Source organism: Chionomys nivalis, chromosome 15 (genome assembly GCF_950005125.1).
Source record: "Chionomys nivalis chromosome 15, mChiNiv1.1, whole genome shotgun sequence".
NCBI lineage: Eukaryota > Metazoa > Chordata > Mammalia > Rodentia > Cricetidae > Chionomys > Chionomys nivalis.
In genome coordinates this window covers 62,395,532-62,467,620 of record NC_080100.1, presented here as the reverse complement: position 1 = coordinate 62,467,620, position 72,089 = coordinate 62,395,532, and the positions used below count along the sequence as shown (strand labels likewise).

Genomic DNA, 72,089 nt, shown 5'->3' with positions numbered 1-72,089 from the left:
ATTCTTTGTTTCTGATGGTTGTAATAAGAGCACAATTTGAGTTCAAAGACATCTTGTGAATCTACAAATATGAATATCTAAATACAACTTGCTTGATTATGAGAAATATAAAGCAGACAAAGACAATTTTTACTTATCCAAGTGTCCCAAATGCTGGTTTCAGGCCTATGCTAGCTACAGAATGGTCTTATTTGAAGAATAGAGCTGAGATTAATACATTTTCTGTTTTATGCAATACATCTCACACAGTAGGGCATTAAGAATATTCTCTATATTTCAAAAGATGGGGGAAATATTTTGAAATTTTTCACTATAAAGAAAACAAATATTCAAAGAGACAGACACATTTAACCTGATTTAAGCAGTACACATTATACACACACACACACACACACACATACACAGAAAGTGAAAGACTGCTGGTGTGGGGAGACTCTCATTCAAGTCTTGGGATAACACCCCCCCCCCCCCCCAGTAACTCACGAGAGACCGTCCTTGCTGCAATCACATGAGGTTTATTTGAAAGGACAGGAACCAGTGCTCTGGAGCCGAGACTCATAACCCACGCAGGGGAGGAGTTCAACCCCGAGTAACTGGGAGAAGGGGTTTTTAAGGGAAGAAACCATAACCTAGTAATCCAAAGGGGTAGGTAGATGCCCATCATAGAAAATTCCGAAAATACCAGTGATGATCACAAGGGGGCAACTCCCTGTTTCTCAAGATTATAATCAGCTATTTCCTGAAACAGAGTATTCCAAAAATACCAGTGATAATCACAAGGGGGAAACTCCCTGTTTCTCTAGATTATTCTCAAGATTATAATCTAACTTTATCTTCAGCTAGTTCCTGAAACAGAGTCACTGAACCTAGATTTTTGGCTCTATTTTTCCTGCTAGATGGGCCTGGATTTATCCAGGTCTTTCAAAAGCAAATAAGTAAATTAAAAATCAAACAGTTAAATGCTTCTTTAAACATTAAAAAACAGCCCCCCGATAAGAATTTATTTATTTATTTACTTTTAATTAATTAATTAATTAATTAAAGATTTCTGCCTCCTCCCCGCCACCGTCTCCCATTTCCCTCCCCCTCCCCCAATCAAATCCCTCTCCCTCGTCAGCCCGAAGAGCAATCAGGGTTCCCTGCCCTATGGGAAGTCCAAGGACCCCCCCACCTCCATCCTGGTCTAGTAAGGTGAGCATCCAAACTGCCTAGGCTCCCACAAAGCCAGTACGTGCAGTAGGATCAAAAACCCATTGCCATTGTTCTTGACTTCTCAGCAGTCCTCATTGTCCACTATGTTCGGCGAGTCCGATTTTTTCCCATGCTTTTTCAGACCCAGGCCAGCTGCAAAATAAAATTCCGGTTTATTGTTGGACATTGTTTCACACATACATCAAACAGGCCAAAATAAATAAATAAATAAATAAATAAATAAATAAATAAATAAATAAAATAAACAGCAACTTCATAGACAAAAAAAAGGAAGAAAAAAATGAAACCTTTTATCTTTGACCTTTTTAACCATCTCATACAAACCAACTACTTATAGTACAGCTAGGTACATACACAAAAAAAGTTACTGGAATGCTCGGAATAAGATTGTTTTTTGTTGTCGTTTTTTTTTTTCATCAAAAATGGCTGACCCCTAACAATATGTACAAAAATATAAAATGTAAATAAAAAATACAAACAAATTTTCCTTTTAAAGTATTTTTTTTTTTTTAAAAGAAAGCAGGGCCTTGGAAGTTTTGGTTTTTCCTCCCCTGTTGCAAATTCATGTTGTGGTTTTGGTGGGTTGAAGAGCGCGTGTCATCTGTGGGTGGCACTGCCCGCTCTGGGCGGGCGGGGCCTGCTCCTCTACTCGAAGGTGACCACGTTTAAATTCTGAGACGGGAAGTGGAGGGTGAACAGGTCACAGCGGCCTTAGTTTAGCTTTTCCTTTGCTGTCTAGTCATCCTCGTCAGTCTTCTGCTTCTCGGTGTCAACATCATCATCCTCATCGTCTTCAGCTACCCGCTTGCCCGTAGGAGCCTCAGCTTCCTCATCTTCATCTCCATCCTCTTCCTCACCGTCACCTTCTTCCTCCTCCTCCTCCTCCTCCTCCTCTTCCTCCCCACCTTCTTCCTCTTCTTCATCTACCTCATTGTCGGCCTCCTACTCCCCATTTTCCTCATTAGCATTGCCATTGGCAGGTGCGTCTCTTCCATTCTCAGCCTCCTCCACAACTTCCTTCTCGTCCTTCAAGTCCTTGGTGGTGATCTCGGAGCTGGTGTCCACGGCCGTGTATGACATGGTGGGGCACGCTGGCGATCTGCTGCAGCGAGGGCGAGACGAATCGAGTTCGAGGACTCTGGCGAGAGAGCTGCCGGAGTCTGCTGCTGCGGAGGAGGAGGCAGGCGGGCGGCCAAGGCAGCTGCAGCTAGCGCCTAGCAGCACCGGGAACAATGCAAAGATGGCTTTTCAGAGCAGCCAGTGGGACTTGATAAGAATTCTAATTCATGCTATATTTTATAGCATATTCTCGTTCTGATGTGTATGTTCCTTTTAGTCTAAGTGTTAGTAGAGTCTACTTGCGGTTACTGTTGGAAGCCATTAAGTGTTGACAGTCAGAAACCTAAATGTGACTAGCTAAGTTATTCTCAGTTCTGATCTCAAGTGACCCTCGGTTCAGGACTGCTTTGCCCGAGTTCCCCACCCCATACCCTCCCACAAGAGGGAGGGCACCCGAAGCCTGAATTCACCCCTCCTACCTTTGAACTCTTGAACCTCTGTCCATATGGCTGAGTCACCTTTCAGACTTCTACATGGCAAGGACCGTGCCATAAGGGTATGCATCCCAATGACCAGAGTGAGGTGGAGCTTGGATTTGTAAAATGAAGAGTCAAACTCCCATACTGGAGGCTCCTTGCAGCATGGCTGAGAGGCAGGAGGAGGAGAAGAGTAATGTTGACCGGGTTCTCTTCACATCACCTGCGTTCAGGGCTGTTGTGGTTTCCTTTCCTCTTGATATAGAAAGTCCAACAAGAGCCACTTAATGAAGAAATGGTTTGCTATTATGTAAATATCTGATGTGCAGGATGTCTGATAAGCGGTCCCTGTGAAAGAGTCACTCAACCTGCAAAGGGGCCTCAACCCACGGGTAAAACACCACTGGGCTCCTCCTTCCCTGTCCTTATTTAGGCAGTAAGGCAAAGTGTGGAGGCCCAAAAATGTGAACCTGTTTCCAAGTTGACCAAAGGTCAGAGAGTAGGGACTTCCCTCCTAGTTCCTTCAAGGTTATTGTGCTTCTACCTCAAACAAAGGACCCAGGTAGCTGTAGGTCAGAGAGTTCTGCTCTCTCAAGGTTGTTGTCAGCAGTTGTAGTTAATAACCAGACTTTGTGCTCTAGAAACCTCAAACAAGAGCCTAAGGATCCAACTAAGTTCCAGTTCCCTTTATGGAGATAACTTGGGATTCCACCCAGGGAGTGGTTTGCCTATAGAATGTTTTGGTCTAGAGTGTAAGTGTGACGTGTTTTGTTCTAGCAACAGAATGTTTAATTACAAATGTAGCCCATGACTTTCAATGGGTATATTTCTTTCCTTGAATCATGTTATATATGTTATATATAGTCTTTTGTCTTATTCCCACCTTTTGGAGTCGGGGGTATTTTAAGCAGTTGGAAATTAAACACAGATGAATTTTAAGTACTCACTGGAATTCCCTCCTGATACTATCCTATATATTTCTCCATTTTATTATTTTCATATTCTTTACTATATTTCTAAATTCCCACGCCTCTACTGTGGAGAAAGGTATTTTTGTCAAGGCCGGTCTCCGATAGCTGAGATACTCTACAGTCATCAACCATGCTGAGGGGGGCTTTGGTGATACAATTGTCTTTGAGTCATTTCTGCTCCTTTAAGTAACCTCTTACCTGTACTTCTGTGAGTAACTGCAATAAAACTCTTTGGTTCATGAAGTTGAACTTGGATGGTCTCTTTGAGCCGACCAGGGGTCCCCATCTGGTTGAACAGCTGCTTGTTCTTTCCTCCATGGAAGTACTGTCACACAGCACACACATGATTAGGGAACAGAAGGATGAGGAAAGCTTGGAAGTAGTCAACCCATTTTTATGTTTTATACAGTTCTGGGTCCTAGCCCTAGGAATGGTGTCACCCACAATGCCTCAGTAAAATAAAGATAAACCTCGACAGGTATGCATGGAGGATCTTCTCCCAAGCGATCCTAGTTTGTGTCAAGTTGGCTATTAACATTAAAGATCATAAGCACCTGATGCCTTCATTTTTTTCTTATTGAATTGTATTGGTGAGTTTGTAGCAAAGTATCTAGTTTTTTTAAGCACATCTATTAGATGGATATGGTTTTGTTTCCTTTCTCCAATGTTATACTCTCTTAACTATCATCATGTTTCTGAACTCAAGTCATTTTTTTTTGGATTATATGAACTTGCAAACTCCTCACATATCTTGTGGAGAACATCATGGGCATTGCAATGGGCAAACTTTTCAGTGTAAATATTGACATGGAATCAACATAGGTTAAATGCATTGAAGATAACCTCAGAGGCACCCAAATACATTGATGCTACGTTAAAAAAGAAAGAAGGAAGGAAGGAAGGAAGGAAAGAAAAGAAAGAAAAAAGCTCAGCACTTCCCCTTGGGTAAATTTGAAAAAGAGCAAGTTCAAATTTGATTTCTTTCCTTTCTTCCTGTATTTCCATCTGTCTGCAGTTTTTGGTAACAGGTTTTGTCTGTAGTCTGTCTCTAAATGTGATCTGTCCCTGTCATCTGTGTGCTTCACCAGGGGCTTTGTTCTGTATTTATTGAGAAGCACAGAAAGCTTGGCATAGGGAAAAAATGTGGGATATTTTACAGAAATATTTAACAGAGTTTTACAAAAGATTAAGTTATTGAGTCCACTGACCCAAAAGCTTTGTATTATAAACATACTGTTTTCAACTATGTCCATGTGATATATTCAACATTTATGGTGGATATTTGTTACATACGGTTGCTCTCTATCTGTTGACTGTTTTAAGTAAATGATTACCATAATGGACACATATACACACATACATTGTTTTGAGGCAGAGGCATGCAAGTGTACTTATTTAAAATCAAAGGTATGCATATCTTAGGTTATAAAAAATAATTACATGAAAAATCCAAAGCAGCCAAGGTGGGCTATTACATTGTTCACTTTTGTTTTATTTCATTTTTATTTTAGTTTTTCAAGACAGAGCTTCTCTGTGTAGCCCTGGCTGTCAGGAAACTCACTCTGTAGCCCAGGTTGGCCTCCATCTCAGAGATCTGCCTTGCTCTGGTTCCCCTAGTTCTGGGATTAGAGGAATGTGTCACCATTCTCTTAAAGGAGGGTTAAATAAACAGAATGAGTACACAACAGGATATCAGGCCAAGTCTTAAATGATCTCAAAGTATATTACTAAGTTACTGTGAGGTCCAGCAAAAAATCCACTCTTTTTGAATGTGCAAAATATTTTCATAAGATCATTCTCACTCAAGAAGCAAGGAAGAAAACTGATTTAAAACTTGAAAATAAGGCCAAATGATAAAGAAATTCCTAACATATGTACCCAATTATTATTAATTCTATAGGAAATACATTATTATTTGATTTGTCAGCACAGCTTGGTTTGGTTTGTTATTTGCTGTTTGTTAGGTAAACGGTTGAAATGGTAACTTATAAATGTTTTTCAAGACAGGGTTTCTCTGTGTAGCCCTGGATGTCCTGGAGCTGGCTCTGTAGACCAAGAGTTGCAAATGATTTTTGTCTTGTAAAAAAAGCAAAAACAGAACAAAACAAAACAAAAACAAAAAACCACCCTGTGACTCTAAATATTCGTTCATTTTGACTACACAGTGGTAAGATACAGGACATTAAAGCTTAAACCTATTTTAGTCCTTCAGTGACCAGCTGTGGCTACTCTACCTTTTCCATGAATCAGCTCCTCTGTCTTTCTGGTTTCCCTGTATGATAGCTAAATAGATCTTGAAAACATTCATTCTATATTTGTATGATTGGCATATCTTTAAATTTTGAAAATTGTATTTTGACAATTATGAGAACTTAACCTCATTCTAAGGGGTTACATGAATTGGGTGACTGGTGTTGCTGTTATTCATGACAGAGGAAAAAAGAAGAGAGAATTAAATTATGAGGAATTTTAGGAAATGACAGGCTTTGTTTTGGTATATTCGGTTCTATTGAGGTACAAATACATGATCCACAGATAGAAATCTAAGCTTCAAGTGAAATTATCTGGTGTGAGTGAGAAGAAAACACAGAACACACAACAGACCCGCTTAGGAGTTTATTAGAGGGGGTGTGCACAGGCCGGGGAAGTCAGTGTGCAGAGAGAGAGGAAGATGGTGCGTCCAGCTTTTAAAGCTGCCTAGCACATGCACACAGGGGGTTGATGTGGCTACGTCACACTCAGATGACAGGGCTCATGCATGTGTGCAATGGCTTAGCTGAGTCATACGTGGATAATGAAATCCACACGGCACATGGTTCAATCAGGGCCCTTTAATATCCCCGGGGGCCATTAGGCACTTCTGCCTGAGGGCTTGTCTGCCCATGCATGGCGCCTAGAACCCAGAAGTATCAGCCTTATTGTGGCTAAAATCATTACATTCCACCCTTTTGTTTATTATAAAAATTTGGGGTGTTTGTGGTCTTTAATGGGTGGGAATGAAGCACTGTAAGGTCTCTTGTGACTGCTTCCTGCTAATTTTGTGGGTGTCAGAGAGTTGAGATGCTTGACCACATCCTGGGGTAGCTGATTACTTTTGTGTATTTTCCAGGCTCTGTGGAACTGGCTGGCTGGCAGCTTGGAACTGGCAAGATGCTGGAAAGGCAGAAAATGATGTCTGGAAAATATTTGAGATCTCAGTGATCAAGGGAGGAAAGTACCAAGATGGAAGATCGAGGATTTTTTTGGCCGGGGAGGAGTAGGGGAGGGAATTTCCCAGGGGTTCCTGAGACCAGGAATGATAAGAAGAATTAAATGATACTTAGTCTGGGCAAGTCTGGTCTGTTTAGATAGGTACAATTGGTTCCCTGGATCTTATGAAAAAATGTTTGAAACGAAATAAATTTTAGACATATTAAAAGCTTATGATTACAATGATATAGTGTTGGAATGGAAGATGGTGGGAAGGAGGAAGGAAAAAAAGGGGAAATTATTAGAAAGGGAAATTATTAGACCCCTTAATGTTTTACCTGAAACAAAAATTAAGGCACTTGTTCTCTTTAGCATCATGGTATTACCTCAACATCCAAGAAACACTGCTGCAGTCAGTGATAAACCTGATATATTAAAGTCTGTTTTTTAAGTTTTGGGAGTTTGGGGCTGTGAATGTCCCCAAACTTGTTATTGTTTCTTACCACCTGGACTTTTGACAGTCCTTGTACCTTTGGCTCTATGTTTAATGATGGTCCTTGTAATAACAGCTGAGTGGTTAACTAGAAATTTAAGCATGACATTGGAGATATAGAGAAGCTGGTAATGCAGATGGGAGAAAGAGGAAGAGGGAGAGTATATGGAGTTTTTGGCACAGGAGGGTTGAGTACTTTCAAAAAGTTCAGTGATGAAACTTTTATTTTTCTGGATCTGGAGAAAGAGTGACTGATCTTGGTTCCCCTTGGAACTTAAGGGAGCAGGGTCCTGTTTGAGTTACTGTATAGGAGGGATTATCTTGAGCTGGAAGAGTAAAAGGTTTAACGTGGGACAGTGAATCCAATGAGGAAGTCCCTTGAGCTTGGCAGCCGTGGGAATTACAAGAATTAAAGGGGCCCTGCCATTTAGGGGAAAGGAGTGAGGGGCGTTGGTCTGTAGGAGAGAATAGTACCTGATTCCCTATTTTAATTGGCAGTGAGCATGAATTAACACATGGTTGAGGTAATGAGTAATCAGTAAAATCCTGTAATAAGGATCAAAGATGGGATAACAGTGAAGTAAGCAGGTGATCAGGAAGAGGAGAGGTTTTAGGTGAGAGACTGGGGGTTAAAACCAGCCTCCCACACATGAGTTCAAAGGGCGAGATGGAAAGGGGGCTTTTGGGGAGAGCCCTAAGCCTAAGAAGGGCCAGAGGCAAAAGTTTTACCCAGTCAATGTGAAGCTCTTGTGACATCTTAACAAGAATATTTTTTAAGGAATGGTTAGTTCATTCTACCTTCCCTAAAGACTGAGGGTAGTATGGGATATGAAAATGCCAGGGAATGTTAAGAGCCTTAGACAAAATTTGAGAAATCTGGAAAGTAAACTCTGGGCCATTACCTGACTGAAGAGAGGTTGGGATTCCAAAATGGTGTATGATTTCTTAGAGAACATCGGAAACTATCTGGGCCCTCTTGTTAGTGGTGGAAAATGCTTCAATATACCCAGATATGGTGTTCATCAAAACCAGGGGATATTTAACTCATCTGACTGTGGGCAATTTGAGTAAAATAAAGCTGCCAGCCAGTTCCTGCAGGGTGGGGAAAGGGAAGCCACGATATTTGGTCTTGGGATCTGACTTTTGACAGACTTTTACTAGGGGCAGTGATAACTTTTAAGAACTCTAAGTCCTCAGGGGTGGGTTGGAGGTGAGCCTTGACAAAATGAAACAGAGCTTTGCTATTAGGATGGAAGAGCTGATGTAGGTAGGACAAAATTTGCTGGGTGTCAGGGGGTATCTGTGAGAGTGTGGGCTGTACTGTATGAATCCCCTGAGGTGATAGAGGTAGGTTTGGACTCTGAAATGCTGCTGTTCCAGCTCCTTGGTCAGCCTGGTTATTTCCCTTGGAAATAATGGAACTGTTGGTCTGATAAGACTGGCAGTGAATAGTTCCTATAGCTTTGTGGAGATGGAAGGCTTTTGACAACTCCATAATGTAACCTGAGTTAGTTATGGATCCTTCTTTTGTCAAAAGATGCCCACACTCTTTCCAGATAGCTGTGTGGGACAGGAGAATATGAAAGGCATATTTGGAGTCTGTATAAACATTTAAAGATTGCCACTTTGCCAACTGGAGGGCGCAAGTAAGGACTATTAACTCAGCCTGCTGATTAGTCGTATGGGCAGGGAGTGACTGTTCCTCCACTACCCCAGTATCAGATACTATAGTATGGCCTGCTCTATGGGTCCCTTCACACAAAAAGGAGCTGCCATCTGTGTACCAGGTATAAGTGTCCTGGGGCAATTTGCCCTCCTGTATATGTGAGGGGTGGGGCAGTAGATCCTCTAAGATCTCTATGGAGGAATGAGATGGGGAATAATTAGTAAGGTCTTGTAATTGGATATGATGGGGGAATGGTGTTCAGCAAGAGGGGTTTGGGGTGTTCTAGACTTGGAGGTTCACCTGAGAGGCTGGTAGAGGAAAAGGCATATTGGAGCTGGGAGGTTGGGAGGCTAGAAGGAGGAGGAGTGGAGCTGCTGGTGAGTCTGTGGTAAGGTGAATGGAAGGAGCAAACAAAATGGAAACTCCTACTTTTGCTAAAAAAAAATCTCTTCCCATAAGAGGTACCAGGCAGGTTGGCATGACTAAAAATGAATGAGTGAGATAAAACAGAGTTAAGTAGTGGGATCTGCTGAGGTAGATAAGGCTGTCACCCTACCCAACAATAGGGAAACTAGAAGGAGAGGTAGGCCCTCAGAATTTCCTCAGTGCTGAGTATGTGGCTCTGGTGTCCTGGAGAAAGGAGATGGGCTGTCCTGATACTGTGATGTTTACCTGTGACTCCCTGTTACAGATGACAGTTGTGATCAGGTCGAAAGGAGTTTGGGCAGCCTCACTTGTCCATGGCCAGAGCCAGAAGGTCAAATTGGGAATTTTCTGGGTTTGATGTCTCCTTGACACTATATGAACAAGAACAATTGACTGCCTAATGTCCTTCCCTATGGCATCTTGGACAAGGTCTCATAGAACCAAGACTAGGGCATGCTTGGGCCCAGTGACCACATTTGAATCATGGGCTTGGTGGTTCTTGAGCCCTGGGGGGACAAGGGAGCAAGATGGACTGCACAGATTGGTCTGTTGCCTTGGCCAGCTAGAGGGCCATGGCTAGCATGTGACAGTGATGATTGTGGGCTTTGTCATTTCTTGCATGGTACACCTTAAAAGACAACTCTAAGATTTCTGCCCATGGGGTCAAGGGGCCTTTCTCCAAATGTCCAAGTTTAGCCTTAATGTCAGGGTAGCACTGAGAAAAAAATGAGTCATGAGTAACTGCCTTTGTGGTTTCTGGAACTAAGTTAGTATATTGTAACAGAGATTTAGGAAGGTGTTCCAAATATGAAGAAGGATTTTCCTTTGTATCTTGAATGATCTCTGAGAGCTTATTATAGTTTACTAGCTTGAGGGCAGCTTTATGGAGACCTGTCAGAAGGCAAGTCAAAAACCAGTCGCTAGCTAAAATCCCACCCTATAGTGTTATAGTCCCAGTTATGTTCCTGCTTGAGGACCGCCTCTGGCCTGGAGGGCGTGTTGCATGTGTTTGGTGAATATGGTCTGCATGTGTCTGACCTGCACCCAAACTCTTCAGAAAGTAGGTTGTTAGATAGGATCATATAGATATCATGAAAAGTGAGATTATAAGACTGGGTAATATATTGGACTTGCTTTATGAAAGTGGTAGAATTGAGACCAGGATTTATAGAAACAGGGCAAAGCTGGCAACCAAGGCCAAAGTTGGCCTGAGACAACAAACTGCAAGAGAAAGGCACAGGAGCACTGAGCTATCTCAAGGAACACTGAGTTACCAATGGGGTAACTAAAATTGTCACACTGACTATACCACAAGGAACCACCATCTGAGCTTTGGATTCACTGGCATCTAAAAGATTATTCAACAGAATCTCAGACAGCCCCAACCACATCTATTAGAGGAAAAGATGAATAAAAAAAGGTAATATCACACGCTACAACACAAAGAGCAACATAACACCAGTAAAACCTAAAGACCCTACAAGAACAAGACCTGAACAACCAAATATAGATGAAGCAGAAGAAAATGAACTAAAAAATAACTTCAAGAGAATGTTAGAAACTCTTAAAAATGAGATGAGAAATTCCCTTAAAGAAATTGAGGAAAAGACAACCAAAAAATTGGAAGATATCAGGAAATCACTTAAAGAAAACCAAGAAAAAGGAATCAAATAAATAAAAGAAACTATTTAGGACTTGAAAACTGAAATAGAAATAATAAAGAAAACACAATTCAAAGGAATTATAGAAACAGAAATCATTTGAAAAAGACCAGGAATTACAAATGCAAGCATGAACAGCAGAATGCAAGAGATGGAGGAGAGAATCTCAAGCACTGAAGATACAATAGAGGAAATAGACTCATCAGTTAAAGAAAACATTAAATCTATCAAAAGCATAACCCAAAATATCTGGGAAATATGGGACACCATGAAAAGGCCAATTCTTAGAGTAATAGGTATAGAGGAAGGAGAAGTTCAACTCAAAGACACAGAAATTTATTTAACAAAATCATAGAAGAAAACTTTCCATACCTAAATAAAGACATGTCTATGAAGATACAAAAAGCTTACAGAACACCAAATAGACTGAACCCAAAAAATTCCTATCGCCACATAATAATCAAAGCACTAAACATACAGAGTAAAGAAAGAATATTAAGAGCTGCAAAGGAAAAAGGCCAAGTAACATATAATTGTAGCCCTATCAGAATTACACCTGACTTCTTATTGGAGACGATGAAAGCCAGAAGGTCATGGTCAAGTATTATGCAGACATTAAGAGACCACAGACGCCACCCTAGATTATTGTACTAAGCAAAACTGTTAACCACCATAGGAAAACAGAACAAGATATTCTATGACAAATCTAGATTTCACAAATACCTAGTCACAAACCCAGCCCTCACAAAATACTAGAATGAAAACTCCAACCCAAGGAAGATGGCTACAACAACAAAAACACAGACAATTGATGATTTCATAACAGCAAATTTCAAAGAAGAAAAAATGCACAAATTAACATCAGCAACAATGAAAACTGTATTAACAGGAGATACCAATCACTGGTCATTAATATCCCTTAATGTAAATGGACCCAACTCACCTATAAAAAGGCACAGGCTAACAGTTTGGATAAGAAAACAGAATCCAGGGGCTGGGCGGTGGTGGCGCAAGCCTTTAATCCCAGCACTTGGGAGGCAGAGGCAGGCGGATCTCTGTGAGTTTGAGGCCAGCCTGGTATACAAGAGCTAGTTCCAGGACAGGAACCAAAAAAGCTACGGAGAAACCCTGTATTAAAAAAAAAAAAAAAGAAAACAGAATTCATTCTTCTGTATACATGAAACACATCTCAACCTTAAAGACAGACATCATCTCAGAGTAAAGGGTTGGGAAAAAATATACCAATCAATGGACCTAAGAAACAAGCAGGTGTAGCTATCCTAATATCTAACAAAATAGACTTCAAGCTAAAATCAGTCAAAAGAGACAAAGAAAGTCATTTCATATTAGTCACAGGAAAAATCCATCAAGACAAAATTTCTATACTGAACATCTATGCCCCCAATACAAGGGCACCTTCATATGTGAAAGAAATACTTCTAAAGCTTAAATCATACATTAAACCCCACACACTAATAGTGGGAGACTTCAACACTTCCCTCTCACCACAAACAGACAAAAAATGAACAGAGAAATAAGAGAACTAAAAGATGTTATGATTCAAATGGATTTAACAGACATCTATAGAATTATTCCACCCAAACAGAAAAGAATATACCTTCTTCTCAACACCTCATGGAACCTTCTCAAAAATTGACCACATACTCGGCAACAAAACAAACCTCAACAAATACAAAAAAATTGGAATAACCCAATGTACCAGATCACCATGCTTTAAAACTAGAAGTCAACAGCAATACTAGTTCCAGGAAACCCACAAACACATGGAAATTAAACAATGCTCACCTGTATCATCAATGGGTCAAGGAAGAAATAAAGGGAGAAATTAAAGACTTCCTAAAATTCAATGAAAATGATCACACAACATACCCAAATTTATGGGACACAATAAAAGCAGTGTCAAGAGGAAAATTCATAGCACTAAACACCTACATAAAGAATCTGGAAAAATTCCACACTAGAGAATTAACAGAACATTTGAACTTTAGAACAAAAAGAAGCAAACTCACTTAATAGAACTAGACAGCAGGAAATAATCAAAGTGAGAGCTGAAATCAACAAAATAGAAACAAAGAAAACAATACATAGAATCAATGAGACAAAAAGCTGGTTCTTCGAGAAAATCCACAAAATAGTCAAACCTTTATCCAAACTAACCAAAAGGCAGAGAGAGAATATCGGAATTAACAAAATCAGAAATGAAAAAGGGGACATAACAACAGACATGGAGGAAATATAGAGAATCACCAGGTCATATTTTGAAAATCTGTACTCCACAAAATTGGAAAACTTAAAGGAAAGGGACAACTTTCTGGATAAATATCACTTACCAAAATTAAATCAAGTCCAGATAAGCAAATTGAACAGACCTATAACTGCTGAAGAAATAGAAACAGTCATCAAAAGTCTCCCAACCCAAAAAATCCCCGGACCAGATGGTTTCAGCTCAGAATTCTACAAGATTTTCAAAGAACTAATACCAATACTCCTCAAATTATTCCACACAATAGAAATAGAAGAAACATTGCCAAACTCTTTTTATGAGGCTATAATTACCCTGATACCCAAACCACAGAAAGACATTATTAGGAAAGAGAATTACAGCCAATCTCACTCATGAACATTGATGCAAAAATACCAAATAAAATAATGGCAAATCGAATCCAAGAACACATCAGAACCATCATCCATCATGATCAAGTTGGCTTCATCTCACAGATGCAGGATGGTTCAACATATGAAAATCTGTCAACATAATCCACCATATGAACAAGCTGAAAAATAAAAACCACATGATCATCTCCTTAGATGATGAAAAAACTTTTGACAAATTACAACATCCCTTCATGACAAAGGTCTTGGAGAGAGCAGGTATACAAGGAACATACCTAAACATAGCTAAGGTAATATACAGCAAGCCAACAGCCAACATCAAGCTAAATGCAGAGAAACTCCCAGCAATTCCACTGAAATCCGGAACAAGACAAGGTTGTCCACTCTCTCCAAATCTATTCAATATAGTTTTTGAGGTCCTAGCTAGAGCAATAAGACACCAAAGGGAGATCAAGACGATACAAATTGGAAAAGAAGAAGTCAAACTCTCGCTGTTTGCTGATGATATGATAGTTTACATAAGTGATCCAAAAAATTCTACCAAGGAACTTCTACAACTCATAAACACTTTCAGCAATGTAGCAGGATATATTAACTCAAAAACAATCAGTAGCCCTCCTGTACACAGAAGATAAAAGGGCTGGGGAAGAAATCAGAGAATCAACACCCTTCATAATAGTCACAAATAGCATAAAATATCTCAGAGTAACTCTGACCAAACAAGTGGAAGACTTGTATGATAAAAACTTTAAATCTTTGAAGAAAGAAACTGAAGAATACACAAGAAAGTGGAAAGACCTCCCATGCTCTTGGGTAGGCAGAATTAATACAGTAAAAATGGCAATCTTAACAAAAGCAATCTACAGATTCAATGCAATGCCCATCAAAATCCCAGCAAAATTCTTCAAAGACCCTGAAAGAAAGGTACTCATCTTCATATGGAAAAGCAAAAAACCCCAGGATAGCCAAAACAATCCTGTACAATAAAAGAACTTCTGAAGGTATCACAGTCCCTGACTTCAAACTCTACTACAGAGCTACAGTACTGAAAACAGCCTGGTACTGGCATAAGAACAGATAGGAGGACCAATGGCACTGAATAGAAGACCTGGATATCAATCCGCACATCTTGGAACACCTGATCTTTGACAAGTAAGCAAAAAATATTAAATGAAAAAAAGAAAGCATATTTAACAAGTGGTGCTGGTATAACTAGATATCAACATGTAGAAGAATGATAATAGACCCATATCTATAGCCATGCACAAAACTCAAGTCCAAATAGATCAAAGAACTCAACAAAAAGCCGGTTACACTGAACCTTATAGACAAGAAAGTGGAAAGTACACTTGAACACATTGACACAGGGAGCCACTTTCTAAATATAACCCCAGCAACAGAGACACTAAGAGAAAGAATTAATAAATGGGACCCCCTGAAACTAAAAAGCTTTTGTAAAGCAAAGGACATGGTCAACAAGACAAAACGACAGCCTATAGAATAGGAGAAGATCTTCACTAAGCCCCACATCAGACAGAGGTCTGATTTCCAAAATATACAAAGAACTCAAGAAATTGGATACCAAAAGAACACATAATCCAATAAAAAAATGGAGTATAGACTTAAACAGAGAACTCTCAACAGAGGAAACTAAAATGGCTTAAGAAAATGTTCAACATCCTTAGTCATCAGAGAAATGTAAATCAAAACAACTCTGAGATTCCATCTTACACCTGTAAGAATGGCCAAGATCAAAAACACTGATGACAGCTTATGCTGGTGTGGCTGTGGGGAATAGGGAACATTCCTGCATTGCTGGTGAGAATGCAAGCTGGTACAACACCTTTGGATGTCAGTGTGGCGATTTCTCAGAAAATTAGGAAACAACCTTCCTCAGACCCATCAATACCACTTTTGGGTGTATATCCAAAGGTTGCTCAATTGTGCCAGAGGGACATGTGCTCAACTATGTTCATTTTATAGCAGCTTTGTTTGTCATGGCCAGAACCTGGAAAAAACTAAATGCCCCTCAACTGAAGAATGGATAAGGAAAATGTGGTACATTTACAAAATGGAGTACTGCACAGCAGAAAAAAATGACATCTTGAATTTTGCAGAAAAATGTTTGGAGCTAGAAAACATTCTTTTGAGTGAGGTAACCCAGACACAGAAAGATAATTATCACATGTACTCACTCATAGGTTGTTTTTAAACATAAAACAAAGAAAGCCAGCCTACAAACCACAATCCCAGAGAACTTAAACAACAATGAGAACACTAAAAGAGACTTACATAGATCTAATCTACATGGGAAGTAGAAAGTAGAAAAAGACAAGATCTCCTGAGTAAATTGGAGCATGGGGACCTTGGGGGAGGGTTGAAGGGGGTAGGGGAGAGGCAGGGAGGGGAGCAGAGAATAATGTAGAGCTCAATAAATATAAATAAAAAAGGAAAAAAAGAAAGTGATAAAATTAGATATATAGGACACCAGTTTTTGTTCTATATGGGAGAGTTCTGAGAGAGAGAAAGGTATGTGTACTCCAATCAATCCATCTATGCCAGTCACCTCTCACAATGGAAGAACTGCAGCTGGCTTGGATTGGTCATGGTTCGGTTCCATAGCAGCATGTCAGTGTGTGAGAGGAGGGGTAAAGGTGGGTGCCAGAGCACGACATCTGCCGTGTCCATGCACTGGAGAAGAAGAATGATCCAGCAGGGTTGATGGAGTAATTAGTTGGGGAAGAGAAAGAGAGAGAGAGAGCTGACGAGGGAATGGAGGGAGGTGGTGAGGCAGTGGGAAGTAAAGGAGAGGAAGTGTTTGTTTGTTGCCATTGGGAAGTTGTGGATTCCTTAGTAGGGTCCGGAGCAGTAGCTGAAGGAACAGGGGTAGGAGATGGAGGGGCGGTGGTAGGAGCTAAAGGAACAGGGGTAGCAGTTGAATGGATGGTGATAACTGACCACTTGGGTCGAAAAGATGGGGGTTCATTAGCTGGGTCCAGAGAGGAAGTGGAGGGTTCTTCCAGCTCAGATGGTATAGCCAGGACAGAGGGATTAGTCTTAGAGTTTAAACACTAAAAGGCTTGGATGTAAGGAAACTCCATCTGCCTGTGTGCTGACAGTAGTTAGAGAGCTCCCATAAAATATTGGGATCAAAGGTGCCATTAGGCGGCCACTTTAGATTGTTATCTAAATTGTAAAGAGGCCATTTTTTTGGACAAAGATGGACAAGTATGGGAATCTGTAAGTAGGGCTAAGGCCTGGGGTTTTAGGGCCTCTAAAAGACATCCCAGGGGGGAGGCTGGATTGATGGCCTTGGATGGCTTGTTTTCCAGAACTGAAATGATAAAAACCTGCAAAAATGGTGACACCATAAGGCATATGGGAAGATATCTCCCCTCTATTGGCAGAGCATAAATCGGTGGCAAACACCATAGGGCCTGTATGAAAGCATCCTCTGCCTACAGGTGGGGGCTAAAGCCTGACTGGATCTGATTGGGGCGACTCATAAGCCAGAGAGACCAGAGGCCACTCTGAGCGGCCTTTCATGGTGGGGGAAATAAAAGAAAAGAGAAAGAAAAACCTGAGGGATGCTGGGCCCCCAGTCATGGGACGACCAACCCTGAGTCGTCCAAACATGATTTTAGCTAAGGGGAGCAATCCAGAGATGAATGTCAGTGAAGAGCTCATTTGTAGCTATAAAGACCATGGTTGGGGGTTGTCTCCCCATTCCAGGAACACTAGAAGATTTCTGGGAGCTCAACAGTCAATTCTTTGGGTTTGGAGAAATGGTAAGCTGACCAGAATGGGGGAAACTCATCAACTGAAGCTAGTGGTGTGCATAGAAATCATGCTCAAGTAGATGGAACACATGGTTGTTGTGGAAAAAATACCTGGTTCCAGATCCTGACTCTGGGAGAGGTACTTGGGGTGGGAGACCCTCCTGAGTCTTATGGCACCATTGAAATTACCTGGCATGAGTGAGAAGGAAACATGGAACATGCAACAAACCCACTTAGCAGTTTATTAGATGGTGTGTGCACAGGCCTGGGGAAGTCAGTGTGTAGACAGAGAGAGGAAGATGGGGTGTCCAGCTTTTAAAGGCTGCCTAGCGCATGCACACAGGGGTTGATGTGACTATGTCATGCGCAGATGACGGGTCTCATGTAAGTGTACAAGGGCTTAGCTGAGTCATATGTAGATGTGCAACCATGCATGTGTGCAATGGCTTAGCTGAGTCATATGTGGATGATGTAATCCAAGTGGCACATGGTTCATGCAGGGCCCTTCAACATCCCTGGGGGCCATTAGGCACCTCTGCCTGAGGGTTTGTCTGCCCATGCATGGTGCCTAGAACCTGGAAGTATCAGCCTTATTGCGGCTGAAATAATTACTTCAAGGGTGAACTAACTAAAGGGTTACAAATAAAAAAATCTAAAAAAAAAAATTTGTCATTAGTACATAGGTGATACTTAAAGGAAAAGAGGAAACATTGGGGAACCGACGTGGGAAAATCGACATTCAAGGAAACTAGAAGAAGCTATGAGAAGTGACGAGGAGAGTAGTTTCAAGGAGCCCACCAGGTATGACCCAGGGGGGCAAACTGAAACAGAGCAGTTGAACTTAGCAACTGAAAAGTATGCAGTTCACATACTCAAATAGCTGGGTGTCCCCCCAAACCACCCACAGAGTTCAAACTTGTATGAAAATGCAAAGAGCTTTTCTTCAAGCTCAAGCTTGGACCCTCTGTGTGTCTGTCCAATGCAGCCAAATGATGGGAGAGCACCAAGTCCAGGCAGGGTAGGGATTGTTTTTATCATAGTAGAGGTCAGAGTGAAGGAGTTTTTAGGTTCAGGACTCCTGATTAGCTAATCCCTGATTGTCTAGGGTTTCTTGTTGGAAGGGGATGGGTGTGTGCTGTGCTAAGGGACATCTGGTGATCCTATCTACAACGTTGGAATATTAGGCATTTTCTTTGGAATGCTAGGTATTTTCCCCTTTGATGCTAATTGGTCTGTTCTGGGGTGGTGCCTTCGTGGTCTGTTTGTGGTCTTTCCTGGAACCAGGTTTGCCTTAGGATAAACTGAAATTTAGGCCTACTCTTTGACTGGCTTCTACTGAGCCTGCCATGACAGTAGTATAGCCAAGCTGCACTGGGCCCCACAGCCATAACCTAGCAAACCTTCTAGGAGAAAAGTAAGACTTGATTTGTCATGGGTTGGGAGAAAATAAAAGTGATGGAGATACAGATGGCTGTTTAAGGAAATTTATGTCTAAAACCTACATTTAAAGGGTAGTAATAGGTAGAAATCAGTTAAAGTCCTTTGGTTACACTTTGAATAAAGTTCCGTCCATCATCATGGTATATTATTGTTATGGTTTTGGCCCCTGGTCCCTTTAAGAGACAAGCCACGCCCACTCCCTCCCCATCCGCTGAGGCAGGCTGATCTTCAGCTTCTGGCCTGAGCTCGCTCTCTTTTCCATCCTCCTCTCACTTCTCTGCTTCCTCACTTCTCTGTCTCTTTTTTCCTCCTCTCTCTCTCTCTCTCTCTCTCTCTCTCTCTCTCTCTCTCTCTCTCTCTCTCTCTCTCTCTCTCCCTCCTCCTCCGCCCCCATAACCACCTGAATAAATATTCAACCTCACCCTGCATGTCGTGTCGTGTCTATCTATGTCTCTGTCTTCTGCCCGCCCACCATGTGTCTCCCTGCCTGGACCAGCCACTGCTCAGGGACCGGCAGCCATCTATGCCTGGGACTGGCTGCTCCACATGACCCGCTACCACCATTTGGGACCTACAGCATTTCTGCTGCCTACTGCTGCCAGGGATCTTGCTGCATTTTTTAAAAAATTATAAAAATTATGATCTAGATGAACAGAACTGTGCCCATCAGTTTGATTTCTTATGTTATTTACTATGTTCATCAAGTTTTACATTTTTCTTTCTTTTTCTTCTTTTCCTATCTCAGGGCTTTGTCTTTGTCTTCCAGAGGTTAATGGGAACACAGTGAAGACATTTTGCTCACATCTTTCTTTGAGAGAACCTACTGTGAGGAGCAGAAATGCCTTGTAGCATCCATAGTGTCACAAACACCCTGTGTTCAACCCTGGACTGCAGAGACATATGAGTCATTGGTTAAGGCCTGTTGCAGGAATATTTGTTTGCACTGACACTCCAAGACTGACAATAAAGTTTAACCTTGAATCAGGGGCGGAGTTAGCAACTAGCTGACCATATTTAGCCGTAGAGGTTTTGGAGGACCCAGGATGCATATAGAGAGACATAGGAAATAGTAGGGAGAGGGCTTAAAAACATTTGTGGTCCTTTTGGATTGGGAAAGGAGAAGGGAGGAAGGGACAGAGGGAGGGAGGGAGGGAGAGAGAGAGACACAGAGAGAGAGAGTCATTGGTCACTTCTCTGCCACTTCTCTGATCAATCAGGTTTTTATCCTGATATCTGATTCTCATGTTTTATTTAATAATAGAACAATATAAATAAATGCTTCAGTGGTCATCTGGGATGTCAAACACAATGGGTCCTGTGTATGTCTCCTCCAAGGGGTAACTTTTCTTTGGGGGTACCTTCTGAACTTAGACTTCTTTCTTCTGTTTTAAAACTTCATGATAATCTTTATTCTATAATGATATTAGGTTAACTGTCATTAATTTATAACAATATAGTATTATTAATTGAAGCCAAACAATTAGAATATTTTTAGAATATTAGAATAATACCAAAACATATGCTATAAAACTTTAAAACTTTGCCTATTATATATATTTTTTATTCTTTTCTCATACAGTACCTCCTGACTGAAGTTCCCTTCCCTCCTCCCAGTCCTCCCTTTCCTCACCCATTTCCCTTCAGAAAAGAACAGGCCTTCCAGGGACATCAACCAAACACGGCACAACAAGAAGCAATAATACCAAACACATACCCTCATATCAGGATTGGGCAAGGCAAACCAATAGGAGAAAAGGGGTACCTAGGGCAGACTAAGGAGTCAGAGACAGCCCCCTCTGCTGTAGGAGTCCCAGAAAAGCAGCCAGCTAACAGCCATAACATATGCAGAGATCCTAGCACAGACCCATGCAGGGCCATGACTGCCCCTACGAGCCCTGCTTAGTCAATTCTGTGGGCCATGTCCTCCTGGTGTCCTTTATTCTTCTGGCTCCTACACTTTTTCCCTCCCACTCTCCCACGGGGTTCCATGAGCTCCGAGGGAGGGACCTGGTGGAGACCTCTAATTTGCATTCATTCTCCACCTAATGTTTGGCTGTGGACTGAGACTTTCTATTTTCTTTATTCCCGGTACTCATCAAAGTTCCAGTCCAATATCCCTTCCTGATTTCCTTTTCCACATGTCTCAGCATAGCCTTGTGTCTGGCCCATGTAGCCTTTTCTTTGCTCTATCTTTCCCTCTCAGAGGTAGCTCTTGGCTTCTTTCATAGCCCTTGGGGGCAGAGGCTGAATGTGACATGCATGGCGATAATTTAATCTTTCAGCTCAGGTACCACTTTGCCAGATACCTTTACAGATTCATAGCACCCAGGCCCCAAGTATCTCCATTTCTTCTCTCATTTTGTTTTCATATATTGTTGTTGTATCTTTTAATTCTTAAACTCTTTGTTGTGTGCTATTTTAAAATGAATCACAGACATTCTGAACATTTTTACCTTGAAAAACCTCAGTTTGCATCTCTAAAAAGAACATTTTCATAAGTGGGCAAAAATATTATTAGGATGCTTGACAGAATTAATAATTTCTTTGTATAATTGAATTCCCCATTCATATACAAATTTCTTCAATTATCTCCATAATGCCTTTTACAGCTGCTTTGTCAAAACTCGCATCTAAGCCAGGACAAGGCATTTTATCGAGTTGTAAGAGTCCCTAACTCTTCTAAAATCTAAGTCAATCCCTTTGTCCTATTCTGATTTGACGAGAGGAAAGGACAGCTGTCCTAAAGGACACTTTAAGTTTTTTATTTGACTGATTGTTTCCTCATAATGCCTTAAAACTAGTGTCTCTATGTCTTAGGGTTTCTATTGCTGTGGAGAGACACTAAGACCACAGCAACACTTATAAAGGAAAACATTTCATTGGCTGCAATTCAGAGGTTTAGTCTGTTCTCCTAATAGTGGGAAGCATGGTGGCATGTAGGCAGACATGGTGCTGGAGAAGGAGCTGAGAGTTGCAGATGGCAGGAAGAGACGATAACCCCCTGGCCTGTTTGAGCATCTGAGACTTCAAGCCCTGCCTCCAGTTACACACTTCCTCCAACAAAGCCACACTGACTCCAGCAAGGCAAAACTCCCTAGTAGTGCACTCCCTGTGAGCCTTTTTTCAAATGCCTACGGGCATTTTTTTTCAAACCATCATATTCTATCATTAATTTTAAACTGAAAATCTATACCTGTAAAATAACTAACTTCTCCCATCTGCTGCCTCTATGAGTTACTTCTAGGTAACTCATATAAGCAGAATATTATAAAATGTATTTTTTGTGTACATGGTTTATTTCACACAACACAATATTTTAAGAATCAATCATGTTCTAGACATATTGTATTTCATTTCTTAAAGCCAAATGATATTTGATTATACATATATGCCATAATTTATTTACTTATTTTCTATGAACGGAAGAATCATTCAGTAATTAAGATCAGTCTCATTTCACAAGGTGACTAATCAGAGCCAAAAGCTTTATTGGAGGTTTAAACCAAGATGCAGGACATACTGGAATTATTGCCTTGTGAATAAAGTGGCTGTTTTTTGCTGTAGATTTTTTTTGTTGTGACTGACCACCCTTCTGTTACACATTTGGAAATAATTCTCACAGTTCAGCACTGTTTAGTCATCCACTGAGTACTCTCTTCCCTATACTTTTGGAGTTTACTGAGTGCATTCCCCTAGCTGCACGTGAGAACAGTTTCCATTGTCAGGGTCTTGCTCCTCTCTCCTATGTAAACATAGAGATCTGCCTTCCTGCAATTATCTTTGTTGACAGGCATTTGATCAACATTTAGGGTCCAGGCAAAAGCATTCCATTTAAGACATTCCCAGATATCCAAAGGCATAGAGTTACTACATGCTCAAAGCTGTTAATTCATAGTTGCTCACATAGATAGAAAAAAATAAGCATGCCAGGTTTTACCTCACTTATAGGTAAGAAAAGTGATGACCTAAAACTAACCTTGCATTAAAAGATTCCTGACTCCTCACCTCACCTTCACCCCAGTTTACTTACTCTTAGGAAAAATAATTAACCATTTGCCCACAGCCTGGAGGAAGACAAACCTCCACTGGCACCTCTAATAGACACCCCCCCCTCCCCCCCGCCCCCCCCTCCCCCGTCCTCCCTGGATCTGATCTTAGAGCAAAGATGTAAACTTCAGATCCAAAAGGCCTTTAGAGCTTACAAACATTTGGCAAAAGTGCTAATGGACAAGGATCATAAACTTCCCTTGTCTGTTTACATAGGTTGCCTGGCTACATATGCCTGCAAGGTTTTGTGGGTCTTTATAGCTGGATAAGAACAAAGAGAGTTAACAGAAGTCACAGTGTTCCAGAAATTAGATAGGAAAATGAAAAAAGAAGAAAAAAAATATAGCAGAGGATTGAGACAGAGTTAGAGCTCAGAAATTATAGACAGTTAGGACAGAAGAATTGGAAGAGAAAACTAATAAAGAGACATGGATAGAGAGAACATGTTATGAGCAGACTTCTTAACCCTCAGGCTTTAATTCCTTTGCTTATTGTGGTGTCTTTCCTTTGAACCCTGAGAGGAATCCTTAGAGGCTGGACCTTTAGGGTTCCCAATACGTTTTCATGTGTCCACATTTTGATTAACGTGAATAATACAGTGAATAATGAATGTGGATGTTCAAATTTCTGATTTCAATTCTTTTGGGCATAAGCCTTGAGGCATGTCATAAAGATTTATCTATTTATTAAGAACCACCATGGTTTCCCACAGTAATCTTTTATATTCTCACCTGCAATCCTACGAGAGGGTGCTGGTGCCTATCTAGAGGGATCACTCCATTTGTTCCCTGGAATGGACAAATAACTGAGCACCTGGGAAAAACAGAAGACCACCTATGAGAAAGAGAAGGTAGAGCTTTATCCCTTCAGGTTGGTATGAGTCCAATGCTCAGAGTTCAAACAACTGCCCTTGTGCCTTCCTATTGTTTCTCCTCATAATGTCTTCTGTGACCAAAGAGCCAGCATCTCAGGGAGTAGGGCCTCTTTGGCTTTCCTTGTCTACCTATATCCTTTAACTTCCCTGTGATCTCACATTGATATCAACAGTTGCTATTTTATTTGTTTCATACTGTTATTAATTGACTAATTATACTGTTTTAATTGACATGATTATTTTACAAATGAAAAGGATACAATTTGATGTTTTGTTCATATGTACAGTATTTTGACCAACTCCATCATTCCAAATGCTTATTTCCTTTTGTATCATACTGAAGTCCCCCCGTTTCTATCTACTTCGGTGCAATAATTACCAGAAATCCCTCTTCCCCTGTAATTGTGACTTTGTGCCTATTGACCAGTCTCTGTTTGTTCCACCCAGCAACCTTCAGAATCTCTGGTAGCACTACTGTGTTCTATTCTCTGTCTCTATACAGTAAACTTATTATAGAATTTGCTAGACTTAAATATTTTAACTCTTTGAAGTTTCATTTCATTTTTTAGTGGTATCTCACAGCAGTTTTGAGCAGAAGGAGCTCAACCACTAAGCCATCTTTCTAGCCCTATAATACGTTTTCTTTAAAGTATATTAGTCCCATTTCTTGTCATTGGAACAAAATGCTAGAGCAAAGTGTCTTAGGGAAGTATGGTGGCTTTCAAAGGTGTTACCTTGGAAATGGTGTCTCTTCACAGCATTAGAACAGTGACTAGGACTGGGAGGAATGGTTTATCTTGGCTCATAGTTTGAAGGGACATTCTACCATGCAGGGAAAGTGTGGCAAAGACAGCTGGTGACATTGCATCTGCAGTGAGGATGCAAGGAGGATGAGGAACAATGCTCAACTCCTGGTTTTCTTTCTTGTTCAGTATATGACTTGAATTCAAGGAATGCTGCCATTTACATTTATGGCTGCTGTCTTAGTTTTGCTTTTTATTGCTGTGAAGAGACACTTTGGCCACAGTAACTCTCATAAAGCAAACATTTAATTGAGGGTGGCTTGCTTATAGTTTCAGAGCTTTAGTCCATTATCATCATGAAGGGGAGCATGCAGGCTGATTTGGTGTTGGAGTTGAGAGTCCTACACTTTGCAGGAAACAGCAAGTCAACTGATTTTCACACTGAGGGACGTTTGAGTAAAAGAGACCTCAAAGCTCACCTCCACACTGGCACACTTCCTCCAACAAGGCTCCTAATAGTGCCTCTCCCTTTGGGGGTCATTTTTTTTCAAACCACCACAGTCACTCTTCCCACTTCAGTTAACCCCATCTAAAAACTTTTCCCCAGACATACACAGAGATTTGTTTCCATGGTGACTTTAAATCCCATCAAATTGACAATTAAAATTAAGCGTCACAGTAAGTTAACCATTTCACTTTTAAATATAAATCACTAAGCTTGAACTACTTTGCTGTACTTGAACAATGTATTTCTTGTATTCCTTTTTATAAATATTCTGTCAGATTTCTGTATCTTAGATAGATTGTCTAGCATTGACAGTATCAAAGTGATTTATGCAAATGAGGTTGACTACAAGGCTTCTTAGAAACACTTCGGTAAGGAACTGGCAGAAGTAGATTGGGCAGGAGAAGTTGAACTATGAAATAATTAAGACAGATGCTACAGAGGATTGTATAGTGAACCATAAAGTTGGAGAAGTCACTTGGTTTCTTTATATGAGAAAAAATTGTAGCCTTCCTTCCCTTCATATTAAAAAAATCTTTGGATGCATCTTGCCTGCATAGAAGATGTATGTTCTTTCTTAATGCAGCTACTTTGTAAAAAAGAATTTCCTAGAGGAATTTAACTGTGGGTTTTCAGTAGCCGGGACTCTTGGAACCTGGAGGAATAAGTTTTTTGATTCTGAAAAGGGAAAATAGATGGTACTCCATTGCATTTAGTATAGACTGATGTGGCATTGTTTTTGATTATGTCTTTTTAAAGAAATGGCATATTTATTAAATTGTATTTTAAAGGACTTTCTAATTATCTTTAGTTTTTTTTTTTAATAGCAGAGAAATAAATGTAGTCTTTACCATGCCACTGAATTCATCTACTTTTTTATCTCTCCATTTCTACTGCTTGGAATCCATTCAGGTCTCCTTGAAAGTTTTCTTCGCAGTAAACACCAATCTGTGTTAGGGCAACAGCTTTTTAGGCTTCTGGTATTCTCATTTTTTCTGTGTTGATTTGTGAAGTGTTTTCACTTAATATTGCTTCCAGAACAAATTTCTACAAGCCTTGTGGCTAAAAACAATCTTATTGCTGATGCCAAATTTCTATGGATTAGCTATCTAACTAGGTATATTTGGGTTAAGTAAGTTGCTTGCTTAGGATCTTGCATTTCCTACATAAGCATGTGTAGTGGGAGCAGCAGGCTGCGTTCCTGCGACCCGGCTCCTGGTTGCCTGGCTAGCTTATGCCCCGAAATAATTACATGGAAACTGTATTCTTTTAAACACTGCTTGGTCCATTATATCTAGCCTCTTCTGGCTAACTCTCATATCTTGCTTTAACCCATATCTAATAATCTGTGTAGCACCAGTCTTACCGGGAAAGATTCAGCATGTCTGACCTGGCAGCTTGCTCCATCGCGTCTGCCCTGGAGAGGAGCAGCATGGCGTCTGGCATCCGCCTCACTTCCTCTTCCTCCCAGCATTCTGTTCTGTTTACTCCACCCACCTAAGGGCTGGCCTAGCAAATGGGCCAAGGCAGTTTCTTTATTAACCAATGACCTTCCTCCATCAAGCATGTGCAAAGTTAGACTTATTTCTGGAGGCTTTTGAGGATAAATTTTCTTGTTCTGATTGTTAGTGTGAATCAGTTTTTTGCCTTTGTAGGACTGAGATTTCTCCTCTTTTCTTTTTGAAGGCCATTTTGTGAGTTAGAAAAACAGCTTGGTAGGCAAGTTGTAAGTCTTGTTAGCTTCCCAGAGAAGATGGGAGAAGCAGCAAAAAAAAAAAAAAAAAAAAAAAAAAAAAAAATCCAAACTACGCTGCCTATAAACATCAGGTTTTTGCTAGCCACCTTGACTACAAAATAAAAATTATATAATTACCAACATTGAATTTAAAGCAAGAAATTAGATCAAGAATAAAGAAAAATTTTACGGGAAAAAACCATGTGGATTAAATAATTTTTAGTTGTTGACACAGAAATTTATTCTTCAATTTTATCTATATTGACCAAGGTCAGTTTTCCAACTTTCAGTTGCCGCTGTTTTCCTTGAAGTGATTTCATTTTGGTTATATATATTAGAAGCATCAAGTTTATAATTGGTGTTTGTGTGTGTGTGTGCATGTGCGCATGTGTATGTGTGTGTGCAGATGTGTATGTGAAAGTGTGCCACAGCCATTGGCACCTGTCTAGTGGTCAGAAGACAATTTTGGGGGGTTGGTTCTCTCTCTCATTCCACTATGGGTTTTTAGTGGGGTTGGTTGCAGAGGGTGTAAAGCCAACTGAGGTCATCAGGCTTGCATGGGCAGTACTTTTAACCAATGCACTATCTTACTGGCCTATTTAAACCTCCCTTTTAAAGTACTAATTTTAAATAATAATAGTTCCTTTCTTATTTTACTTCCTAGAATTCTGTGAAATTTATGTGATGCAAGAACAAGCTGTTGTGTGATATTTTGTTTGTGTCCTGACAAATAAAACTTGCCTGGAAATCAGAGGGCAGAGCTGGTCACTAGTTAACTATAGAAGCTGGGCGGGGGGGGGGGGGGGGGGGGTAGCTCACACCTTTGATTCCAGCACTTGGAAGGCAGATAGAGGAAGTGATAAGGCAGGGCAGAGACAGGCTCTCAGCTTTTTGAATTGAGGACAAAGACAGGGAGGAAGCAACTGGTGGCTGCTCTCAGTTCCCTTATCTTCCAAGTTTTACATGGATATCTAACTCCTGGTTTTTATTGATTAAGATTAATTAGATTCATGTTCCATCTTCTAGTATCCAACGTGGCATCATCTTTATCTTCACCATCATTGTCAACAGATTTCCGGAGACAATTGGGGCATTAGTCTTTAAAAAAAGTTTTTTCCACCTTAAAAAACGGGAAACACTATGACAATGAAGGGAGTTAGGTTAAATGATGGGATAATTAACTTAGATGGGACTTACACAATGTCAATTATAAACATTATTGGTATGATTATTCTTGTTTTATCCCTAAAAAGTGGGTTGATATAAGTACTGAGTTTGTACAGGCCTTAGAAAAAGGTAGTAAAGAAATAAAGCCATTTGACTGATAAGTTACAAGACTTAAGAGATATTCAGATAAAGACAGAGGAATTTAAAGGAGAACTAACCTCAGCATTACATTATAAGGTTAGAGAGGAACAGTCCAAGATTCTCAAACAACCGACCTTAATTTATCCAGTCACCAACAGGAACTGCCAAGGGACAGGCATCTCCAAGGCTGTGTAAGAGCTGACTGGGTTCTTGTGGAAATGATAGATGTGAGGAGATTTAAGTGATAGTCTCATATGGTATACATTTACCTTTTGGGAAGCAGATATAAATTTATGGTCAACTAGTAATGGAATTGTCACACAAGACTGGAAAGACTTGGTTACAGCAGTATTGGTGACTAGTAGTCAATTGCAGAGGAGGACCTGGTAGAAAGATGAGGCTAAGACCATTGAACAATGAACTAGGGTTAGACATATGAAAATCTCCCAAGACCAACTTCTTGGGGAAGGTGATTATGCTGATGTACAAAAACAGTCTCTATATGATGATCACTCCTTGGCTCTATGCTGTACAGCAGCTTTGAATGTTTGGGATAGAATTGAAGAAGTTGGGAAGAGAACTGAGTCATTTACTAAAGTTATACAGGGACCAAAAGAATCTCCACTGTTTTCTGTTTTCTTCCCCTCCCTCCCTCCCTCCCTCCCTCCCTCCCTCCCTCCCTCCCTCCCTCCCTCCCTCCCTCCCTCCCTTCCTTCCACAAAGATTGACTTCAGCTGTAAATAGAATAACATCAAATTCAGAAGATAAACTAAAAATAGTTGAATCTTTTGCTTTTGAAAATGTTAATTCACAGTGCAAAATGGTAATTAGGCCTTTAAAGGCAAGAACAGCATCCATAGAGGAAAGGATCTGAGATATAGTCAATATTGAATCTCATAACTATGATGATGCTTGCATAGGAGAAGTGATTTACAGAGGCTTGAAGATAAATAAAAATGCCAGAGTTTTAATTGTGGCAAACAAGGTCACCTAAAAAGGAATTGTAGGCAGGATGTTTGTAGAAACAATGTTTTTGCTAAGAATATCCCAAACAGAAGGCTCCTCCTTTCTGGAGTATGCAGAAGGTGTGGCAATGACAGACAATGGACCAATGAATGCAGATCAAGAGGAACAGACAAGGTAACCTTTGCCATATAGAAACACCTTGGGAGGCCTCTTGTGGAACATTCATCAAATTTGATTCAGTCATTCACTGTTGGGAGGAACTCCTCCCTGGAGTAATTAAAGGATATAATACATATTATAAAAAAAACATACCACTCTGGATGATAGAACAACTTTAGAAGATAAAACAAAAGTTCAGGAGAAACCATAAAGCAAATACTATAAAGATTAGATTTGAACAAGAGAGACTTCTTCATTAGAAGAGGTGATAGTTCTTCAAATAACATGGCCATTCACTCTAAACTAATTTATCAGACCAACAAATGATTTTCATTAGATCAGATATGACTTGCCAAAAAGGGACCTCCCCAAAGTAAGGGTTGTGGCGGGGTTTTGCTTTGTCTTTTCAGGAGAATAGAGGCATCCAGGTAATACGGAAACCACTGAACAAATGAGACATCTAAAGAAAAACGACAAATAATTCAGAGAAAATGTCCAAAGAAAAAGAATAAATTGGCCTATTTGTATATCACATATCCAACAGGATAAAATAAATCTTCCCAAATGTTTATTTTTGCTGTTCTTTATAGACTTATAATGTGAATGGTCTTTTTATAGTCCCAATTCAATTACAAATTAAAGCTGAGGTTGAAGTTGGAGTGTGGCTCTCTCTTTCTCTAAACTCAAGCATGCTTGTTAAAGGAAAATCAAAAATCTGTCTCATGTCAGAAGAGTCACCTGATATGGGACAGAAGAAAAATCAGGACTATTCTATTGCCACTAATCTCATAATACTTTGGTTTTATTTTGAGTCTTTAAAATTTTTCTTGTTCAGATAGTTATGAATATTTGTCATCATTTAGGGTTGTTGGTTACAAGTTGTTATTGGTAGTGGTCAGGAAAAAAGCTGAACAAGGGGGTTAGATTCAGGGATCTTTTTCTGAAAAGAAAAATCGGAGGATATAGAGATGATAGGATAAAAGGGTAGATCATTTTTAGATTTACACTTAAATCTAAAAGGCGAATACTAGTCTTAAATACTTTATATTGGTATGGATTTTTGTATATTGATACAAATTTGAGGTTATTTTTATTAGAACCTACGTTTCTACTCTTGTTTATGGTATTGCATCTATACAACTTATTTAAGAACATAATGTAAATTTCAAGTATTTGAAAGTTATTATTACAACTAGGATAATAAAGAAATGCAGGTTAGTAGTTAGTCACCTATTATAATCAAACTTGTAGTCATATTAGGTATGCTTTCAAGGTCAAGCAGCAATGTATTTTAGGCAGATAGGTGGTCTTCAAACACTCCAGAGAGCCATAGAATATGTCATTTAAGATGTTTTAATAACATAATTTTTTTTAATGACAATGAGTCATGTCTGCTCCTGGCAGTACCAATCTACGTTAGAAAAGAAGATGGGCATCGATGAAACTCCATATGAAGTTTATTTTCTTTTTGACAAAAGTTAGCCACTGGGCAAGAAAGTGCCCTTGCCTTGACTACTGACAGCATGCTGTCCAAATTGGACAAGCAGAATACAAAAGAAAATCACTGCTGAACTTCTTCAAGACAAGGTAGGACAGTCCTTCAGAACATCCTGCTTCACAGAAACCTGTCAGATATCTAGGTCTGCAGGCCGAAGATGAATACCCCAAAGTTGTAGAGGAACCTTGGGTGACTGTCCAGGCAGCTACTTGTTTCTGTCACTTTTCAGATCTTTTGGAAGTTGCTTGATTGTACTTCCTTATTACTCAGTTAACATTATTTCCTTCTCGGATCTCTGATGGAGTTGAAGACTAGATAGTTATAGTTTTCCTTGTTAACAAGTTCAGAAAAGAAACGCACAAAAGAGGTATAAATTTTATAAGGTTGAGAGACATAAAAGGATGGTTTTGGGTTGGTGATACAAGTGAGGATAGAAAGTAAATTAGGTACACTTTGGACTCACCAAGATAGGATAATGGAATGTTTTCTCCGAATTTGTCAAATGGTAATGGACTAGACATTGTTAGTGTAATTATTGCCTGTATATAATTACATATATTGTACTTTATATTTAGTTTTTCTATGTTAGTTAAAACTTTCTTTTTAGTAAAAAGGAGGGAATGTTGTGATATTCTGTTTGTATTCTGACACATAAAACTTGCCTGGAGGTCAGAGGGGCACAAGTCTCTAGTTAACCTTGGAAGCTGAGAGGTGGTGGCTCACGTCTTTAATCCCAGCACTTGAGAGCCGGAGGCAGTGATCTCCGCGAGTTTGAGGCCAGCCTGTTCTACAGAGTGAGTTCTTAGAATCACTTGGAAAAGTTGTAAGGGGGAAACCGGTAAGCAGCTTGGTAGTTTCTGAAATAAGAACGGAGAACAAAGTCTTCAGGTTTACGTTTTAACTTTCTGAGGTGCACGGGCCACCCAAAATTGCTGATCATTTCGCCGACCTGGATTCTCAAGGACTGCTGCCTGTTTTAGAGCTGGCTCTTGTGCTGTCCCTCGAGGGTGTTCGACTCTAGCACCCAGTGTCACGCGTGGGGCCTGGCCTTGACCGCTGGAACCCAGCGTGGCGACTGACGTGAGCAAGGGGCTCCCAACAGCATCCGGCCAACCCAAGGGGCCAGAGAGGCAGCGGGCCGAAAGGGGTACTTGATTGACACTTGAGATGACCAATGAAAACAGAGGACAGAGAGGCTTCCGCCCTAATGGGCCGACTATTGGCAATTTCCAGCCAATCGCGGCCAGAGGCTTCTGTTTGGTGGGTGGTCCGCGCGGCCGTGGAGGTTGGCGGCTGTTGAGCGGGTCTTCTGGAAAAGGCCCTGGGCGGAACATCTCGGTCGGAAGAGAAAATGAGTTTAGCTCTGAGGTCGGTACCGAGGAGGCCGTGTCTGCACTCCGCGGAGGGCCACGGGGCGTGGAAGGGAGGCCGGGCCGAGCGGCACCGGAGCGCCGAGCACCCCGCGGTCCCCGCCTCCCGGCCGCCGCCGCCCTGTCAGGGGGCCCTTTGCACCGCCGCGCCGGGAGCTAAGTCTCGCGAGGTTTCCGTCCTTCGTGAGCGGGGCCCGGACCTGGCCTTCCTGGGGCAGTCGAGGCCCGGCCGGGTTCCTCCCGGTCCGAGCGCTGCGCTCGCCCACCCGGGTGGGTCTGGTGTCCTCGCTCCCTCCGGTCACGTCCGGACACCACCTTCCCCATTGGTTCCTCACCCTGTCCATCTACACTCGCAGGCTGGGCGCTGCGGCGCAGGGCGACGCTGGTGGCCCGGGCGGGGTGTGGCGGGTATCCAGGGCCGCCACCTCCATCCCTGCGGCCCCTTAGCTGTTAGCCGCTCGCACGTACACTCTGCTGGGTTTCAGGCTATAAAGCTTCCCTCTTTTAAAAACGTGCGGATACACGTGTAGTGCCCTCATTTAAACATTTGGCCTGCTTTTGCATTGGCAGCCTTTAAGGCAGACGCTTTCGGCTCTAAATACCCTTTTTAGATTATCTTCTGCAGACTTTTTAAATGAAGACGTTTAACCTATCGTTTTATCTGTTAAGTGAGAGTTACAACTGTTTTAAACATCACATAGACCAAGGCAAGAACATTAGCTGCTGTTCGTATGCCCGTCTAGTATTTGTATGTTTATGTGCTTTTATATTTTGGCTGGTTAATTAATATCAGTGGAATAAAAACACAAAGCACTGTTAGAAACGTATAATCTAAAAGCATTGTGAACTTACAGTGCTAAAGTGCCTTACCTGTTAAGCTTTATGGTTGTAGTAATTGTGAGAATTGAATTAGAAGCTGTCCAAGGTAAACCAAATACAGCACAGCTGTCATTTATGAAGTATACTTTCCTATGGACTGTTCTGTTTTCATGGTCTTGGTAGGTGACATGAATAATAACGATAGTGCTTTGGATGCTGGTTTATAAAAGTACATGTAGACTCCAGGACGCTGATTTAGGGACAATTTCTTTATTCTCCAGACTACTCTATTTTATTGAAATTTAGAAAACCATTCTTTGTCCTAAGTGAGGTGAATTGAAGTGGACTTAAACACGTTTTTCTGTGTCATAGAAGTGATCTTGTAGTAGATAAAACAAAGAGGAAAAAGCGAAGAGAGCTCTCTGAAGAACAGAAGCAAGAAATTAAAGATGCCTTTGAGCTCTTTGATACCGACAAAGACCACGCGATAGATTATCACGAATTAAAGGTAACAGTGTACTTCATAACACATGTCTTTTGTTTAAACGAATCTCTTTGTTGGCTGTTGCTTTAAAGTTTATTTTAAAAGCTTGTTTTAGAGCTGTGAGGCTGTTTTCAGCACCCACCTACAGGTGCTGCACTAAAACTGAATAAGAACCCTAATGTGGCTTTTAGAAGCTTGTTTTTAAGTGTGAAGGGACATCCTGGTGGAAGGGATGGCTTTTCATTCACCCAGGTGCGGTGTGGGAAAGGAAGGAACAGTTCTTAGCATACTCTTCCCGTTTTTGGTTTCCTTTGGAGGACGATAGCGCTCAGATTTTTGGAAAACCATGTATGTGTCCTATGCAGGCATGTACACCACATTATGTTGTGTGTGGAGGGCAGAGCTGTGCTTTGTGTGTCTTTCATCATTGTTCATCTTCTTGCCTGGAGACAGGGAACCTCACTGAACTGGAAGCTCATCACTTCGTCTACGTTGGCTAGAGTGAACTCTGGGGACCGGACCTGTATCCACACCTCAGTGTACTTGCAGCCCTGCCTGTCCTTTATGTGGGTGGTGGGGATTCCATCTCTGCCTCTCATGGCTGTAGGGCCAAGCCCTCTTTCTTCGGTACAGCATAGACAATTTTGAGATTAAGAGAATGTCGCCTCTGATCTCTAAACTATATAAGTATGCAAGAAACTAGACAAAAAAATACCAAGTAATTCAATTAAAAAGTGGGGTGGAGAGCTAAACAGAATTTTCAACAGAAGAAATGCAAATGGCTGAAAGACATTTAAGGAATTGTTCAACATCCTTAATCATCAGGGGAATGCAAATCAAAGTGACTCTGAGACACCATTTCATACCATAGTCAGAATGGCTAAGATCAAAAATACTGATGACAGCTTATGTTGGAGAGGATATAGAGTTAGGGAAACACTCCTCCATTGCTGGTGGGAGTGCAAGCCTGTACAGCCACTTTGGAAATCAGTATGGTGGTTTCTTACAAAATTGGGAATCAGTCTACCCCAAGACCCATATACCCAAAGCATGCTCAATCAGAAGGACACTTAGTCAACAATATTCATAGCAACATTATTTATAATAGCCAGAATCTGGAAACAACCTAGATGCCCCTCAACTGATGAATGAATAAAGAAAATGTGGTCCACTCAGACAATGACATCATGAAATTTGCAGGCAAATGGATGGAATTAAAAAAACTATCCTGTTGACTCAGAAAGACAAACACAAGTTTTTATCATGGAGGGATACTGGATTTTGTTGAAGGCTGTTTCTTCATCAGTTGAGATGGCTCTACACTTTCTGTTCTCAAGCCTATTCATGTGCTGGATTATATCTGTTGATTTGTGTGTGCTGAGTCAACCTTCCGTCCCTGGAGGTGACACCAGCTTGGTCTTGGTATATGATAATAATGTGTTTTTAATTGAAAACAAAGGTTATTGACATTTGAATCTATGCTCGGGGTGTGTGTGTGCAGAATATTGCCTTTGCTCAGACATTGAAAATTTATGAGATTGAAAATTTAACTCTTACATCTTAAATTAACCCATCTCTATTAATCTGTATATCGCCATGAGGCTGTGTCCTTCTAGTGAGGTTCCAGGTGTCCTTCGGTAGCTACATAGTGTCTCTTTGACTTTGCCTACTCTCTCTATATCTCTGTTTAGATTTCCCTCCTGGTTTTACTCTGCTAAGCTATTGGCCAAAACAGCTTTATTCATTAGCCAATAAAACAACACATATACATAAAGACATCTCACATCAGAAAATGTTGTCTTTCCAGCTTTTATATTTTTATTTTTTATTTTTTTGATGCAGGTTTTATTTTTGTAATAGCCTTGGCTATCCTGGAACTTACTTCATAGACCAGGCTGACCTTGAACTCACAGAGATTTGCTTGCCTCTGCCTCCCAAGAGCTGGAATTAAATGTGTGTGTCCCCTCCACCCAGCTCTGTCTTTTAATTTTTAAGATAATACTAACACACTTTTAGTGTGCTTTTCTTTGCTACAAAGGATGTAAATTGTCTAGTGCCTAATGTGTTGAGGACCATGTCAAATTTAAGGCTTAAAATTACTAGTATAGATAGAAGGGGAAGTTGATGAGGTTCTTACATTTCTTACATTCAACTTAGTAAGAAAGAACATTTTGAAATCATTAAGTAGCCCTAAATGTTTATTTAGGAGTTTTAATGGCAACATTGTAGGGGATTTTTAAAGCAATCCAAGTAGGGGTAGGAACTACATAGTGAGAGGATAGAATATCTAAAAGTAATGATAGGCCTGGCCCTTTAGCCTCTGTCTTGAGTTCCTCCTTTAGCTTGTTCCCCATCACACTCTGTTGCTGCTGCTGCCACTCTCCCGCCACATAGCATGAGTTATGCCTGTCCAGTGTCTTAGCTGTTTGTTGTCTTTGACTCTCATGCTTTGGGATTTTATTTCATAGCTGGAGCTTCTTCACTTCTGGTTTGCCTTTTCACAACCTTAAGTTTATGTCTTTTTTCAAGTCTTTGGCCGTGTCATTGCTCATAAACCTTGACTGGCTGCTCCCTGCACACTAAGGAAAGATCCCTCTCCCTGTATTTTCTATTAAATGCTATGCATTTTTTTCTCATTACTTTTCTCACTTGCTTCTACCCAAACTCTTCCCATCTTGAGAAGGTAAGCAGCCCTGTCTTGTTCCTCCTTCCTAGTTTTGGCTCAGCATCTTTTGTAATCTCACATCCTTTCTACCAACTCCGCACTGTTGATTAAGGAGTGATTTGACTCTCTTAAGACTTCACTATCTAGTGACACATCTCTTCTTTCCTGGTACTAACAGCAAAATGGCTTCAGTTTAAATTACTCTGAAATGAATCTGGTGGCTAATCATAGTCGCTTCAATGGAAATGCTGTTTGTTGGGTTTTGAGAAAGGATTTTCTATAACATGAAGGGCCTGCTTGTTGGGGTTTCTGTCCTGCCTGGTTCCCCACAGCTGGCAAGCCCCAAAGAAAATCACACCGAAGATTCCATAAGATTATAAACTGATTGGCCCATTAGCTCTGGCTTCTTGCTAACTCTTGTAAGTTATATTAACCCATTATTCTTATCTATGTTAGTCACATGGCTCAGTACATTTCTCAGCTGGGCAGATTACATCTTGCCTTTCGGTGGTCTGGGCAGGAATGGGAGGAATAGGCTTCCTCCTTCCTAGAATTCTGTTCTCATCGCCTCGCCTCTACTTCCTGTCTGGTTGACCCCCCTATACTTCCTGCCTGGCCAATCAGCGTTTATTCAAAATATGATTGACAGAATACAGATAATTCTCCTGCACCAATTTTTGTATTCCATACTAGTTTCAATTTACAACACTCTTTCTTTCTTAGTCTCCTGAGTGGTAAGATTATGAAGTTCATGCAATTTTGTGTCTTACTGCTTTTATTTATTTACTTGCTGGGATATGGTTGCTCTCTGTAGCAGCTCTGGATGTCCTGGAACTTGCTTTATAGAACAGACTGGCCTCCAGCTCACAGAGATCCCTCTATCTTTGCCTCCCAAGAACTTGATTAAAGACATGTGCCACCAAGACAGGCTGCTTTTATTCTCTTGGTTACCCTTTTAATATTTATGATACGTCTTTTAATCCTTCAGTGACAGAAGAATTATTATCTCTGTATTTAGTGCACTATTTTATGTATTTTGTGTAAACTTTTTAAAAATTAGTTGGGTATATGAAAAAGGAAAATGTCAATAAAAACTTCTATTTAATTTCAAAATGAAAAACCAGTATAGTATCATTTTATTTTAGTTATAAAAAATGCAAAATCATTGTGCTTTAGTATTATATTGTCATCTTTTAAGATATAAAACATTCTTAGAAATCAGTGATTGATTGTTTTGCAAGGAGTGTTTTATAATTTGCTTTTCCCTTCTAATCCAAAAGGTGGCAATGAGAGCCTTGGGTTTTGATGTGAAAAAAGCTGATGTCCTGAAGATTCTTAAAGATTATGACAGAGAAGCCACAGGCAAAATCACCTTCCAAGATTTTAATGAAGTTGGTGTGTACTAAAGTAGTCTTCATAACCGGTAGTTGTTGGGAAATTATGAAATTTTTGTTGGTTTTCAAAGAAAAAATACTTTGACTTATACTGTGAGAATTAGTTTTAACTTTTGATGATTTTTAACAAGGAATTATTGTGTTACTTTTCTGGTTTATTTATATTATGTCACTAAAGGGTGACCAAAAATGACTCTTGTCTGTAAAAGAAAAAGTAGTGTGCTGATTCTGAGGAAATCTTTCTGAAGATTGCTGCCCGCGCAGTTTCTGTTGGCGAAGTCGGAGACGACAGCAGTAGTAGGACTCGGTGACTCCTCTCCTTAGGTGGGCAGTTTGTGAGGCTCTGCATTCTTAACCTTAGTGATGCCTGCCGTCTGTTGCTGAGCTGAGGCCATGGACAGGGTGTTGTGAGGCTTAAATTTTGGCTATTTGATTTTAATGAGTCACTCATGATATATACAGATAAAGCTTTTTCAGTAGAGTATTCTGACCAAAACAAAAACAAACAATCTCCCCCCCCCCTTACTTCAGTAGAGGATTCTGGAAGGCTGGAAATTGGCTGTTGTAGCTTAAATTTATTACCTACAATGTTATAAATAGATGAATAAATATTTAGGTTCAGTTTTAGTAAGTTACTGTTCTAAACCAAAGACACAACTTTAAAGATCATGAGCTAAGCATGCCATGCAGTCATTTGTATATATATATATAAATTGAAAACTTAAAAGAGAAGTCATAGGGGAAAGAAAAAGAAATGGTAATGAAAAGGCACAGAACATAGATTTATCTCGCTCTCATTAAAAAGCTCATACTGAAAACACAGGGGGCAGAAGTAAAATGACAAGTATAAGAGGAAGCAGCATTTTTCCTAACCCAGAAGATCCTCAACTTAGGAGGCAGCGTTGACTGTTTAGAGAGGCAGATTGTCGGTTTTAGAAGCAGATTTACTTCCCCCTTGAGCAGAGAGCAAGAACTACCTTTCCCCTCACAGTATAGGTGGTCTCCTAAGGTGGATTCCAGGACCCAGGAGTTAGTCAGGACGTGGTTGGCATGATGCGGCTGTGACAAAGCTATAATCAAGGCACATGCAGAGCATAGGCTGCTTTGGAGTCTGATTCCCTCCCTGCATTCCCCATCTTGGTTCTGACTCCCAAGTGTTAGTGAACTTGATTAGTTTACTTGTCTGTGTGTCATTTTCTTCTATAAAATGAGGATAGTGTAATAATATATCAGGGTTAAGTAGTTTATTAACATGGGAAATATTAAACGCTACCGTATATAGGAAGAGCTATCAAATGCTGTTATTATGATTAAGAATAATCCCAGCACTCAGGAGGCAGAGGTAGCCCATGCTCTGAATTTGTGGTTAGCCTGGACTGCATATGGAGTCCCAGGCCAGCCAGGGCTACATAATGAGACCCTGTCTCCAAGAAAAAGAGAAGGTCAGGGAATGAGTCCTTTGTTTCTGAATTCAGAAGTTGGAAATATATTTGTGTTGTTGGGACATTCTGTTCTGTATTCTTGTTGTCTTATTTCTGTTTTGTATTGTTAAAGGCTACTTAAAGCATTATTATTCATAGTTTTGTAAAAACATCTTTTGCATAAATATAATTTTAAGAATTGTAATTTTTATATTTTAGTATTTAAGAACAGAGTTCCATATTACCTAGATCTTTTCTTTGTGGACCATTTGTTGTAGCCTAAGGTCACTGTCCCACAGAATTCCAGATGAGCTTGGCACTTCCTGGGCTTTCCCCTTTATGAGAAAAAAAGTCCATTCAGTGCCAGGGCAGTTCAGTGCCAGGGCAGTTCAGTGCCAGGGCAGTTAGCATCGTTTGGGTAATGAGCAGCAGGTGTTTCAGGAATTGCTGCCTTTAAGGTAAGATTAGGAGCGAGATGTTTTTATACTTCATCTGTTCCTGGCTTGTACTACTCACATTTTAAATTCTATCTAAAATACAATGTTATATTGTTTTCATTTTGATTATTTATCCAACACAGAAATTTTTGCATTTGGTGGAAAGAATGGGAATTAGTTAAAATTACCAAGAAATTGTTTTTGGTACCTTAGGATTTAGGTATAGGAGACAACAAACTGTGATTCTGTGTGATAGAGGAGATTGATAGCGAGGACCAAAGTTGTCCGACTGTAGCCCCTGACTGAATTTAACTACATACTCTGCTTGTTTAGGCTGCTTTTCTGCTGCCATGCTTGAGTGAGTGGTTTAGACTGTGGACTTAAGTTCCCTGAAAACCTAAAATGTTTTTATCTGGCCCTTTACTGGAAATATCTCTCAAGGCTTCAACTAGAGAAGTTAAGTCTTTTCAAAGGGGATTTTTAATTTAAATCTTCAGGAATCTTAGATTCCCAGGAAGATTGTAGGAGTAGAGGAACTGCAGTCCAGGCAGAGAAAACAACAAGGCGGAGTGGTGCTAGATGGTCAGCATGTTTGAGACGTTTGATCTCATGGAGTCTCCTCTGCTATAGAAGATCAGAGCGTTGGGAAGGCAGACTCAGGTCATACTGATATCTTAGGTAATGCACTGAAGTTTACTTTAGTCAGCAGAACTTAAGGACTGGGATACCATGTTTTCCAAAAGTAGCTGATGAGAAGATTGGCGATGAGCCAACAAGAGTCTGGCGAAGACAGAAGGTTGGCTTTATGGTCAGGATTGCTAGGATGAGAGTGAAACAAGATGGTGTCCTTAGAACTGTAGTGTAAGTGACCCCCAACGGGATAGAAAGCATCACCATTATTTCAGAATGAGGAAATGATGTAGTCACCCTTCAGTCAGTGGAGGTCCGGGCCAACAAAGCCGATAGGTGGCTGTAGAAGAACTTAAAGGTCTGATATTTGTGAGTTTGAAATAAAGATTGTATGTTTGGATAGGAACTTTCTAACAGTGTCTTTCATGGTTTTTGATTTAACATAGTCCTTCAGAATTAGCTGCTTCCTTACCTGATTTTTATAAGGTCTAATAACAACAGTGTAATTAAATCATGTATCTTTGTAGTTGGTTTTAGTGTGCTTTATGTCAATAAAGTGCAGTACTACAATATAAAAATCAAAACAAAGTGGTTGAATGGACAGAATTTGGAGTTTTGTTAAGTAGGTGATACCTTCACTGTGTGGGTGTTACTGTAAATCCTCCTACTGGATGTAGGTGTGAGCCATTGTGCTTGGTTTGTTTCCATTGAAAAAGATTTCTTGCAAAGAAATAGAACTTGTAGAACAGAAGTGGAAGGCGAAGGTGTGAAGGAATGTCACTGTAAAACACTTTGTGTCGGGTACGCTTTAGTTACTGAGAATTAGGGGCAGTTACAAGTCCGAAGAAATCTGCATTCTCTGGTAGAGATTTGGCAGGTGGATATATAGACACATCTCTGCAGTACCAGTCGAGTGTCAGTGGGATAGGGACTGCACATCTTGGCTTCCCATCTGTTGTTCTTTAAGTGCATTAGGATTTCAGCAGTCTGCCTTTCTGCTTTACCTGTCATGTATGTTGCTTAATCGATGAAGAAATTTCATAACACTTTTTTCTTGTCCTGCTTTCTTGTTGGGACTGAATTCAAAATAAGTTGAGTGTGTGCCATAGAGTTAAGTGTGGTATTTTATTTTGGTGTTATGGCTGTAGGTATGCCAATTCTTTTTATGAATATTTATGAGCTTTGATTTGCATACTTATAGTAATATACTTCAATTAGTTTCTTGGAAACCTTTTTTTGGATAAAATTAATGGCTAAAAGATAATTTTGGATTCATGTGTAGTTGATATACCATTAGCTTGACTAGGTGCTTACTCAGCCAAATACAGATGAAATAGCAGTAGACAACAACTCGTAGAAGACTTAAATTGTATTTTTCACTTTGGGCTCATTAAACATTCCGGTACTTTCTGGCCACAGGCATTTGAAATTTTCAAATGAATCTATAGATTCCAATAGGACCAAATTACTTTTGATGGTGTAATGAAAATAATAAATGCCTTTCCTTGTAGCAGAACGGCTTTGTTAAAAAAGTTTCTTTTAATTCTAGTGACAGACTGGATATTGGAAAGAGATCCACATGAAGAGATACTGAAAGCATTTAAGCTATTTGATGATGACGATTCAGGTAAAATAAGCTTGAGGAATTTGCGACGTGTCGCCAGAGAGCTGGGCGAAAACATGAGTGATGAAGAACTTCGGGCTATGATAGAAGAATTTGATAAAGACGGTGATGGGGAAAGTAAGTTCTGGCCTCCTTGTTTTCTAAAATCTGTTGATTTTTCAAGACTGCAAACAAATTTTCTCTCCCTCCACCTTTTCTTTCTCTTTTATTTTTGAAGATGAGCCACGTGTTGCCTTGAGCTTATTTCAAGTTTGGTCTTGAACTTATGATCCTTTTGCCTCAGCCACCAGACTAGATGGGAGTCCAGTTGGGTGCCAAACTCTGTGAACTTCTGTTTATACTGAAGCAGATCTTTAAAACAACTATGTAATTTATAATATGAAATATACGTACTTCTCTGAAGATAAAATAGCCCCAAAATTTAGCTACTTAACCAAAATTTTAGATTTTAGTGCTTTCTCTCTAAATAAGCTTGCACTTCTGAGCTATTACTAAATTGATTTTCTTTCAACCACTTTTACTTATTTATGCTTTTTATTGTCCTCTGCTGCTCTGATTCAGACCCTGCTTTCTATTTAAAATATTACAGTATTCTTTCCATGACTGCCTGTGAGATGCAGTGTCTCTTAAAGCCTTCCAATTGCCACTTTTCATTGTATTGATAATATTTTTTTTTTCTAAACTGTAGGCTATAATGTTGTCATTTCTTTGTTCAGACCCTGGAGAGTCTTTACTACCTGCAGAGTAAAGTACAAATCTCCCTACGCCAGTTCTACACTTAGTACCTGATTTGTTCTGTTGCATTCTTCTTTCCTGCGTTAACTTACAGAACACTGTCCTGAAGACAGTTTGTGTTTGCATTTGATCATGCTTCTTCATCTTAGGGCTGATTGCCTTCTGTTGAACTGTTACACATTTTCCCAACCAAGTCCATTTGAACACCATCTTTCTCTCAGAAGTCTCTGAAAGGGTACCTGTGTTGGTGAGGGTTCCACTGAGGCTCATAGCATCCAGAGGAGCAAACTGCTTTGATAACTTTATTTAATATGGATCCTCTTGGCTATAAACCAAGTTTTATATTTTTTTCATTTTAAACTGCTGAGGATAAAAATACTTTGCTGCCTTTTTGTGACCTTTACTAACTCATTTGGTCTTATAAATGTTTAATGCTATCCAGTTTTTAAGAATAACAATTTTTCTTAACTTTATGGGGTTCAAGTAATAAAGACAGTGAATGTGGATATAAAGATAAATAATGTATAGTACAAAATAGACATAGACATATAGGCATATCTGATAATATAGAAGGAATAGTACCCCAGTCTGTCAATATAAGTATAAATAATATAAAACAAAATGCAGTATGTACTTTAATAGAGATGAATGCAACATTTAAGAAGCCATAGTAGATTCCTTTTTAAATAATGATGATAATGATGGTTGGTGTCTTAGGGTTACTGTGGCTGTGATGAAACACCATGGCCAAAAGCAACTTGAGGAGGAAAGGGTTTATTTGAACTACATGTCTTGAATCATAGTCCATTGAGGAAAGCCATGGCAGGAACTCAAAGTAGAAAGGAACCTGGAGGCAGGAGCTGATACAGAGGGCATGGAGGATTGCTTTCCAAAGGGAAGAACCAGGAACAGTCACATTCTGAAAAGGAAAACCAAACTCCCAGCTCTGTAAATAACCCAGTATCTAATGTTGGGATCCGTCCCCTTAGAGTCGTCTGGGTTCCTCCAAAGGCCTGGTCTATGTCTCTGGGTCACATCTGCAGCCCACAGATTATCTCTGCAACTCAAGCCAGTGCCGCTCAAGGCTGCTGCTGCTCTTTGTTTTCATGTCCTGATACTCGCTTCTTCAGACTTTTGGGGTCTTTTGCTGCAGTTGGGCTGCACTTCACCAATGGCCTCTGTCTTCAGGGCTCCAACCTTGCCACACAGTGCCAATTGTCAACTGCTCTCCGTGTCCTTTCATGCCTTCAAAATCTGTGCCACCTGGGGGATCTTACAGCAGACCAAGCTGGCCTGCCAGCACAAGGTACAACCTTGGCACCTCTGAACCACAGTTTCTGAGGAAACACTTCATAGATCTCACTCCAGGATGCTGCTCGCTTCTTAATCTCCACCAAGCTGGCCAGCATCCATTGTCCCAGCAGAGGGAAGGTTTTGCTAAAGCTTTTTAGTGGTTTCACCTTAGTGGTTTTGGTATTTTGTTGATCACAGCTCATTCTTCAGCCCCATCTAACCAGAACATATGCTTAACTCGGAATATTCAACAACCTCAATAGAGTCTTTGATTCTCAAACTTTCTTCTGGAAGTTCACAAGACAGACCTCCGTCACCTGCTTATCTTCCACTCTCCCACAGAACAGCTCACTAAGCTTTGAACATTCATTGGCGTTTCTAACCCAGAGTTCCAAAGCCCTTCCTCAGTCCTTGCCAAAACAATGCAGTCGGGTCTCTCACAGTAAAACCCACTCTCCTGTTACCAGCTTCTCTCTTAGGGTCACTCTTGCTGTGATGAAACAGCATGACCAAAAGCAGCGTGGGAGGAATTTACTCACGTAACTTGATCACAGATCCTGTGTATGTGTATGAATATATGTGTATATATACATGTTTATACACACATTTATCTACACATACACATATTCATACACACACACACACACACTATTGTCTGTGTATGTGTGTTTGGGAGTCATTTCTCAAACTGTCTTGTCCCTGTTCCTGGGCTGCGTGAGGAGTCTCCCATTTCTGTAGGAGTGCCGAGACCCATCCCATTCAACTTTTTCCTTGGTTCTGAGTCATCAGGCTGAGCTGTCTTCTTGACCACTCAGGTTTTTTATTTTTGAACTAATGTTACATTTGAATTACCAGAAAGATTGTGCTACAAGACATGACTTACCATCTGAAGCCTCTCTGGTAGTCAGGTATCTAAGATTAGTTCCGTTAGTTATTTTCTGTTTTTTACGTTTTTGAACTTTTGTTTTTAGACATTAAGTCATAAAATAGATTTAAATATTTTCGAAATGCTTTTATACTTTAAAGTATATGTAAATAATATAAAACAACTATTTGTGGTTTTGGAACTTCTATTTGAAGCCTAATTTTAAATTTGATTATTGAAATTTTATATTTTAAGAAAAGTAAAAATCGAGTAAAGCAATTACTTCTTAGATTTTGGGTATTTTAATCATAATTCTGTTATAATATATGATTTATAATCAGATCACTTTGGGGCTACTTTTATTGTTTTCTCAAGAAGATAACACTTGTTGTATTGGTCTGGCAGCCTCGGTGTGTGTAGATGGCTTCAATTAAGAGTTTTATTTAAGGCCCCTGGGTTAGGGCTCTTTTCTATTCTTAGTTGGGGGACAATGGGTCTTCTTCTCAAGCTCTTCAGATGTGTTTCTTAGCCACAGGAGTCACTGCTCCGATTTCTCAGGTCCTTGACTTAGTTTAAGAGTAGTATAGATTTGTCCCATTTCCTCCATGTCTCCCAGAATGCCTTGCAAGTGTTTAGGACTGAACAGGAGTTCATGGATGTCTGCCTCTTCCGAACATCTCATTCATCTTAATTCATAGTTTATTTTTTTAGGTATTTGCTCCCTTCCTGTGCTTGTAATGGTATTTCCCTACCTTGACTTTTTCCTATTTCCTTCTAAATGCTATATTTTTAATGTACTGTCTGATCTGTGATTTGCTTATATCTAAAATTTTCTCATGAATGATTTCTTCCACAAAGTATTTTCCAGTACGGTTTGATCCATATTTTATAATAAGTTATTTTATGTTTCAAGCATTTGTTCTCTGTTTCAGACCTAACATAATTATGGAACTATCTCTGGAATTAATGTACTAATTTCTGATATATATGCTTTAACTTAACATTTTCTAGGTCACTTTCTTTATCCACATATGAAGAACATGACTCTCTACTATTTGAACAATGACTAAGAATAAAATCTTTCAAATTTATGATACCATTGTTTCTTTGAATTAGCAAGGATTTTATAGTGACATCTATTCACTTCTTCTGTTTGATTCAAGATATTGTAGGATAGTAACCCTTATATGTTTTGATGCATTATACAATACTATGTGTGGTCTTGCATTTATTAGACACCTGCAAATGTTTGATTGAGTAAATCTCTGTCTAGGATTTAAAGAGAAACAGTCTAAAAACAACTTCTTCGAGTTTACTTTTTAGACAAAGGAGATGACATGCAGAACTGTTCTGTACAGAGCCATGGTTAGAAGTCAGGTCTTTATTTTCAGTGTGGTGGTTTTGTGCCATAATAAAAATTGCCATCCATAACTTGTGCCTTAAAAGACTTATTAAGTCTTGACGTGCATATACTCACTTGCTTTATATAGGAAACTCTCTTTTCTGAACATTCCTATATGTGAGGGTATGTATACATCTTTAGATTCATATTTAAGATTGCTCAGTCCTGTTTATTACAGGTTGCTGTCATAAATATACTTTAAACACTAAAGTTTCTTACTAAATTTTATTTATAATTTTAGTAAAGTGCCAAATAATTATCATAAGTGACTATTTCCTGTATTCTTGTTTTATAGCTGCTATATAATAATCTGTATTTTATCAAGTTATTTCTGTTAATGCTTTTAAGGTTACATGACTTGGTTTCAGTCATTTCTTTTTTGAAAATAAGCTTTAAAATCAACAATTTGCCATTTTTTTCTAGTTTGAAATATTTTCTTTCTTTAGAATTCTGTTGGTTCACATGCATGGTATAGGCAGACTGACTTATGAAGGAGCCTCACTAAACGTGTTAGTAAAGACTATAAAGATGGCTGTCAAACTACTTACATTAGAACTATCACTTTTTAAACTGTTTCTGCACAAATGATATGTATGTGACTGACTTTTATGGTAACATACATCATTTGTTGTCCCTACTTAATGTGATAAGATGCTCACTTATTTAGAAGTTACGTTTGGACTTGTAAGATTTTTGTATGTTGGAAAGTTTAATACATTATGAAGTGATGGTTCCTTGAGGAAAGAAAGTTTCTGTGTCTCTGACCGTTATATTGTCTTTTTTGCCACAGTAAATCAAGAGGAATTCATTGCTATTATGACCGGTGACATATAAAGGATTGCAAGAATCACCACCAAAATGTTGCAGTTGTCATCTGTATTTCCTTTTTGTGACTAAAGTCCTGTTTAAAAAAAAAAAAAAAATCCAACTTACCTTTCTCCACAAGGACCAAAGCTAAGCACCCTTTGTATTTATTTCACTGAGGTTGAGTTTCTCTGTATGATCAATGTTGTTAACATCGATAGTTTTAACTTCAAATTAATAATACAGCTCTATATAAAGATTAAAAATATCAAATAATGTGGTGTATATTATTTGGAGGCTTCTAAATTTAGCATTAGCTATTTGTTTTTATTTTGATGCACATGTTTTTTTGACATTTATTAATAAAATCCTTATTTTATTAGTATGTTAAGTTTGGTAAACTTTCTATTTTAGATTTCTGATATCTGTTAACACTTAGTAGAATATATTTTTAAATCTTTAGTCCTTACACTTTCACTTGTATTTGAAAATAAATCAGAAAATACAAATGATAACAGAACATTTATCCATCCCCTGAGGTTTCATCAGGCTTGACATTTCTTACGTCAGTACAGGATAATTCATATGTCTGACTCCTTCCTAAGTGTGCTGCCCTTCGGTTCGGAGGACTGTGGATTGTGTATATAGACCCATCTTTTCTTTCTACGATGTTTTAGAAATCTGATTTTGTAATGACAAGTTGAGCTTGAATAGAGTTGTAACCATTTAACTTCTTGGCAAAATGAAAAATGTAAATTTTGGATTTTATTGTGGTAAATCAATAAGGAAAAGAGAAAACACTAGCCCCAGAAAACACTGTGGGCTTTGTTTTTCCATGATGTATCGAGAAATCGTGGAGATAGACTCTCCAGGTATTAATGGGGCATTCTGCCTTCTTGAAGGTAGGGGCAAAGGATTATGGGAAATGGTACCCCAGCACATCTCCAGCAATCCAGTTCTGATTATATGAGCTTTCCTAAGAAGAGCGTTGAGTTTTTAATTTCAGTGGCTTTCCTTTAAATTTAACAAAGAAGAAAGTCAATACAATTTGTAATAGTTGAAATACTTTCAGCCTGCTCGCGTAATTCAAATAAGTAGAGCCTGGGCTTTATTTTATCTGAGGTATGTGTGCAAGTTGCCCCAGTGAGAAACACTCTAAGTATAAAGTGTAATTAGTTATTATGTAATTGTATATAAAATCTAAGTTACCTTTTTATTAGAACTTAAGAAATTACAAATTTTATAGTGAGACTACGTAAACAGTTCTCACTGTGCAGTGAATTTTAAGAGGATGACATTTTACAGAATGGAAGATCAGTAGGTTCCTTCATTTTATAAATTAACAATATTTTAGAATATATTTTCCTTATTCCATAATAATAGAAATCAGGGATACTTAATAGAATCCCTGGAGGTCGACATTTCTGATTTTAATATGCTTGTAACATTTGTCCAGCACACCACTGTGTTCTCTAAAAAAAGCAGCCATTTTCTCTGTATGGCATTACCATGACTGCCTGTCCCCAGGGTCTTCCAAAAGGTCTGTACACACCTGACAGCAAGGAAAGGCGTGCGCTGTAGCACTTGGGTTCTCGTGATACTGATGAAAGCCTTCTTCTGATAGACGGCACTTTAGAATAAAAACCACACAGTGTACATCAACTAAATGCTGAGTGATAAAAATATTTCCAAAGCACATTTTCTACTGTTGAAAGCCTCTGCAAATTTAACAGCAGGGTAAAGGTTTGGGGCTGGCCTACTGAGAAGTAATCTTTCATTATAAAATGTGCATTTTGATTATTCTCAAAGTTCATGCATTTACAGTCTTTGCCAAGAGGTAGATACAACCATAGTTTAAGCACGATCTACATTTCCATTGCCTTTTCCTTTTCTATGAAGATGAAGTGTTCAATTAAATCTGAGTAACTGGCCCAGACTACACTTTATGGGAGATTTCTTCTGTAACAATCTTGCTGGGTGATAATTGTTGGGAACCTAAATCCCAAGGGATAGTGGAATAGTTTTCAACAATATAAAAACAAAGTAACTTCTTTAAGATTAGTTGGGGGGAAGATTTAAGATTTTTATTTTAAGATTTCCAATTTAATTGACTTTACCACTGTGCAAAAGGTTAATAAAAGGGAGGGGGATTTTTTTTTAACTAGAAAAATAACTAGTTCTCATTTGGAGAAAATTAAAATTGTATTGTCAAAAATAATTTGTGAATTGAAAAGACAAATGTAAACTGTTAAAATTAGACTTACTATGTAGTTTAAATTATTGGCCCATAAGCCCAATTGTATATATTTCTGTGATTATTTATATTTCTGTAATTATCTTAGAAAGTCTGGGATCTTCAGGGCCTCTCAGAACCTTTTAAGTACATAGACCTAGAATAGCTAGGGTATTGTTTAGAGGTAAATTATTATTATTATTATTTTTTAATCCTAGGGATCAGACCCAGCACCTGGTGCACACTAGGCAGGCCCTCTACCACTGAGATGTCGGTGGGGTTGGTCGAGTGGGGACTGGTGAAAGTCACAGGGAAATAGGAAGCCTGGTGGGACTCTGATGGCAGAGAAAGGACTGCCAAGTCATTACTGGCCTGTGGGCTCAAGTGGTTTGCATCTGAACTTGGATGTCTGAGGTCCCTGATGCACTTGAGGTAAGAATTTTAAGTTTCGATTAATTTGAGTATTCACACAAGTCCTCCATTCATTGGGAGGAATTATAATCTGAGGTTTTCTATAAACCATACACTATTAACAGCTGGTTGAAATAAGCTTAAAAATGATGATCTGTATATTTTGCTACTTGGGTAGTTAGTAAGGTCCAGACGTTTTGTTTATTTTTCAGTTGTCAAGATCCCTTTGCTTCCTAGCATCTAGTAAGGTCTCCACTTTTAAACGGCTAATTGAGATTAAAAATAAAAGACAAAAATTCTTAAAAACTTACTTTCCATTTTATAATGTATACTTTCATTTTTTCAAAAATAGGCTAGTGGCAAATTTCACAGATGTATTAGGATTATTAAAAATAAAATGCCAACTAGAGTGAGAAGAACAAATACAGACAACTTTGATTATTTGAGGTTGGGTAAAGGAATCTTCAGACAACCACATTTAGACAGTGGAGACCGCCAGATTTCAGGTCTCCAGAATCAAACTATTGGCCTTCAGAGGGCTCCTCTCCTCTTTCTGCTGCTGCAAAGTGTTCCCATCAGCTTGTTGCAGTACTCCAAATTTAGGGAAAAGTTGAGAGCCTCGAGGTAATAGAGCTTGGAGTAGAATGTGACCTACAGTATGTATGTAGAGTGCCAGTCACATAATCATGGCTCAGTGGCATACTTCATATACCACAGAAGCATAAGCCAGACATGTTGGTTCTTGTTGGTGATACCAGTACTCAGGCCAATGCAGGATTGCTATGAGTTTGAGATCGATTGTGCCTCATAGTGAATTTCAGGCCAACCTGAGCTACAGAGTTGGCTGTAGTTCAGTCCCATCCTCTCCAAATATGCTAAGATTTTATATTATTTGACCTACTCTCTTTAAATATGACTTGGATTCTGGTGAGTTAAGCTCCAGATTAACTGTATGAGTAACTCCCCAGGGCTGTCTCTCTGACTAAGGGAAGCCAGATTCAGGATGATGTAGTAGAAACCACCTGCAAATAATGAGCAACAATAGGCCCATGGCCCAGAAAGGACTGCCGAGTATTGACTGGTCTGAGTTCAAGGGATTTGCATTTATTTCCACAGATAAGGGCTGTTTGGGTTCTCCAGGACCTTTTAGGATAGAAGAAGCAGTTTATTCTTCTGAGAATTTCTGTTGTTGCTCTGAGCTGACAACACAACCTGATTTGCAAAAGGGTACCAAGTGAAGCCTGAGTTTCACAGTGCTTTGAAGCGGTTGAACTTCTGGGTGGGCGTCCCATAACTGATGAAATGAATGGGAACATGTGTTTCTGATTTCACTTCCAGAACTTCTGTTCCCCTCATCCATAGGAGTTGGCAAACTCAGCTCTGATTTTTAGGATAGAATATTGCCTAGTGTAACCTAAAAATGCACACAATCTCTTGGTGGTTATCGTGGAAGTTTTCAGTGAACAATGACATTTCTGTCTCACTTCAGAATCATTTGTCTTATATGGACAAGAATATAAACCAAGTACAACAAATCTTGCTAGATATCTGTAAGTCTAGCTTTAAAAGACATTCTGCGCATTGTAGATTGTGTTTACTCTTCCTTGCAGCTTCATGTTTGGGGGAGTTCTTAGGGTAAAGGCAGTTTGATTTCTGCAATTCTGAGCATTAAGTACAAATGTACATGTAGAGATGAGACGTCAACCTTTATCCCGCCCTCTGTCTTCATCAGGCATTGTTTCTCTTACAACACTGACTACACAGTTGTTCCAAGAAGAATAGCACCTTATCAGTGCTCACACTGGAACTGTTATTTGGAACCACAGGAAAATGGGACACATATATTCTCAATCTCCACCAGGGGGACCTATCGCTGCAATTTAAAAAAATCTGAGGGAGAACTTGGCATTTTGTGAGACAGTTATATGCTATTATAGTTTTTATTTTGTTTGTGTTTTGTGTTGTTGGGGATTGAAATAAGAGCCTTGTTTATGCTAGGCAAGTGCTCACACACTGAGCTATACCCAGCACTACAGATGTTATTTTTAAAAAATGTATACACCTGTTTGAAAAAAAAAAACTTTTATATTCCACATAATGGTATTTCATGTTCTTTTACCCTACAGAATATGTAATTAGATACACAAATAATCTGAGGCTTTTGTTATTTGTTAGTGCCAATCTTTTTAAGTAGGATAATTATGAGATCAAGGTATAGTAAGTCTTTGAGAATAATTTATATTTAAAATATTACATAATTACATGTAGAAAACAAGAAAAATATTTAAAAATAGTTTCTAACTTTTCCTAATTCACTATATTTTATTCCGTTTGTCTGACATGTAAAAATTTTTTTTTCTGAAACATTTTCATACTTTTTATACTTACAAAAATGGGAAAGATCTATAACCACAAAATGAGTAAATCCACATCCCCCATACTTTTGGTTATGAGGACATTTTATTTTGTGATTTTAGATTTTACGTATTTCTCAGTATCAAGTACTCTATTAGTTTATACTTCTTTTTTGAATATTCTCTTTTTATGGTTGAAATACTGCTCTTGAGAAGCCTCTAATTTTTATATTGCGTGTGTTCTTATCTGACTCATCTGACCAGCTCCATCCCGAGTCTATTGAGTAGAAACACTCTATGTTGTGGTCTCAGTAGTGAACAGTTTGTGAGCATAGCGAAGTGTCCTTTCCCTCCTTTTCAGACGAGGAAATGGGGCAGAGAATGATCACAGTCTTTGGCTAATGTGACATTTTCTGCCTAGTGATTTTAAGGCCAACATTCTTCTAAAGTACACAGTTGATTAATAACATAGCCCAGAAATAGGCTAACTGTTGATTCAAACGTGCTTCCTGAACCAGCTAGACTAGTGAGCGCGTAATGAGAGTGTGAGTGTGTGTATGTGCTGTGTGTGGGAAAGCCTTGCCCTGGGCATTGATTTCTGATTATTTTCATTGTCCTTACTAAGTATAAATATGTAGTTTACATGGAGAGGGGATATTTTTATGTACTGTAGTTCTATATTTGACTCAACAGTGTTGGAATGATACATTTGAACTAATGCTTACACTCACACAACATACATAACATACACCTTAACTATAAGCACACAATGCAACTGAAGCTCAACAAAATGAAATATATCTTTTTTTGTTCGTTTGATTTTTGAGACAGGGTTTCTCTGTGTAACAGCCCTAGTTAACAGACCAGGAACTCACAGAGATCCGCCTGCCTCTGTCTCCTGAGTACTGGGATTAAAGGCGTGCACCACCATTGCCTGGCTGAAATATATCTTAAGACATAAAAAATTTCATAAGGGAATGTGAAAATGTTTTGGAAACCCGTTTTTCTTATTTATTTTTGTGAGATAACTCTGTTCGATGCTAGGAATGAGATAAACAAACAAAAACCAAACCCAGATACAGTTTTACTGTTATGGTTAAGAATTAGTGTAACCCTCATGCAGAGTGATTGCCAACAGACCACTTGACATGACATGTTTATTGAAGCAGCCTTTGTCTATATGTCAAATTAGTTTTGTTCAAGATTGTTTACTAAAGGTATGTTAGAGCAAAGATTAGAAATAAATCAAGTACCCTGCCATACAAAATTGCCTAAACAATACACCACATAAAACTTACAAAGAATAGCGTGAGTTGTATGGTGAGGTGTAACAAGTGTCAGTGTGAGATGTGTACAGTGGTCCTACGGTAAGCTGCCTTTCACACGAAAAGAGCGGTAGGATATGTATTTGATTTCTCGAAGAAGCTCTTCAAGGAGAAGGAATTAATGAATACTGGCCCTGTCAAGATGAGGGATGACAGAGGCAACTGAGAGACAATTACTTTCTTTAGCCCAGTGAGAGCATTCTACTCATTTAAAGTGGGAATATGAGAGCTGAGGGGAGAATACGCAAATCATTGTTTTGCTGATTCTAAAGTAGAAGATTGTATGTTTGCTTCCTAAAGTAATATTAGATTTTTCAAAAAAGCATACACCCACAGGACTAAAGGAATGGAAAAGAAGCAAAATTTGGAAGCTAGAAAGCAGTTGAATGAATGGTACTGGCCTCAGCAGGCCTAGGAAGCAAAATTCTTTGCTGACAATGGGAAAATCTGAGATGCTCTCACACTGCAAAATAACCAAGAGGTTCAGGAATTGGCATTTCCAGGTATGTGTGGAAATGGGTTTGGAGATAGAGCTAAAAATAGGATAACTGACGAAAATCAGCTATGAAATATTTAAATAAATACTCAGTGGCATAGACACAGCTTTCTTCTTTAACCTGATAGGATATCAGATGTTTAATTTCCAGAGCAGATAAAATTTTTAAAATGCAGAAACTCTCTGAATTGAGAAGCACACATGCATGCCCCCCCCATGCATGCACACATGCATGGTGGCAGGGAAGAAGGGCAGTTACTTGAAATTGAATTGAAAACAATGTGATGGATTGTGTATTTGTGTACCGAGCATCCAGACCTGCTTGACTACCAGAGTGGTGGTGAGCCAGTCCAGGCAGAAGATGCTTCCTCGTGGAGTCTGGCTTAGCCAGAGAAAAGGAATCTAAGAAGCAATAAAATGAAATGTTCTCTGCTCACCCCACAATAGAGATCATAGTAGCCAGTAATAAAAAACCAGCTTGTATTGGATGTTTCTTAAACTGCTTTAGGGTGTCTTTCTTGACTATGAAATACGAAGGGTCACTTAGTAATTGACATAAAGATCTAATCTGATGCAGAAGACTGACCATAGAGGACGTTTTGCATCGTGAAGATTTGCCCTTCCAGACTAGACTAAGTTGTTGGGTGAGGCTGGCAGCTGAGAGTTCACAGGTGAATTGTCTACCTGGCTAAAAGTTGCTTCTTTCATCAGGAGCTGCTTGAATGAGGTGCCGGACAGAGACAAGAACACCAAGCCCTGGTGTGTCTTAATTAAGGAGTATTCTGAAAGTCCAGCTCAGAAGCCTCCCCACTCCCAGCCATGCAGCTGCATCACAGCGTCTGTCTGTCTTTGTCTCTGGCTCTCCCTCCTTTCCTTACACATATTCTTTAGGCATGAATTTAAGGGAGACTTAGGGAGTGGAGAGATGGTGAATGATGGGCTAGGAAGGGGGAGCTGAGAATGATCAGTATGCACAGTGTATATGTGTGAAATTGTCTAAGAACAGATTTCATAAAAATTCTGCAATGACAAAGTGATATTTTTTCAAGGACACACCCCAATTAATCATCTGCCTGAAAATTTGGACCTAGGCAACTACTACAAGAGAATTCAATCTTAAGAAAGAGAACGTGTAGGATAAAAAGAGGTTAAGAACCCTAGAGAAGCGACTGTATTGCATCCATCATAGAAAAGTGAAGAACGAGAAACCAACATTCAAAGAACATAAAAACGTCCAGAAATTAAAAGAAATGGTTGTAGGAATGACAGACCTCAGCATATGTATTAGGAGACAATGAAGTTGAGGAAATCTTAGGGAATAGTGGGATAAGGTGGACAAAAGAAACATTTAGGATGTAAATGTTTGGCATCTGTATAAAGGATATTGAAAATGAACAGAGAAATGGGTGTCTTGAAGAATATGAGCAGGAAAGCAATTTTTTAGGAAATTAAATAACATTTCCAGAACTTGAGAATGTAAGTTTCCAAGATGAGTGCTTGACCCAATGACGGGTCATGATGTGATGCCTCAGAGCAAAAGCTTACAATAGTAGTAGTCACAGGAAGGACCTGCAGGTAGCCAGAGCAAAAACTTACAATAGTAGTAGTCACAGGAAGGACCTGCAGTTAGCCATAGCAAAAGCTTACAATAGTAGTAGTCACAGGAAGGACCTACAGTTAGCCATAGCAAAAGCTTACAATAGTAGTAGTCATAGGAAGGACCTGCAGGTATTCAGAGTTAGATAAACTGCAAGAGCCGAATTAGTTAGGAAGCAGGAGCAAGGAGAGTGGGTTTCATGGTCAGGCTAGGCTGAAGAACTGAAGGTTGCTCCCCTCCACACCAACACAAGCATGTATTGTTTGACATGTAATAAACACGACAAAATGTACAAAACATTGAATTAAAAAATATTCTGAAATAGTATGGAAAGATACTGTGTGTGTGTGTGTGTGTGTGTGTGTGTATGTGTGTGTGTGTACTAGAGTTGAAAGGGGGACTGGCCATCATTCATAGAATTTACAAGAAAAGAATGGAACATGATTCTTTTCTTTATTTTAGTTCTCTGCTTCCTGAGATCTCAGCATTACCTTCTCATCAATCTATTGAGGTTTTTCATTTGTGCCACCATGTCTTTTCCCTTACAATACAGAACACCATCTTTGTGTCCTCGATGGAATCTAAGTCAACATACATCGGAGGTACCTGCACACTCATCTGTTTTGCAGCTCTGTCCACAGTAGCCAAGACATCCTAAGTGCTTACTAATAGTGAATAGATATAAAGATGCATATATTAATTAATAAAATATTTATGAGGCCATTCATCTACCAAGCACAAGCTCATGTTATTTTTTAGGAAACTTGTTGGAGTTGGTGTTCATCATGTCCCATGAAATAAGGTAGACCCAGGAAGACAAACCCTACAGGTCTTTTATTGTGTGCACTGTGATGTAAAGAAAGACAGGGAAGTCGAGAAGTATTTGGGAAGAGGAAGGGGAGAAAATTTGATAAAAGTAAAAACGTTATCAACATATATAAAAGTATCATAGGGCTGGTAGGATGGCGCGTGCCTTTAATGCCTGCACTCAGGATGCTGGGGCAGGCAGATCATTTAAGGCCTATTCTACATAGTGAATTCTAGGCCAGCCAGAGCTACAGAGAGAGAGAGAGAGAGAGAGAGAGAGAGAGAGAGAGAGAGAGAGAGAGAGAGAGAGAGAGAGAGAGAGAGAGAGACCTTGTTTAAAAAAAGAAAAAAAGATGTCACAATGAAATGTACTACTTTTTACAGTTAGTACATACAAATTAAAACAAAAAGAAAGGAACAGTTTGCCTGAAGCTATAGCACTTCCCCCACATGCTTTCTCTTACGGTCATAATGGTATTCTATGCTGTTCTTAAGACACAGTTTTCCTGTTTGTCTAACCCAAGTTCTATTTCACTCTCTGAAATTGGATAGGATCTCAAGTCCCTCTGAACAACCTTGCCTCTGTAGACAGGACAAAATCATGAGCACGTTGGGGAGGAAGCCAGGAGAAGACTACAGGAAATGGGAAAGCAGAGATTTCTGTTGTAGAGATGGTTCTGGTCAGGTAGCAGGGAAAGTAAACAATCCACTCACTGGGAGGAGGCGAGGAAGAAGAGCAGAGTCAGAAATGAGTTTCTCATTCTCTGGTTTTAAGCCTGAGGAGTGTTGAGGGTCAGGCGGGGTGAGAGGAACACTGAAGTCCTAGAAGGGACTGCTCAGCATCAGTATGGGAACTGGACTGAGCCAAACCCATCTGGCTTGAGTCATGGAAGAGATGGGATCTGATGGATCCTATAGATCCCTGGAGTCTGGAGTAACCAACTCTGTAGAACACAGACTGTGGAGACCCACAGATTCCTCAGAACATGTGGAACCCCAATGACCACATGGGGTCTTTTACTTGCATTATTGCAAATGAAAATTCCTCTACTCCATTCTCTCAGGAAAGGAAGATTGGGGAGGGAAATGAAAAGCAAAGGCTTTGAACTTAGCCGTGATTGAATATATAGAGTTTTAAACACAAGTAAGTTGAGTTACATTTAGCCAATGAATACGTCCTACTGGGATGGGGTTCCAGAGTCAGAGGTCACTAACATACCGAATTTACTATTTCTTTCCTTACTTCAAAATATTTGAACCATCCATATTTTATGTATTTTACTGATTTTTTTAACCCATTGGGGGAGGGAATAACTGGACAAGTGGAGAAAATAAAATTTGAAGATGGAGGGGTGTGGAACCTTCAAGAAAAACTAGATGGACATGCTCTCAGCATCAGGAGTATGTAAAAATAAAATAAGGTTGTTGAGCTAGTCAATTTTCTCCTGACAAGTTTAATGTTTAGTGATTTTTTTTTAGTATACTAAAGGGCAAGTATGAACTCATTTAGCTGAGTGTTTATGATGCATGCATTACAATGCATTTTCATTATGTAAAATTTATTATATAACCATTATTCACACAGAAACAATCTACCGAGCCACTGTTTTTATTTTGTTCACATTGTTTTTTCCTTACTATATATATATATTTAACCAGGTTGAAACAACAGAAAATCTCTACCATTTAAAACAAATATAATCTGCTCAGATTTATTTTCTAATTTCATCACTATAAATCAAGAATATTTATGGTCCCATGTAGTACTCAGTTAAAACTGAATACATGTATAACAATATTAAGAAATGTTGGCCAAAAATGTTGTAATAGCTACTAAAATACATGAATAAATTTTAGTATACAGATCAAAAAACCAGACATACAGTATGTTTCCAAGGCACTGGTATCATCTGAACAGACGCCAGAGTTATGTAGCTGAAGATTAGAGTGTGATTCAGAGACACTCCACTCCACATGCAGCAGCTTTGCCTCCACTAACATTAGTGACGTTTACATGCACCCGGTCAGAGGCGAGAACTGAAATTTGTTGAAAGGCAAAGGGAGATGATTTTTAGCTTTGCCTAGAGTTCCAGGAGCGTGGACCATATTATTAAAAGCTCTGTGAAAGGCCTTTATTTAGGAACTGGGACGTAGAAGCTTTATATCAAACTGCTACATGTATACCGCGTTTGGGCTGTCAGAGAAAAGGGAGCTAGAAAAACCAAAGACTTTGTGAAAGGCCATTGTGGGATTCATAGAAATGGGAAATAGTGTGAATTTTGGATGAGGTAGTGAGAATATGAGAAATTGTTAATCTGAGACAAAACGTGACACGTCACTGTGGCTGGCGAGGTCCTCGCGCACATGTGCACACGTGTCACTCGCAGTCACTTACAGCATGTGTGTCCTAGCCAGGACTTGAGAAAACAGAATCGTGTTGACTGTTGAGGGGATTTCTTCTCCTTGCTTCAAGATCATCAGATCATTGAATCCAAATGTCCCACAATAAAGCTTCTGGGGAACTGAAATGAAAAGCCAGTCTGTGTCTCTCCATACATTGCTTCCCAGGAACGGGCTTCTATTAAGCTTATCTAGTTTTTTAGTATTGCCAAGAAATAAGTCAGATAAGTATTGAACCACACAGACATGGCAATATGTAATATATTTAGGTTCCTATAGACATAATTGCATTTGAAAACACTTTTGTTTTGAGAAGTGCTTGGGCTATGGACCCATTCATTCATTCAATACATTCCCAGCAAAGTCATACTGGATGCAGCCACGGTTTTGATGCACAGACAAAAGTTGCTGACCTAGTATGTTTTACAAGTGAGCAACTTGTGTTAAAGAATGTGGAAGATGGAGATTAGAGAGATGGCCCGGTGGTTAAAATTGTGTACTGCTCTTGCAGAAGACCTGGGTGTGGTTGCCATCACCAGTTCAGGCAGCTTCAATCCCAAGGGAGCTAATGCCATTCTAGCCTCTGCGGGCACATGGTCATAGATGCACACACCCCACACTTGTACCCATAACTTAAAATAAATATTAAAAAATCAAAAAATATAAAGGAATGCTAAAAATGTTAGTAATTTTTGAGGTAGTTACTAAGTTTTTTTTAAAAACTAAATTACTATTATAAATTCTAAAATATTTGCACAAAATTGACATGCATACTTTCATTGCATCATTTTTTTCAATAAAAAGACTTTTATGTGTATGATGTGTGGCCTGCACGTGTGTATGTGGTATATATGTACACCACATACATTCCTGGGGCTCACAGAAGTCAGGGCAGTGTGTGTCAGTTCCCTTGGAGCTGGAGTTATGGACTGTTGTGAGCTGCCATGTGGATGCTGGGAACCAAACCCAAGTCCTCTGAAAGATCAGTAAATGCACTCAATGGCCAAGCCATCATTCCAGCCTCTGCACAATTATTTGTAATGTTTCTAAACCATGACCTCCTTAAATGGGCATCAATAGAGAGTATTACGTGCTAAACATTTTTTTGTGTAAGTGATGGAGATTTATCCCAAGTTTTGGACTTATGAAGCAGATGATCTGTAGCTGAACTTCATCTCCACCCCTTCACCTTCAGCCCCTGGCACATACCTTGACTTTTCTATAGATAAGCTCCTCTCACTAGAAAAGTCCGGGATACTTTTAGTTTTCTTGAAACTTCCAATCCCCTTCTGAAATTCCTGAGCACACATGCCCTTTTGACTTAAACATGAAAACTGGTGGGATATAGAGGGATCTGGTGAAAAGCAAGCCTGTCTCCTCCCTCACACCCTCACCTCCTGACTTCGGAAGACCGCCTTTGTGCCTCAACACCTTAGGGATTGTTTGGTGTCTCTGACTTGAATTAACAGAGATGTGGAGTAGATGGTATTGCATGTTTGAGCCATATCTGAGCTACAACTGGGAAGGAAGAAATCCTTTCCTGTTTCTTAACAATTCTGAGACTAGGTATCATGGATCATGCCTTTATTTATTTTTAATTTTTAAATTGATTTTACCTACCAACCATAGTTCTCCCTCCCATCCTTCCTCCCATCTTCCTCCTACCCTCCAACCCACTCCCCATCCACTCTTCCTAAAGGGTAAAGCCTCCCATGAGGTGTCAACAAAGCCTGACACATTAAATTGAGGCAGGAGAAAGCCCCCCTCCTCCCACATCAAGGTTGAGCAAGGCATCCCACCATAGGGAATGAACTCCCAAAAGTCAGTTCATGTACCAGGGATAGATCCCGGTCCCACTGCCAGGGGCCCCTCACAGACCAAGCTACTCCACTGTCTCCCACATGCAGAGAGCCTACTTCAGTCCCATGCAAGCTCCACAGCTGTAGAGTTTGTAGGTGTAGAGTTTGAGCTCCCATGAGCGTGGTTCGGCTCTCTCTCCTTTAATCCCAGGACTTTGAGGCAAGACCGGGAGAATGTTTCTGAGTTCAAGGCCAGTCTGGTCTACATAGAGAGTTAGTTCCTGGTCAGTCAGGGCTGCATAGTAAGACCTTGTGTTAAGAAAAAGATTAGGTGCTCCAATGTGAGCTATATCATAGTGTATGGACAAGTCATCTGCTCTCTACTCCCTGGATTAAGTGGACTGCAGTTTATGTCCTAGTTAATGTAAACCGAGAGAACAGCGTGTCTGCCAGGGGAGGGAGGTCAAGAGTGTCGTGTCTCAAGCTTCATTTTGTGAAGACACATCTTACACATATAAACCTGGATATTTTAGTAATTTTAAGATTGAAATCCCAGACCATCTATGGTGACACATGCCTGTAATCCTAACACTTAGATGCAGAGACTTTTGGATCACATATTACAGGTTAGACTGGGTTATGAGCAAGTTCTAGGTTAGACAAACCTATAGAAAGTAAGACATTGTCTCTAGGGAAAAACAATGAAACATTAGGGTTTCACAATTAACTTATGTATTAATTATCATAGCAGTAATTAAATATATTGCAATTTAAATTTTTCTATTTTTTTTTTACATAGTATAGTCTATAATCATATTCTTTGCCTTCGGCCCACTCTTCCTTCCCAAATCCTCCCAACTTCCTATCCACCCACTCATGTTTTTCTCTCTTTCAAAGAAAAAAAAAAACCCTCTATTTCCTATTGTTGTTTATTTGTCTTTATCCAGGGTCTAACTGTGCAGTCCTGGCTGGCCTGGAGATCACCATGTAGATCAGACTGGTCTTGCACTTTCAGCCATTCTCCTGCCTCTGCCTCCTGAGGGCTGGGTCTACAGATGTGCACCCAGCTCTATGCTGCTGTATTTTGCAAGTAGCTTATTATCATTTACTCCAATGCAAAAATTAAGGCTAAAAATCTGATTCTTAATAATTATAATTATAAAAGCAGGGCTAGAGAAATGGCTCAGAGGTTAAAAGCACCTGCTTTTTAGAGGTCCTGAGTTCAATTCCCAGCACCCACATGATGGCTCACAACCGTCTATAATGAGATCTGGTACCCTCTTCAGGGGTGAAGACATAGGCAGAACACTACACATAATAAATAAATAAATCTTAAAAATAACTATAAAAGCACACATTTTTATTCACTAATCATTACTGAAAAAATATTTTTCAAGTAGGCTTAATAATAATTAATAAAAAAGTACCCAACTGGTTATTATATGAGTCTGAAATAGTTATTGGTCTTTAAAATCTCTAAATCAGAGTTCGAGACCAGCCTGGCCTACAAGAGCTAGTTCCAGGACAGGCTCCAAAACCACAGAGAAACCCTGTCTCGAAAAACCAAAAAAAAAAAAAAAAAAAGATTAAAAAAGATTAAAAAAAAGATTAAAATCTCTAAATCAGTTTATCCTTTCAGTAAAAACAGTGCTTTTGGAGTAGGTATGTGATGTGTGTGTTTCTGTGTTGACTCCCATGGGAGGCCTGCCTCATTCTGAACGTGGGGCAGTGGATGGAGGGATAGATGGTGAGGGAGGGAGGGAACAGGAAGAGAGGAGGGAGGGGAAATCAGTTGGTATAGAAAATAAATGAAAAAAACAAAAGAAGTAGGTATGTGAAGATTCTTCCAAACCTTGACCAAGGAGAATGGAGACTTCTTAGTGTCTTTGTTTACTTAGATAATACATGTTAAAACTAGCAGTTTGTAAGTATGAGTCTATGGATCTTCATTTACCCACCAAATTATGCCATCCTTATATTTTAGGTAAGTTGTGATGAACTGAAGATACTATGCTTTATTTACCTATATATAAAAACATGTCACACACCTAACTCTTAGGAAAGATGTTTTTATGAGGGCTGGCAAGATGGCTCAGTGGGTAAAGGCACTTGCCACCAAGCCTAATAATCTGAGTTTGATCCTTGTACTCATAGCCAAAGGGAAGAACCCAAATCCTTTAAGGTATTTCCCTTTCATAATGTACTTACTATGGTGTATACATACACCATTAATAAACAAATACGATATACAAATTAAAGAGGAAAGGTAATTGTGGGGTGATGTCCTATGATTGCACATGCTTTCTGGATGTGGGAATCCCCTCTATGTGCTGTGATTACCATTAATAAATAAAGAAACTGCCTTGGCCTGTTGATAGGTAGGCATGGAGGACTGGACTGAATGCTGGGAGAAAGAAGGGGAGAGTCAGGGAGAAGTCATGGACTGCCACTGGAGATAGATGTGCTGAGACTTTGCTGGTAGGCCATGACCTCGTGGTGATGCACAGATTAATGGAGATGGCTTAAATTGGGATGTAAGAGTTAGCCAATAAGAAGCTAGAGCTAATGGACCAAACAGGGATATAAATAATATGGTTTCTGTGTGATTATTTTGGTTCTGCCAGGACAAATAAGTGACCCCTCCTACAAATTGGCATCCAATGTGGGGCATGAACTCACAACCCTGAGATTATTCTGTTGACTGAGGTTTTCTGTCCTGCCTGGTCCTGCAACTGCTAAGTCCCAAAGAATCACACAGAGGTCTACCTGAGTTATAAACCAATTGGCCCATTAGCTCAGGCTTCTTATTTACTAATTCTTTCTTTTTTTTTCTGAACAGAGAAAGAATTAAAACGCTTTTAATTAAAAAATCATGAGTGGATGATAAAGTGTGTAGAAACTGAAAATTTACAAACTCTTTAAAACCTGGAATCGCTGACTGTTCAGAAACTACACAGATGGATCATGGGTGGTGGTGCACAGTAGAAAGGGATTATGGGTGAATCTGCACTGTTCTAGCTGCTCCCCATGCCACCTGTCTCCAAGGAAAGCCTGACATTGATTAGATACTGAGCCAGGCTAATGCTGGCAGCAGACCCAGTGATGGTGACCTGCCTATCAGTAGATCCTACCACTGGGTTTGCAATTTTGATCTGCGCCCCAGACATCTGACGGATCTCATTGATTTTGGCGCCCTGTCACCCAATTATGCAGCCAATCAAATCATTTGGAATGGTGAGTTCATGAGAAGTAGTTTGAGCAGATGCATCCAAACCTGCCCAATAGCCTTTCACCTGTGGAGAGCTGGATTCAATGCTACTGAATCCGGTGTTGCCATGGGTCTTGGGAAAATGAGACTGTTGCATTGCCAATTGGTGCAGCTTGGTCAAATCTGGCTGTGGAATGGCATACTGTCCTTGAATGGTATAGGCCTGACCACCTGCAAAGATGACTGGAGAACTCGAGGGCTTGGGCCGGTACGGGATGGTCACGCCCTTCGGGGGGGACTCCAACATGAGCACGCAGATCTGTTTGACACACTCGATGATGGGTTGCGGAATGCCAGCAATAGTGATTGCCCGCTCAGTTGAGTTGGGGAGCATATCCCCTGCCACCTGGACCTGAGCCCCTGTACTCTCTCTTATTTCCTTGATCTTGCAGCCACCTTTTCCAATGAGAGAGCCACACTGACTAGCAGGGACCACGAGCCGTAAGGTAACTGGGGGTCTGCTGGCAGCTGTGCTATTGGTCACAGAGCTGCTTATGTCCTCTTCCAGTTTATCAATGATCATAGCAAAGGCTTTGAAGATGGCATTAGTCGGTCCCAAAGTGATAATTCTCTCAGGACAATTCCCTTCTGAGATGTTGATACCTGCACCACTCTCCTCGCGCATCTTCTTAACAGATTCTCCTTTCTTTCCGAGGATACTGCCAACTTCCTTTCCATGCATAAGTAGCCTGATAGTAAGAGTGACATTTAATCCACCTTCAATCACACCGGTGTCCATGTCTAGTAGTTACAGGGAGCTGGACTTTTGAGTGGTCAAGTCTTTGGTCACGGGTGGGAGTGAATGCCAAAACTGGAGGCGCGAGTCGACTGAGGGGAATAGGGGAGAGGGCGGGAAGGGGACTAATTCTTATAACCGACATTAGCCCATAATTCTTGTCTGAGTTAGCCATGTGGCTCAGTACCTTTTTTGGTGAGGCAGTCACATCTTGCTTCTTCTGCAGCTGGGTCACAACTGCAGACTGCAGAATCTTCTTCCCAGAATTCTCCTGTTCTCATTGCCCTGCCTCTACTTCCTGCCTGGTACCTGCCAATCAGCATTTTATTAAACAAGTATAAGAAACAAATGATTACAGGGTAAAACCATTGTCCCACAGCAATTTTATAGTGTACCACTAAAGTTTTATTGCTTTCTTTGGTTTCATTCTTTTTCATTTTGATGCAAAGAGTTATCCCAAAGATCTAGAATTTTTATGGTCCTTTTTGTTCTGATTTTGTTATGATTACAGTCTTATGAAGTAAAGAGATAGGAGTGAGAGTTGGCTAAGAGTAAATGCATGGGATTTACTGCTTCACAGTAGGAGCCTCCATGTGGGAAGTTTCTTTATGTTCACCCCATGGAGTCAAGATGCAACACCAAACTTTGCAGTGATGTATAATGACAGATGCAGAAAATTGCCTATCAAGGAAGATCACCCAAGCTTTTGAGTTCAAGTATTTACTAGGATTGTATCATATAGGAAAGCGTGATTGAGTCACTGACTGAATTGAATTCAGTCTCTAGGTCTGTTTCCATCAAGGTAATACCACATGTCTCAAAACCCCAACTCTTTAGTTACAGGATTAATTTTTTAGGAGTAGCCAGGCCCCCATCCTGTATCATTTCATATAGATTATTAATCTCTTAGTGTCTAGTTAGAGTTTCTATTGTAGTAAGAGACAGTATGACCATAGTAACTCTTTCAAAGGAAAACCATTAATTGGAGTTGGCTAACAATTTCAGAAGTTTAGTTCATTATTAACATAGCAGGAAGCATGGTGGTGAAGGGGGCAGGCAAAAGCACCTTGGCCTGAGTACTGCCATTTTGACTTCAGGATGAAATAAACTTCAGGTTCCCAAGACCTAGGGGAGCTGAGACCTTTCCAATGGCTGACCAACCTCCTCCTTAAACCATAGAAATTGTCATTACACATCTTTAGTTCTCTAGAAACATGGTCGTTCCCAACAACAGAAGGACCAAATGAGTCTGGTTGGTTGGACTGAAAGGCTTACATTGTTTGTCAGTTAACAATGATGGAATACTCAAAGAAGCCCTGATCTCTAAATCCTGATTGGTGAAAACTTGAACTGGAACTTGGCAACAAATGTTCGTGAGTTTTGTGTTTATAAACCACACTTCTGTCCCTGCTCGGGCTGTCAGGAGAAACACGGCTCACAAGTCCTTGTCCTGCAGCCCTGATCCATCATTGATGGCTTATGTGGTGAATTATTAAAATCTTTGGGACCATAAGTGTTGTCTCCCGCCCTCCTCATGGTGCTTAATGGGTTAGGTGTAAGAGCAGATGTGGTGGACGTGGTGCTGGAGAAGGAACTGAGAGTTCTGCATCTGGATCTTCAGAGTGACACAATGGGCATGGCTTGAGCATCAGGGACGGTGTGACACACTTCCTTCAACAAAGCCACACCTACTACCAAAAGGCCACACCTCCTTATAATGCCACTCCTTATGGACCTATGGGGGCAATTTTTATTGAAACGGCCACACGTGGTTAGTATAAACCATGAGACTCATGGGCGATTGCAAGGTTCTTCCTGCCACTTAGGAGATTTTCAGGACCACCCTCTAGGAACTGAAGACAAAGGTCAGAAAATTTTCATAGTTACAGCTTAGATCTTGACTAATAATTGCAAAACACTTCCATGAATTCCATTCTCTGACCATCATTTGCCATCCTTTTTCTATTTTCTTTTTTTCTTTATAACTGCAATAGTCCTTTAACATCACTAAGACATTGGCTCTCCCACCAGGTCAAACCATTTTGGCAGCCATTCTTCCTCCTTTAGTTAATTTACTTAGATTCATCCTAATCTGTTGTTGGTTGTTTTTATAGTCTTGTACTCTTTGGGGGGCCTGCCAGCCAGCTCCCAAATAAATACACATGGAGGCTTATTCTTTCTTATGAATGCCTGACCTTAGCTTCGCTTATTTCTAGCCAGCTTTCCATCTTTTCTTAAATTATTCCATCTATCCTCTGGACTTTTCCCCTTTTCTTTTGTAATCTCTGTCTCTGTCTCTGTCTCTCTCTCTTTTTGCTTTTACTTGTATCTGACTATGACTGTGTGACTGTGTGGCTGGGTGGCTGGCCTATTCTTATCTCACTCCTTGATCTTTCTTGTTTCCCAACCCTTCTTTTTCTCCTTCATTTATTCTCTCTGCCTGCCAACCCTGCCTATCCTTTCTCCTGCCTTGCTATTGACTGTTCAGCTCTTTGTTAGACCAATCCTGTGTTTTAGACAGGCAAAGTAATACAGTTTTCCAGAGTTAAACAAATGCAACATAAAAGACTACAGCGCACCTTTGCAACATTGAAACAAATGTTCCACAGCATAACAAATGTAATGCATCTTAAAATAATATTCCAGAATAATCCTTCCTATAAAATTCCTTCATAGGGTTCCTTTTTCTCTTTGATTCATTGCCCTTACTGAGTCAAAACTATATACCTTCCAGTTGTTTATTATGGGCCTGTAACTGTGAAGCTGAATGTGGTTAGTGAAAAATACCCAACCTAGCTGATTAGTTTTCTTTGGGACCCAAGACCACAAACGTCTTATAGGATCTGATGATACACATGATAGCTGTATCTATCTAATCTAGAAAGTGAGAGAGTAAATTGATGATTATTTTTTGTACTTTCCCTTTCATATAAATTAAATTTAAATTCTTTGCATTTGTTTTCACCCCTAATAACCTCTATAGCTAGCTTATAAAAAAATTAAAGAGAAATTCCATAAAATCTCACTGTCATATCTACCAGCATTTTGCCAATAACCTCTGTTTTCACCAACATTACAAATAAATTAAAATTACATAATCTTAAATATACATTCCCGGAAAGAGAATCTTATTAGAAAACTATTCATCTACCATCTATCCATTACTTGATTAACTCTAGGATATGGTGCCAGGTCACTGTACATCACTCTACCTCCTTGATCCTTCTTTCAGTGGATGGAATGGTTTTTCTCAAAGAAGAATGCACATACTCCATGGTATGTATGCTGAGGTAACAAATAAAGCATGGTAGTATGAGTTCTTTTACTCCTGTTTTTCTGGATTGTTTTAGGATATTTTGAAACAGAGTAGCCTTGGAGGTATACTCTTGGGCATACTTACTAAATTGGCATGGAATATCTTGAGGTAGAGTTCAAGAATCTACAATGTAGCAAGTTCCCTAAAGTGATGTTTGTATACAATAAAGTTATCTATGCTTATTAAAGTAGAATTGGGAAAGATTTTCAGCGGCAAATTTAGCCAAAAGAATTGACTCATTCATGATTAGGAATGAGGAATTGCAACACACTCTAAAACTCACGTCTCCCATTTCAGCGCTGTTAGCAATGTTGGTTTTGCCTTTACCTATTAGGTTTTTTTTGATCTTTATGTTCTGCTTTTAGTTCTAATATAATTAAAACTTCATCTAACTTTGATTTTTGTACTTTGAGATTTTATTAGGTGTCTTTCTTGTGGTAGTAAAAAAGCATTGGCTTTGAAATCAACTTGCATTCCATTTTTGTCACAATAGGTGTATGATGACAGCAAATTCAGTAAACTGTGTGATAATTCTCAAGCTCCTCAGCTGTTAAATGCAGATAATGCCTGAACTATGAGGTTTTTGTTAAGATGCAGCACATAGAGGCTTACAGTCCTTTTTCCATTTTTTCTTTTACAATTTGTAGCTAATTTTTGTTTGAGATGGATTGAACTTGATTACAGACATTTGTCATATTCAAATTCCCATTTGTGTTTACATTTTTCTAACAGGTAGGTTGGCGAAGAGTCAAGGTGTTTTTCTGCTTAATTCTTTGTTCTTTCTATTCATAGTACATAGTATTAATCTATCTCTCTAGGTAAGGACACATACATCAAAGTAGTAAGCTAAGAAATACTCTTGCTCGAATCATTGTCTTCAAACAAATGTTTCAGTCTAGTCCCCAGTTAGAGCAGACATGGTCTTTACCCTCAGGCATCTTAGATTGCTCAGTGGGAAGACATTGTCAAGTGGAGAGGTAAATACAAACAGAAGATTTATTAGCATTCAAAACAACTTTAGAAGAGTTGCTGCAGGTATACCTTGAGATTGCCAGGCCAGGAATACGTGTTAATTCAACTCAATGGAGAATGGCCAGTTTTTATTGAAACAAAGGTTTCCATCAGGATCAGAGCCAGATAGCACAACGTGCTCCTGTGTCCAAGGCAATAGGTGAAAGAATGTTGTTTTTCCTAGAGATTTATGAGTCTCTACTGCAAAGTCATAGGCTGTCAAGTAGACAGTGATGATCAGTCTTGTCAACTCCATTGTACTGAGACAGTCCCAGAAGATTAATAAGGCATAGCAGGGTGTTTCTTGAATATACCTGAGACAGTGAGATCATGAGAGCTCTGACCAAGTCAATGGATTAATCATTTAAGGCATTCATAATATGGTGACATTATTGAAGGGGAGTAGGACTTGGGCACTGAAGTCAGTCACTGGGGGGTGGGCATACTCTTGGACCATATTTTGCTTTGAACTCTTCCTCTTGTATGTTCTAATTTCTGCTTCCTATTGACCAAGAACTGAAGAAAGTACTCCAGCCCATGTTCCCACCATATGGTTTCTTCCCAAAGGCAAGGAGTTATGAGATCAAGCTTTCTCATGAAGTTGTTCTCCTGGTTTTCATAACAATAGTAGAGAAAGTAACACGGGCACCTTCCTTTCTGCTATGGGAAATTATTCCTGTGAATTGGAGGATACAGTACTCAGTGTTAATTTGTAATCATTATAATAGGAAAACAGAAGGTTGGTTAAAATTATGAAATTGGACTGGAGGGATTTCTCAGCGGTTGTGAGCACTTGCTGCTTTTGCAAAGGACTTTAATTTGGTTTCCAGCATCCACATTGTGACACATATTCATTTGTAACTTGAGTTCTAGGGGATCCAGCACTTTCTTCTGGACTCTGTGGGTACTCATATACATATAGGCAAACACTCATACACATAAAATAAAGTCAATGTTTAAAAATTATGAAATTGATGAACTGTTTTCTCTTCTTTTCTTTTTAATTGAAAATAGATTCTGCACTCTCTCTACTCCTCTTAACGCTCCCCCCACTTCCCCTATCCCTATGATCTACTTCCCCCTCTGTTTCTTCTTCAGAAAAGAACAGGCCAACAGTCATACAGGGAAAAACAAGATATAGTAAGAGAAGGTGAAAGCCCTCATGCGGAGGCTGGTCAAGGCAATCCAACAGGATGTAAAGAGTCTCCAGAGCAGGCAAAGGAGTCAGGGTCTCCTTGCTCCCACTGCCAGGCGTCTCACAAAACAAGGTACCAGCTATAACAGATGCAGCGGACCCGGTGCAGACCCATGCAGGCCCCACACTTGCTACTTGAGTCTCTGTGGAGCCAGTGAGAGCCCTGCTCTGTTTATTTGGTGGGCCATATTCTGGTCTCCTCCATCCCCTCTGACTCATGCAGTCTTTCCTCTCCCTCTTCTGCAGGGTTCTTCTATCTCTGAGGGGACGACCTGATGGAGACCTCCAATTTAAACTCTCTCTCAGCACACTGCCATCTGCTGATGGAGGAAGCCTCTCTGCTGACAACTTGACAATGCACTTATCTATGAGTCTAGCAGAATACCATTAGGAATCATGTTTCCTCTTTACCACATGGTATTAGATCACATCTTACAAAGTAACTATTTCTGCATTTGTTCTAATTTGTCACTCAGAGCTTGTTGGATGGGTTTTATTAAGAATAGTAAAATAAAATTTCAAAGAAAATTGGTGGTATGAGTTATTTGATAATATAGTGATTTTAAAAATTCAAGAATAAGTTAACTTTTAGCCTTAAAATGCATGAAGATAATATTGATCAGTGGCAGGCTACATACATGACAATGGTCTCATAAGATTGTAACTGAGCTGAAAAGTCCTTTCCTTACCATGAGGACACAGACAGAGCACCCTCACGGTGCTGACTGCTGTGAAAACAAAGCCTGCCACCCACTGTCCTGAAAAAGTACACTGCACACAGTTGTGCATGACCAGCAGATACTTTGTAGTTGGACTTTCTTTGGACTGCCAGCTGCCGAGTAATGACCCAGAGACTTCTTATTAATTATGAAAGCTTGGCTTTAGTTGGCTTGTTCCCAACTAGCTCTTAAAACTTAAATTAACCCATTTCTATTAATCTACCTTTTGCAACATGGCTTACTAGCTCTCCTAAGTACTGTATGTCTAACTTCTTCTGCATCTCCTGGTGAGATTAGATTCCTTCCCAGAGTTCCTGTCTCTGCCCTGAAGTCCTGCCTATCCTCTCCTGTCTAGCTATTGGCCACATAACTTTTTATTAAACCAGCCAATCAAAAGGTGCCTTAGGCAGGCAAGGAAGGACAGAGACACATCTTCACACAGTGTGATCGAATGTCCCACAGCAATACTTGGTAAGCTACTTTGTTTCCTAATGTATTTTTATCATTTTTCCAAAGTTCAAAAGGTTAGCTCTACTTGCTAACCTTTTTGTGTGTTTGTGTGGATATGTTGTAACACACATGTAACAGCTCCATACATCGGTGCTTTCTTTGTTTCCTGAATGCATGGGTTTTTCCTGTACTTGACTTAAGTTCATTGTCATCGCAGGAACAAGAGGCTATGCCATGAATACTCACATGGGCTGCTGTGCTGATTGTTGGTTTGTTGCAGCAGCGAGGGCTGCATGAGTACACTCTAGGCTGTCCACACAGTGGGAGACCTCACCTAACACTGTGCTCTTTAGAATATCATTTGATCATGAGCAAAGGGTGACTTACTTAACTTACATTGGTTTGAATTTGCCAGTTGTTTTTCCTTTCCTCTTTTTCTTGCCACAAGAACACTTAAAATTTCACATGTTTTCTACCTTCTTTAGTTTATTTGGGTTTTTATGTGATTTGTAGGCTGTGTTGTAGAAACTCTCTGACAGAGAAACATGAAGGGTTAAGTTATAAGCATTTATTACCACAAGGGGGTGTGATTTATAAGGGAATGATAGGAAAGAGACATGGTTTCTTGTTTTAAAGACGGGTCTTATTATGTAACCCTGGTGTCTCTGTGAACTCCATTTGTAGACCAGGCTGGCCTGTAATATACAGAGAGATCAGTCGGGCTCTTAGTGCAGGGAGTAAAGGAGTGTGTCTGCATACTTGTGAGAGAGAGTGTGTGTCTCTATGTGTATACCTCTTGTTAAATGTATGCTATAGTCCATTGTATTTAGGAAAATAATAGTAAAAACAAAAGAAAGGAGACATAAGACAGAAACAATCTCATTAAATGAACAGGAGATTTTTCAAAGGAGTCATTTTTCCTAGAGTCTCCCTGACCCTTTAGGGGTTGTTCAAGGTTTGGGAGAAGACATTGGAAGCTGTCAGGAGCCATGTCCCCCCAAAATTATTATAGGGAGCATTGCCTGAGAAGTTTGCAGAGGGCTCCACTTCCCAATTGTTTTGAGAATTGTTTTATTGACAAAGCCTATCCCACACCCAAATTAACTGTTAATAGAGAGCTATCTGTTAGCGGAACCCGCCTCACACTCTAACTATCTAGAGAACTAGGTGTGTCAACTTGTGAACTCC

The 72,089-nt window shown here is 39.7% G+C and overlaps 2 protein-coding genes and 1 pseudogene across 3 annotated transcripts; 1 reads left to right on the top strand and 2 right to left on the bottom strand.

Annotated features, from left to right (window-relative positions):
- Positions 1-1,756: 1,756 nt before the first annotated feature.
- LOC130887516 (prothymosin alpha-like) lies at positions 1,757-2,367 on the bottom strand (annotated as a pseudogene).
- A 29,729-nt stretch (positions 2,368-32,096) lies between these two features.
- On the top strand, positions 32,097-70,177 carry Cetn3 (centrin 3). 2 transcript variants are annotated; one of them, XR_009058354.1, is made up of 7 exons: positions 32,097-32,209; positions 33,403-33,538; positions 37,460-37,574; positions 41,611-41,802; positions 46,771-49,449; positions 69,636-69,805; positions 69,979-70,177. XR_009058354.1 is itself a non-coding variant. In XM_057789493.1 (5 exons), the coding sequence occupies exons 1-5, from the start codon at positions 32,193-32,195 to the stop codon at positions 46,812-46,814; spliced, it is 504 nt and encodes a 167-aa protein (XP_057645476.1). In that variant the 5' UTR covers positions 32,097-32,192; the 3' UTR covers positions 46,815-51,842. The 2 variants fall into 2 exon arrangements, 1 of the variants encoding a protein (XP_057645476.1); XM_057789493.1 differs by lacking the exons at positions 69,636-69,805; positions 69,979-70,177 and having other exon boundaries at positions 46,771-51,842.
- LOC130887193 (poly(rC)-binding protein 2-like) lies at positions 63,056-64,329 on the bottom strand. The gene has a single exon (XM_057789494.1). It carries the CDS (start codon positions 64,211-64,213, stop codon positions 63,404-63,406), a length of 810 nt encoding a protein of 269 aa, XP_057645477.1. The 5' UTR covers positions 64,214-64,329; the 3' UTR covers positions 63,056-63,403.
- Positions 70,178-72,089: the final 1,912 nt, after the last annotated feature.

Bases quoted from the DNA above. Each gene is read 5' to 3' on its own strand.
- Cetn3 (XM_057789493.1), top strand. The intron at 33,539-37,459 runs GTAACAGTGTAC...CTAATCCAAAAG, and splicing joins TAGATTATCACGAATTAAAG to GTGGCAATGAGAGCCTTGGG. The intron at 37,575-41,610 runs GTGTGTACTAAA...TTTTAATTCTAG, and splicing joins CCAAGATTTTAATGAAGTTG to TGACAGACTGGATATTGGAA.
- LOC130887193 (XM_057789494.1), bottom strand. From the start codon at position 64,213: ATGGACACCGGTGTGATTGAAGGTGGATTAAATGTCACTCTTACTATC.